The sequence below is a fragment of the Anoplophora glabripennis genome, unplaced genomic scaffold (assembly GCF_000390285.2).
Source record: "Anoplophora glabripennis isolate ALB-LARVAE unplaced genomic scaffold, Agla_2.0 scaffold136, whole genome shotgun sequence".
NCBI lineage: Eukaryota > Metazoa > Arthropoda > Insecta > Coleoptera > Cerambycidae > Anoplophora > Anoplophora glabripennis.
Window position 1 is genome coordinate 1,000,003 of NW_019416313.1, and position 72,089 is coordinate 1,072,091.

General features: G+C 32.6%; 5 protein-coding genes across 9 annotated transcripts in view; all 5 read right to left on the reverse strand.

Moving 5' to 3' along the window:
- Positions 1 to 2,232: 2,232 nt before the first annotated feature.
- Positions 2,233 to 18,252, reverse strand: LOC108914251 (choline transporter-like protein 1). Of its 3 annotated transcripts, XM_018720023.1 has the most exons (13): positions 17,986 to 18,252; positions 11,212 to 11,261; positions 7,947 to 8,075; positions 6,838 to 6,896; positions 6,631 to 6,743; positions 6,032 to 6,140; positions 5,094 to 5,265; positions 4,017 to 4,243; positions 3,650 to 3,879; positions 3,137 to 3,303; positions 2,757 to 2,852; positions 2,395 to 2,583; positions 2,233 to 2,338 (listed from the first exon to the last, which is right to left on the reverse strand). In XM_018720023.1, the coding sequence occupies exons 2-12, from the start codon at positions 11,254 to 11,256 to the stop codon at positions 2,422 to 2,424; spliced, it is 1,509 nt and encodes a 502-aa protein (XP_018575539.1). In that variant the 5' UTR covers positions 11,257 to 11,261; positions 17,986 to 18,252; the 3' UTR covers positions 2,233 to 2,338; positions 2,395 to 2,421. The 3 variants fall into 3 exon arrangements, with proteins under 3 accessions (XP_018575539.1, XP_018575540.1, XP_018575538.1); XM_018720024.1 differs by having other exon boundaries at positions 2,233 to 2,583; positions 2,757 to 2,846; XM_018720022.1 differs by having other exon boundaries at positions 2,233 to 2,583.
- Positions 18,253 to 21,852: 3,600 nt separating this feature from the next.
- On the reverse strand, positions 21,853 to 36,258 carry LOC108914238 (choline transporter-like protein 1). Its single transcript, XM_018720004.2, has 12 exons — positions 36,030 to 36,258; positions 34,072 to 34,191; positions 31,447 to 31,589; positions 31,302 to 31,388; positions 26,158 to 26,312; positions 25,875 to 25,983; positions 25,617 to 25,812; positions 23,907 to 24,139; positions 23,608 to 23,819; positions 22,568 to 22,734; positions 22,379 to 22,468; positions 21,853 to 22,282 (listed from the first exon to the last, which is right to left on the reverse strand). Exons 1-12 carry the CDS (start codon positions 36,063 to 36,065, stop codon positions 22,142 to 22,144), a joined length of 1,689 nt encoding a protein of 562 aa, XP_018575520.1. The 5' UTR covers positions 36,066 to 36,258; the 3' UTR covers positions 21,853 to 22,141.
- A 2,496-nt stretch (positions 36,259 to 38,754) lies between these two features.
- Positions 38,755 to 46,614, reverse strand: LOC108914235. The gene is made up of 16 exons (XM_018720000.2): positions 46,446 to 46,614; positions 45,710 to 45,852; positions 45,595 to 45,648; positions 44,774 to 44,868; positions 44,611 to 44,719; positions 44,387 to 44,558; positions 44,164 to 44,250; positions 43,749 to 43,972; positions 43,469 to 43,680; positions 41,634 to 41,742; positions 41,380 to 41,569; positions 41,087 to 41,322; positions 40,808 to 40,992; positions 39,566 to 39,738; positions 39,098 to 39,187; positions 38,755 to 38,974 (listed from the first exon to the last, which is right to left on the reverse strand). Exons 1-16 carry the CDS (start codon positions 46,500 to 46,502, stop codon positions 38,861 to 38,863), a joined length of 2,250 nt encoding a protein of 749 aa, XP_018575516.1. The 5' UTR covers positions 46,503 to 46,614; the 3' UTR covers positions 38,755 to 38,860.
- A 9,768-nt stretch (positions 46,615 to 56,382) lies between these two features.
- LOC108914241 (choline transporter-like protein 1) lies at positions 56,383 to 68,674 on the reverse strand. Of its 3 annotated transcripts, XM_018720008.1 has the most exons (14): positions 68,455 to 68,674; positions 66,840 to 66,969; positions 65,417 to 65,467; positions 65,126 to 65,260; positions 64,786 to 64,922; positions 64,246 to 64,329; positions 63,288 to 63,427; positions 62,667 to 62,775; positions 62,436 to 62,613; positions 62,144 to 62,376; positions 60,630 to 60,859; positions 60,385 to 60,551; positions 59,381 to 59,470; positions 56,383 to 56,661 (listed from the first exon to the last, which is right to left on the reverse strand). In XM_018720008.1, exons 3-14 carry the CDS (start codon positions 65,447 to 65,449, stop codon positions 56,497 to 56,499), a joined length of 1,701 nt encoding a protein of 566 aa, XP_018575524.1. In that variant the 5' UTR covers positions 65,450 to 65,467; positions 66,840 to 66,969; positions 68,455 to 68,674; the 3' UTR covers positions 56,383 to 56,496. The 3 variants fall into 3 exon arrangements, with proteins under 3 accessions (XP_018575524.1, XP_018575525.1, XP_018575526.1); XM_018720009.1 differs by lacking the exon at positions 66,840 to 66,969; XM_018720010.1 differs by lacking the exons at positions 65,417 to 65,467; positions 66,840 to 66,969.
- An 817-nt stretch (positions 68,675 to 69,491) lies between these two features.
- Positions 69,492 to 72,089, reverse strand: part of LOC108914254 (choline transporter-like protein 1) — a gene marked incomplete at its 5' end in the record, with an annotated part of 12,872 nt that continues 10,274 nt past the window's right edge. The window contains 1 exon segment of the mRNA XM_018720027.1: positions 69,492 to 69,907. Within this exon segment, the coding sequence (XP_018575543.1) occupies positions 69,767 to 69,907 (141 nt within the window). The 3' untranslated portion in view covers positions 69,492 to 69,766.

A 72,089-nucleotide genomic window follows, 5' to 3' on the forward strand; every position in this document is an offset into this window, starting at 1 on the left:
CCTCAACCCGATTAAACACAAAAAGCATATATTGTTTAACCTGTTGGATTTAAAAATATCGAAATTACTGAAAGGACGGGATAATTCTTATGTAAGCTTTAATCGATTCGGCAAATACTATTTCGAAATTTATTTCAGTAAGTGGATTCAGTCAACGAACTCAGAAATTAAAATGATTTGATCAAAATCCTAATCAAAGCGTCAGCGCACCAGAGACTTTTTGAAAGATAGTAGCGTTTGAGTGATGTTATCTAATATTTTGTGTTTTTTATGTGTATCTATTGGAACTATCACGAGAGGGTTAGAGAAGTGATACGGCTTTGGGGAAACTTTTGTAAATAACAGATCAATCGGATATAATATAATAATCAACTTTAATTTAGTTATCTGTAATAGATTATAAGCGATTTTGGTGATATTGTGATCAGACTTTATAACTCAACCAGAAAAAGTGTCATTTTAGTGATTTGGAATATTTTTTGAGGTTAGGTACGACTAGTGACTAGTTGGGTTCAAACGAATGTAGGAATTCGATTTAGTGACCCGAAAAATATAAAGATATGTTGGTTACACTTCATTCCTAAACGTAGAAAAGTGTAATCTTAGCAATTTGCGCTACTTTTTTGAGTTTAGGCACGAATTCTGACTAGTTGAAATTATATTGACATCAGAATTGATTTCAGCGATCCTGAAAACAAATTGTGGTGGTTAGACTGTGATACTCATTTTAGAAACGTATTATTTCAAAGATTTGAAATATTTTTAAGGTTAGGGACGAACAGTGACCAGATGGGGCTTAATGAATATCGAATTCGAAATCAGCAACCCCAAAAACGTACTGATATGGTGATTCAGTCTACAATATAGTATTTTTATGTTTCTTATCTATCAATATTGCTCATTAAACAGAATTTTCCATGATTGTGGACGCCATATTGGAACCGTCATGATGTTTTTGTAAAATCACCAGACGGCATTCGATCTTTTGACACGTCGGACGTCAATATTGATGCATTTTTATTCTGGACAGCCCACTGTGTCCGTTGACGTGAAACGCCCGTCATACAAAGTTTACTTTGATATAAAAATTAACGGGGCACTCTTATTTGATTTATAGTCGTTACTCTTGATACACTTATTTTTTTTTCCACAAAATCTGAGTTGCACAATGCACATTCTAAAAATAATTTTATATGCCTAATCTGGACTCTGAGGAGACTGCAATAAAAAGGATTACATGGTGGACCAGACTAGGCCCCAAACTCCTGGTCCGAATCGTTCTTACTGCACCTCAATAAAAACAAATAAATGATTTCTTAAAGGTACGGTAATCGCGTGCTTGCATAAACTTTGGAAATGAAATGTAGGTATGCGACACTTTTATTACGGGTACTTTATGATCTGCTGAATATCGATGCGACGGGCGCAGAGCAGATGAGATGCACGTGCACGGTTCCGTGGTTCTCTATTAATGAAATTTTATGAATATATGATGTTTTTCTACAAATTGTTGCATCTTGTTCTTATTTGAAAAGTAACGATTGTAAAAACCGTATTCCACAAAAAAATTGAAAATTTTTTGATATTTTTAATTATGCATTTATGAATACAAAGTTGTGTGTAAAAAAGCAAGACTTTATCTGAATGCAAGTTAAAAGCAATTGCCAAGACAATCCATGTTTTCCAAGCTAAATTTGAGACAGCATGTTTTCGTAGTAACGCGTCGAAACTAACAAAACAGCGATTGTCACTGCAATAATTGATGGTTCTTCCTTCCATCCAACTAATGAAACAGTAATTACAAACTTCATTTGGAATGGTTGGTGCCCTGTTTGCGAAAGTATAGTTATACAACCAACATCAATTCTGGATCATATCTCCTAGATAGCGAGTATCATAGTATTTTTGACAGCCATTATATGCAATATAGGAACTTTTATTTGCACTTCTATCATTAAAATGTCATCGAGGTGCAAGCTAATATCATGTCGATATTATTTAACAACCTTTGAAAAGTTGCTGGAGCATTAGACAGACCAAATGACGTTCTCAAAAATTCGTATTGACCATATTTTGTCAGAAATAAGTTTTATTCATTGAATCTGGGGAACAGGGTGATAACTTTATATAATCACAAACTATTCTTTAATCAAAAGTACGGTAAATATGTATATTGTCAAGTTTTATCTTTATAATGAAAACAATTCGGTCGAATAGGTGAAAGAAGACAACTAATTTTAAATACATTTTATTCAAAATAGATTTGCACAAAAAACGAAAGCTGTATGCGAGTTCCATAGCAGCTTTGATATTAACTGGTATTTTCTGAATAATAGCACTACAAAATTATATATCATAAGTGATAGATACTATACACAACAAACACAAACATACCTTATACAAAACTCTTACTAATAGTTATTAAATTTTTGGCAGATTTTTCTTTTCAATTTTCTCGGCGAAGGTTTTTTTGGAATCCTCCAGAAATTCCATCAAATCCCTAGTCATAGCGTACGGTTTTTCGATTCCATTATTGATCAAAAAGTCCTGACAGACGCACAGGAACAAGGTGCTGAAAGATGTCTGAAAGAAACATGTCGTGTTAATAATACAACGTCATTAATCCCCATTAAAATCGTCGAACGTTAAAACGAAAGCACTTACCACGGCACAAAATGTGATAAATAAATAGAAAATACAATTATTATTTTATTTTCAAGTGTTCTACGAAGTGATCTTTTGAAAAACTAGCTTACCTCGAACGTTCCTAAGACTGTGCAACAGCATATTAATGCGATGACAACAACAAAGAAGATGCAGCCGTAAATATTTTCACTTTTTTCTACCTGTAACTTAAAAAAAAAACAATCACAATAGAATCATATAACAAGACAAACGGCACAAACAAATAAATATTTTCTCAAATTGTTACCACACTGTTATGTTCTGATGATACGTGTTACTCTGATGTGTCACTAGAGGCTGATAACATGTCTAAACAATGACGTCACAACGTGTGTTTGTAGTATCTGGCATATCCAGACAACCGTCAGCACGTTGTGGCATCACTTAGTCTTATTATTTTTATTTAGTTTATATGCAGTACAAACATGTATCATCCCATTTTAATACTTACGCCTAATATGAAGTAAGCAAAAAGCACAGAGAGACCAACGATTAAAACACTGCTCATCGTCAACACGAAGTCGCCCAAGGAATTGATGGTTATCGTATTGCATATATTCAGAGTTAGAAGTTTCACTGCTCGTTTTCCTGACTGAATAAATGGCGTTCCATGCATAGCTGAAAAACCACAATTATTTATTTACATAAAATGTGAAAAGAGAGAGTTGTATGCATATCACAGACACACATGATCTGTGAATCTAATATCCATGTTATCAATTATAATCTATTATCTACGATACAAAGACTAGAAGGTGTGATATTTCCATGAAAATCAGTCGCGTTAATAATAATAACTGCATATCCTTCAGTATTATCAACATTATTCGATACACCACTTTAGATCATACACGACGCGAAAAAAAAACTATAACGGACGATATCCACAAATCGCTATTCACTCTCCACGTGACGTCATAGCATGACCGCGCAATATCATGTATCTTTGTATGATGTTTATTACCTGTGACTATGAATGCGTTTTTGGTGAAAAACCTTATGAATTCCTCAATTCGCGCCATGCAGCAATTTACCAGTACCCTGAATCTCGAATGTTGCGATAAGGCCCTGAGAATCGCCCGCAAGACTGCAACAATGGTAATTATCAGAGATCCCAGAGCGGCAGTACCGATATGGTACTTTATGGTGTTGTAGCAGCTGGTATATACTGGGTCACCTAGTAATTCCTTGTTTCTATAAAAGAAAAGGAAATTGTCAGAATATAACCCATTGAAAAAACTTTACAAGTTTATTGAATCTAGTTTTATTGGATCTAGTTCTTAAGAGAAGAAGGGTTTGCTACCTTTAGAGGAAGGTTCAAGATATCTTACCTGGTGAAGTACCATTTTGTAACAGCACCACTCACTATCATGTACTGGATACTAACTAAGAACTCGCTGATCCAAATAGTTATTATAGTATTGAAAATCACGGCGGTTATCCTGAAATCACCAGAAATATATTCTGAATCAGCAGATCCTGATGATATTCCAGCGAAGTTTATATACAAAGTGGCAGGAATGTATATTGACCATACTATCACTAGTAAAAGCAACGTCTGAAAATAAAGATTGGAGTCAATGTATATGCAATAATAATGGACAAACATATGTAGTGGTACTCTAAACATATATGTTAGAATCCCAACATAACCTTGAAAACGTGCATAAAAGTATTTGATACGTTTAAATTTTATGGAAACTCTTTCAAAAATATACTATGGAAATGCTACGAAGATGATTTATATATAATTGAATGTATTGAATCTTTCACGCAAGTTTTCAAGGTTTGGTTGGATTTCTAACCCATGTATTTAGGCTGTCACGTATTTGAGTATCCATTTTCAATAATTTATTACACTCACGATTGGTTCTCGTGAAGTCAGTTATATCAGGTGAAATAAGCACCATTTTTTGCTAGTTCGACCTGTCCTGTAGAAAAAATTCTGATGTGGTGACCCAATTCTGATGTCAAATTCGTATCTAACGACTCAAAATTGTCTACTGATCATGAAACCTTTCTTTTGTTTTCTGTGCCTGTATTATTTTCCTCATCTCTTTGTGAGCAATTTTTTTTGAGGTTATGTATTACTAATACAGCCATTTTGTACTGGCTAGCTAAGAAAGTTGATATTGTTTCGTTCCCTAACATTTTATCATATTTTCTCTGAAAACATATTACCAAAAGGGAAGCTTGATCTCGAATTAACCAAACACCAAAACTGCGTCATTTTTGTCGAATATACCAGTAACTATAAAGTCTTAAACCCTAGTATGATACAAGGACCTTAATTTTAGTCTTGCGACTAATACTGTTCGTAACATTTTCAGAAGCGCTGATATTTAGAAAGTTGACAGCGGTTCTGAAAATGTGTATATCAAAATTTTACTCATCGGTTGTGCACCTACCACTGCAGGAACCGAAAACACCGCCTGCATGCGGAACGTCGCCTTCGTAGCCTCCTTGAACAACATCGTGACCAAACGGATCTTGTCTTTCATGAAAACCAAGACGCATAACAGCACAACAGTCACAATGGTGAAAATAATTTTGAGAATGATATTGTCAACATTTAGCCACCTGAAAAAGCGTTAAAAAAATTATTGAATGTGTAATGTTTAGGATAGTAAGGGACAGTCAGTAAGGAAAAAGTAAAGAAACTGTTGTCAAGGAATTTCGTATATTTGAAGGAGATATTCTATTTATAAAAAGGGAGAATTCTTTATGATGACTGGTATGTCGGCGTATTTCTTAGATTGACTGGCAGTGGAGATTAATTTACAATCAATCAAATGAACCGTGTATTATACAGGGTGATTTCACTTTAAATACAGACAATGCAGGACTAGATTCATTACCAAAAAATATGTAGAGTTTGCTCTGTAAACTTTTTTCCTGCGGGTCTCGGTATTCGAGATTTTTTGGCAACTAATCTATTCCTGCAGTTTCTGTATTTAAAGTGAAATCACCCTGTATAAAGCTTAATAATTTTGGAGATATTTCAAAGGAAACATTATTAAGTACACAATACAAAAATTGTAGACCTAGGCAAAATTATCGAATAATTTTTTTTTTACTTAATTCTATTAACCAGTTGTTCCTGTGTGTATTACTGTCCTATCGCGCACACGATTTGTTCGTCTGACTGCAAAAGATCAAGAGGTGTTAAATCTGGGCTTCGAGTAGGCAGTAGTATCTCTCTCCTCTCCTTAAAGCAATACGTCGAATTACCAGTCACCACGCATATAAAAAAAATACTAACAGGAGTAGATTTCTGTCTCCTCTGTAATTTTCATAGCCCATATTAATATTTGGCCCCTGCTAAGGTCCCAAATGTTGTACTTACCACAGTGCTACAGTGACGATGAAGAAATATGCCCATGATATGATTAAAACTCCCCAGACCACGAAAGATGTTGCGTGACGGTACAGAACTGCCATAATTATAGTGAGACCTAAATAAAAACTATGTTGTAAAAAGTATAACTAGCAGCCAAACAGGAGTGGCAAGAGAAAATCTATACTATATTTGTATTAAATGTTCGTTATGTGTCCCTTCTCTATCTACGCCTATGTATTATTTGTTTGAGTAAAATGTGTCGGTAATATGTTAAAAGGTCAAGATCAATCAGGAAGCTAATGTTATGCATGTTTTCTTGTGTAATTTAATGCACTATTCTTTTTATATTTTGTATAAAAACAGAGAAAAATACTAAAAATTCTGCCGCACCAAACCCATGGCGACGCTTAAGATGATTAAGGTCACTAGATGATGTAGTTAACAAAACAAATATAAAGATGCATGGTCTTGTTTTAAAAAATGTATAAAAATATAAAAACCTTAGTATAAAAGTTAGTGAAAATTGATTACGTGTTCAACGTATTTTTTATTTGAAAGCTTAACATTTATTCTTATTCTGAACTGTAAGTGAAACCTAACCTTACCCAGTGATATGAAAGATGTTAGCGTAAGTTTCCAGGCAAATTTTTTAAAGCTGAAATCCTGGAATTCCTCTTGATTGCTAATTCCTCCCTCATTCATTACAGCCTCATTGAAACTAGAAACAAGGTTAGAAACTAAGATTTTCTTAAAAAAAACGCGTATAGTATAAGACAGACAAAAATTTAAAATTAATCATGGGAAATACTAACCTTTGTCGGTTTGGTTCGTGTTTAATGACAATGACGAAAGTAATCAATAGAAAAAGAATCTACAACAGAAATAAAAAAAATAATGTATCATATTCCTAGTCCAATTTGTAGATGTTTCCTCTTAAAAACGTTTGTCTTCTAGTTCTTTTAAATATAGTGTGCTAAAGTTTTCCAAGAAAATTGTTTAGCTCTAAATATCCTTCGGAAAAAAGATATTCAAATGTAATTTTATATAAATAATAAGTATAGCCTTTCCAAAGTCAATTTAACATATAAAAAATGCCTAGCAAAAAATTTTAATGAGGTTCATAGGCGTCCCTAAAAAGTTTTCTGATAAAGGTTAAAAATCATAATAACTTGTATATAATGTGTAGAAAATTTCTATTATATGTTTATAGTTTAATTATTTATGTCCTCAAACAATTTTATTATATTTATGGTAAATTTTGGTTATGGCATATCAAAAAACATTTACATTTTCATTAAAATATATTACCGCTCGGCATTGCTGCACTGCACTGCTAGGCATTTGGCAACAATTGAAATTTATGGCCAGTCGCCCAGTGCGGCTGTGTTTGTGCGCTGTTTGTTCGCGCGCACATTCTTCAACTGGGCGTATACATTTCTACCACCTCCACGTTTAGTTCGGCCAGACCTGTATATGGGTATGGCTAAATAAATATGGGAACAAGTCTTTCAAATATTTCAGTGCCGAGTTGTTGCGTAGAGACCGAACCTGGTACATACGCCTAGTTCTTTGGTCGTCAATTGAGATCGGACAGACTATAAATGAGTAAAATTGCATTTAACGTGAATATATTTATAGAGATAAAACTGTATAAACTTTAACCCCTTATATCTTCCATCTACACGTGAATTAAACTCGGAAAAACGAAAGACTTTAAATTTCTCTTCAAGGCAGAAAGGAATAACATAATTTTATTCATAATACCCGTTTTCCTTTACGCAGAAATCTTGTGCAAGGAATTGCAACGAATTGCAAATGTCACCGATACGAGCCATCCTGTTACAAGAAAACGGTTATTATCACGATCAGAAAATTATCAAACAGAGTAAAGAGTACTGAATGCTATGGTGTCATTACTTACCGCAATTACTATGCAACCTCCCATTATAAAAGAGAAGGCCCTATCGGTCTTTGTCCTGTTTTCTGGTCTGACGGGTATGTCAGCCTCTGTCAGGGGTGAGGCGTCATCATCGAATCTCCTGTAGGAAACCTGCAAAAAGCGCTGAGATTAAATAAGCGATATGGGTTAAAAACAATAATCGAAATTATTAAAACTTGTTGAGGACTTTTGGCATCATCCCCGACTTACATACTACATAAAAAGAGGTGAATAGTTGTGGCCGCAAATGATTTGTCCCGTTTTTTTAGTAAACAGAAAAATTGCTAAGCCACTTTTAATTTTATATTGGTACCAAATAAATGTTACCGAAGTTAATACTCGTACATATATATATGTTTATGTTTATCATCTATGGCTTGTATACGTTTATATAGTCTGAAACTTGGAACTTGTCTTTTAAAAATTAAATATTTATTGCTGTACCATTATTTTTTTAAAACCTATAGCAAGAACAAGTATTAAAAAAATCTATTTTTTTGTCTCTAGATTTTGTGATACATATTTATAAAAATTTTCCACATGTCGCTATTTTATTATTTGAGGATACGAAAATCAAAGACAGTATCACTAGGTCATAATGTATCCACAACAATGGGCACCACTTCGAAGAAGTTTAGAAAGTCGACGTTGATGACGCATGGGTAAAACCGATTAGACTCTAGAGATTTCTGGAATTGGTAAGCAGATAAGTCCAGGCAGTTAATTTCCGAAAAAGATTGTTTTAAGTCGGTATTATCGACAATTAGACACAAGCTTTCATTTAGAATTTTGGAGAATTAAACGTGAGTGAATATTGTGCTCAGATTAAAAAAAATATTGAGTCAATATAAACTATAGTGTGACTGTAGATAGGGTATCCAAAAAACATGAGCAAAAAATTTGTAGGGTAATTATATTAAATAGTCGCTGTCACACTTTTTTGAAAACTCGGTATTAATAGAGCTAATTTTTAAAATAATTAACATCTCTGCGAGTTCCATGTCCTGTCCAACATTTAAATACACCTCCAATATCTAGTTAACAACTAAAATAATTCGTCAGTAGGGCCATCAGATACAGATCGGTTTCGAGCTTACTAGTTCTCATCAGTATGACATAGGTGAGACAGAAAAAGAACGATCAAATATAAGATTATTTTTTCTTATAAACAAGGGTCGAAAAATGCTTCAGGAGATCATATTTTTCAAAATATTTCCAAAACCAGATAACGTATCATTATGAATTTTGATATGTAAGGGTAAAATGCGCCCCCAATATTTTGCATGTCAATATTTTCAAATCTAAACATCACACTATGATAGATATGAGTTTTTCACAAAAAAAATGTAGGTACTCTTGATTTACTTCGATAAAATGCTTCGTTTTCGAGCAAAATCGATTTTAAAGTACATGAATAGGTAGGCCATGAAAACAAACATTTGTTTACTTAAATTAATTTTGACAGATTATTAAACTCATATTTTTGCTTTCACTTTACGGTGCTGTATTGATATTAATCTAAAGAAAAAAATTAAAAAATGCAAAATGCGATCTTGATTGATTCATTTTGTGTATGGATTTTGTAATGGGAGAGCGGTTCCATTGCCTGGACACCTCGTTCACCTGACCTTAATCCTCAAGATTATTACTTATGGGGACATTTAAATAGTTTTGTTTATAACACCGAAATAGATACCAGAGAAGAATTATTAGAAAAAATAAATTTGGCCTCTAATATGCAAAGGAACAATGAATTTGAAATTCTTCGTGGAATAAGGCATAGAGCTATGCCGTGAGTTCAACAAAATGGCAGTTATTTTGAGCAATTATTGTAACATGATTTTTTTGTTTTTAATAATTTCGTTATTATCTGATTATTACTGATAGCTTGCAAACTATTTCTACTACGCATGCACGGATGCCAACAATCTATAAACGGTTTGTGATTTGAACGATGCAAGAATGGTTTCTAAAGTAGTTTGAAATGAAGAAGATGGACATGCGATATAACTTCTAAACCTAAATAGATATTTTTCGAAAACGAAGCATTTTATCGAAGTAAATCTAGAGTCCATTTTTTTGTGAAAAAAACCTATCATTCTATCATCGTTTGATGAAAATATTAAAATTACGAGTATTATCAAATTGATTTAAGCTTTGCAATCGATTTTTCTCGAAAACGAAGCATTTTATCGAAGTAAATCAAGAGTACATTTTTTTGTGAAAAACTCATATCTATCATTGTTTGATGTTTAAATTTGAAAATATTGACATGCAAAAAATTGGGGGCACATTTTACCCGTGAGCCTCCCTGCCTGAGACACCCCTGATTAAAATTTTTAAATGATTTTCGTGTAGTTCGTTAAGTGTCCAACGTACCAAAACGTTAACTGGTCTAGGAAATATTTTGAAAAATATGATCTCCCGAGGCCCCTTTTAGTTGGGCATAGGTAGCTCCCTTAGGAACCATTTTTCGACCCTTGTTTATAGGAAAAAAGTATCTTATTTTTGATTGTAGAATCTAATGCTAAAGTATTGCACGCTAATTATGGGACACATTGTATTGATTTGTCTCTTCCTTAATTATACATCTTTAATATTAGCATTTGTATAGGTAGGTTACTAAAAGTTTATTAAAATCAAATCTAAAAATGTTTCAAAAATTATCATTAAATGAAGTCACATTTGTTCTTTGACAAGTGAACGGTGTTCTTATCAGCTGAGGATTTTAGGAAAATTGAATACAGTTTTATTTTTTACTTGCTCTGAAGAAAACTTCTCACTAGTGTTATGGCAAAAAAAGTCAATTATCTGTAGCAAAAAAAGGTATTTGTACTATGAGCGTAGCCAGGAATGTTCCTACCCAACGACCAAAAGCAAACAGTGACCTGTTTTACACTAAACGTTTCAATTATCTAAAAAGATAAATAATAAACATATTTCTGTTTAAATTTTTATATTCATTAAAACTATATAAAACACATGGCCAGTAATAATAATGTAATTTTTTAAACTTGCAACATGCAGCAACAATTAGGAAGAGGCCGTGCCCCCCTTTCCCCTCTGGATACGCCCATGATTGTACTATAGCTACCCCAATAAGATGGTCTTGCAATAAATAAAAAGCTAGCTGGTTTTAACCCCTAATAGGCTGCTCCAGGAAAATGTTTTTTATTATGACAACATTGTAACCTTTCTTAAGCCTATTTAAGCCTAAATGATATTTTTCTCAGTGTATTGTACAAACCTCATTTCCGGGATACCCACTGGGATGATCCATTGTTATAGTCATTGCACCTGTAATGAAAATAATAATAAATACAGTAGTAATGGTCGATAATGGAAATATTGGAAATTACTATATTACAATAAAAGTGTTTTTGGTATTCATTTTATCCAAACGACTGGTACTGTTATCTAGTCCAATAATAGTTCAGCTGTTATTCTATTATCTTTATTATACTCTTGTTGCAATGATATAATATTTTTGGTAAACAACGGCGTCAATTATACAGTATTTAATAAATTTAGAAATGCACCGCAAAGATATTTAAATCGCATTTCAAATATACGGTTACAGATTATCAAAGCTCCAAAATTAGTAAAAGCAAATATTGTATGATAAATATATCTACGGACAGGGGCGGCCTTAACCACTGCGAAGCACCGGGCGGCAGATCTTTGCGAGGCCCTTGTTCTTTGTGAAATGTACGTAAATCGAATGTACGAGTAGATATTTCTGATGATTTAAGAGAAATGCAACATAAATTTTGAGTTCTCAAATATTAAGAGATTTTTAAATGTTAACAAATACAAAGACGACACATTTTTAATAATGATAAAATAAGGTACAATATTCAAACATATTTTTACAACATTTTATTTAACTTGTCTTGTTATGGGTCAAATCTTGCAACTGAATTTTAAAACAGTTCTCCCCAACCGATTGAGCTGAAATTTTACATACAGATTTACTTTGGATAACAATGCATGGTTAGCTAAGTGGCGTCATTCTAAATCCAATATGGCGGACTACCAAAGATGGCGGACCAGTTATTTTTTATGCACCCCCATGATATGGGTATCAAATGTAAGGGTTTGCTGAGAAGAATACGAAAATAAAATGACGTCACTAAAAGTTTGTTTTAAAAAAAAATATACATGAACTTATTCAATTGTTTTACAGTCAAATTATAGCTAAGGATAAAATAAAGTTTTAAATATAAACTTTTTTTACTCGGGTTGTTGCCCGGGCGATTGCCCTGTTCGCCACCCCCTCTGTCAATGGAAATAAATAAATGAAACCCATGAAGTGTTCAGTTGAAAGCATTCAATGATTTGTTTGTATTGTGAAACATTATCTCAAATATTAGGATCCGTTTTGATAACAACACCAACGGAAATGTAATGCTAAAAGTATACTTCGTATCAAAAACTCACCATTAAAACCATTTTCAACCTCAGCAACAACGCGAGATAGGAATTTTATTTTTCAGAATATAAACAGAAACACGTTTTTTTTTCACTTGAAATTTGGACCACCCTGTAAGGTGTGCGTTCTAAAAAAGGGAATTTCTACATGATTTCTAACCACGTCCTTATCGCTGCTATTAATTGAGATACACAGTTAAATTAAAAAGCCCGATTTATTATAAAAAAAATTAATAAATAAACCTAAACAATAATAACATCAAGATCATTTCGTATTTTTCTCGTGTGTTCTCAGTATCGCCAAGTTGAAACAGGGGCTAATAGTTACGAATGGTTTTCACTATTTAAAAGTGGTCGTCAGTCAATTGAAGATTATCTTCGACCAAGAAGGTCGTTATTTTAGCTGGCGCTCCCTATAGCGTGTTTCAAATTAGTCTGTTGCATAATAAAAAAAGTAATGGAAAAGTATATGACGTCGTCCAAATAACTCAGTTTAATACGGTGAAATAATCTAAATGTCTGTAACAAGCGTTGAAAGACCTTGCCCTGTCTGTTTCTAGAACAAATACTGCACCTCCTTATTTTCTGAGAATTCTCGGATACCAGAATAAACAGATAAAAGTATCGATCGCTTTTAACATGGAAGATAACTTGTATTATGTGCCCTCAAACGAGTTAATGAATGTTATAGAATGTAGTACTAAACGGACTATCGTATACAGGATGTTTTCTACGTCCATGAAACAACAAGGGTTTAATGTCATTGCTTCCCGAAATATAGGGCAACCAACGACAAGCATATTTGGATATTTGGATGGGTAACTACGATAATTTTTAAATACCTTATCACTCCGTGTCTCTAAAATCAGTGACTTTTGAACCTTGTCTAAATTACCCATAGAACAACCTGTTGAAGTTATCATATACATAGATTGAAGAAATACTCTCAGAAGGCAGAACGAAACAAACAAAAAAGTCCTTTAATCTTCAATGGTCAAGAGGATAAGATTATTTATGCCTACATGAGTGTGCTAGCTTGAATACATTTGTTTAATGATTTGTGAATTTGTGAGTAATATGCCATGCTCGTTTATGTTTTTGAAAACCCCAGGGCATGCCACGTGTTCCCGGTCTTTATGGCTGTGGTTCCTTCAAAGTGTGTCTTGTAAGTTCTACGGGGTCTTACATGCGCTTTGATTGACACATACTGGGTGGTGTTGAGTAGGTGGCATAATCATAATAGTGTGACTCACACACGACTTATTTCAGGTGACACTAGCTAGTTGTTGAAGAAAGAATGATATATATTTACTAATTGATATAATGGAAACGCATGGAAGGATATACCTTGATCTTAAGGTTAGGGGGAGTGTAACCCCCCGGTGAGTTACCTATTTATTTGTTTTTATTGACAGAACAGTAATTTTGTTATTTGTTTCATATACCCTCTTAATTTCTGACGAATGACCCGGCTGTTGTCGAGATAACTGCTTTGTGATGACCCATATAGAAAAGGTAACAATACCAACAATAACATCTATTTTACACTAGCGAAACCTTTTCAACTGCAATTGATTTTATGTTTAGTACAAACAGTTCTAATAAAACAACTTACGATCGCTTTGGTGTTTTACGTCCCTTACTAACCTTAGTGGCAAATAATTAATTTAAAATGTTATTTATCAATGTGAGATAAGTGGGTCAGTAAGTATCACGATATAAATTATGTTTTATGTCATACTTTTGGTGACTTGTTTTTAGTAGTGCGAAATAACACATTCGATAAAGACAGTGATCCTTAATGCAGTCAAAATATTGCGATTTAAAGGCCTATTTAATTGGACTACATATAAGTATAGGCGTAAATATACAGGGTGTCTCGCTTAAGAACCGACACAGGTGCATGTAGGGGTGTCCAAAATATTGTAATTTAACCTAACTTACCTATATACAAAGTTGCACCCCCTGAGGAGTTAGTAGCCCCCAAAGTGGGGCCCTAAATTTCGAAAAAAAATAATATCTCTGCAACACTTTACCGCAGAAGAACCAAAGGACCCCGCACAAACCTTATGGAAAATGGTTCCCGGTCAAATTCGTTGAAACTTTGGGATATTGTTGTTCTTGATGTGCTGATCAAAAGTTCCAATGGGCACGAAGTCCAAAAACTCATAGTTTTCGAGATAGAGAGCGTCAAGGTTACGGTAATTGGGTATATTCGCTGTTCTCGTTGACACGATGTCGAGGATTAATTCTCTCTCTCCTCTCCATCTATATTGTAAGTGTATTGGCGTTCACATATACACACCCACACACACACACACACACATATATCCATAATTTTTCAATTCGGCCAATGAAATAAAAGTTCGGTACAATTTTAGGGGTGAGACACCCCCAATGAACACTTTGTAGTGCTTCAATTAACTTTAAATCATAGTCAAAGAAGACCAGTAATAAACCTAAATCATGTACCAAATTTGGTTCTTCTGCGGTAAAGAGTTGCAGAGATATTAATTTTTGTACTTTACAACTTTGTATACAGGGTGGTCCTTAAGTAATTGTACAAACAAGTATGATAGATTCGTGACTTAAATGATTCGTGAATTAAAATATTACGATTTGTGCCAACTTGCCTTAATAAAATATTGATAATAAGAAAGATACAGGGTGTTACAAGTGAAATATCAAAATTTATTTTTCGCAATAACTTGAACGTTTTTGGACATTTATACAAAAAAAAAAAAACTGTAAGTTTTTTGCTATGAGAAATCATAATTTGGTATCTAATTTAATGTACCTCTTAGAGAGCGCCACATAAGCCACATGTGTGGCATAAATGTACGCTAAACTTTTTTGCCCATCAAGGTAGCGCTCTTTTGAGAAAAAAATATTAAAAACACGGCATTGTAAGAACAAAAATGTATACTTGTTAACAACCTCTAAACTCAACGGTTTTCGAGATAGTCGAATTTTAAAAATCGGCTGCATAATTCTTCTTTAATTCATTATGAGAAATATTAACGTAGAAGTCGTATACGATTATCATGTTTTTACATCAACAGGATGAATATTAACGTAACGTAGGAGTTGACATCAAAAATTTAAAAGATTAAAAAAATTTAAAAAATTAAATAAAAGCAGTTAAATTATAAGTTTAATAATCATAATTAGAAATGAATTTTACATATATTAATAAAAGAAAAAACTAAGCTAACTAACATTACAAGTTTAATTATGTCAAAGTAAGTGTTCGATATGTCCACCATTCTCTTGGATGCATTTATCCATACGTTCCATAAAATATGGCCTCATATTAAATAACATGATTGGTCCAAAAGAAACTGCAGTTGCATTTATTTCTTCCCAAAGTTGGTTGCGAGTATTTATGGGACTTTTATAAACAAGTTGTTTCATTGCGCCCCATACGCCAAAATCGAGGGTATTAAAGTCTGGGCTACGTGCTGGCTAAGGGAAATGACTACCACGACCAATTCAGCGTTCAGGAAAGTTGGTATTTAAATATGTTCCGACTTCTCTCATATAATGAGACACACACATATTTTGCCTGAAATTTAGTGGCAATTCTTCCAAAAGATCAATGAAGTCATTTTTTAAAAAATGTAAGTAGTTCTCCCCATTCAAAGTATGAGGGAAATCGTATGGCCCTAAAAAATGGTCACCAATGATCCCACACCATATATTTATTTTTAATTCGTGTTGAAAATGTTTTTCTCTTTTAAAATGAGGATTTTCAATTACCCAGATATAATTATTTATCAAATTAAAAATACCACGGCGGCTAAATGTTGCCTCGTCCGTAAGTAATATTCCATTAATAAAGGTAGGTGGGGTCAAGATTTTGCCTATTTCGGATATCACTTGCAAATTGGTATCTTAATGGTAGATCTGCTGGCAATAAATTTTGCACAGCCGGAAAATGGTAGGGGTGATATTTATTGAGGTTTAGTCTTTTTAAAACTGAGTTTTATTGATTCCTAAAGCTGAAGATAACCTTCCTGTACTAACTTGAAGATCATCTGCAACGTGAACCAATTTCATCTTCTTGTCCAGGCATAATTAATCTCGGTCGGCCTAAATTATCACGTTTAGGACGAAATGAACCACTTTCGCCTAAATTCCTAAATAGATTTTCAAATGTGTGGTGATTAGGTTGCAGCCTATTTGGATATCTTCTGAAATATTCCCATTTCGCAGTACGTTCGTTGAAATATTGCTGGCAGTAAATAGTAACCATATCTCTCATTTCTGTATTAGAAAAATTATTGTCTCGGCATTTTCTGCTATTCCTTAATTATCTGAAATATTCAATTAAAACTTTTTCAAACGTCAGATTATGAAAACAAGAATGTTTAGCTGTTAAAATCATTCGTGACTTGCGTCTACTACGTTATTATTTCTCGTAATGAATTAAAGAATTATGCAGCCGATTTTTAAAATTCGATTATCTCGAAAACCGTCGAAGTTTAGAGGTTGTTAACAAGTATGCATTTTTGTTCCTACAATGCCATGCCTTTAATATTTTTTTTCCAAAAGAGGGCTACCTTGATGGGCAAAAAAGTTTAGTGTACATTTATGCCACACATGTGGCTTAGCGGCGCCCTCTAAAAGATACATTAAATTAGATAGGTACCAAATTATGATTTCTCATACCAAAAAACCCCCAGATAAAAACTTTTTTGTATAAATGTCCAAAAATGTTCAAGTTATTGCGAAAAATAAATTTTAAAATTTCACTTTTAACACCCTGTATCTTTCTTATTATCAATATTTTATTAAGGCAAGTTGGCTCAAATCGTAATATTTTAAAGTCACGAATCTATCATACTTGTATGTACAATTACTTAAGGACCACCCTGTATACGTAAGTTTGGTTAAATTACAATATTTTGGACACCCCTACATGCAACTGCCTGCTGTGTCGGTTCTTATGTGGGACACCCTGTATGTTAGTGCATTCATTGAAATGCGCAGCGACATTACTGACTTAAGTGATTAAAAACAAGTGCAATTGTGCTCCATCAAGGTCTCTGATAAATATAGTGCTCGGATGCAAAACCACAACGATACTAAATTTAAACTACATTTATATGTAAACCTAAAATTATTCAACCGCATATCATACCGATATTTTAAAGAGCAAACGGTGAGATATTATCAAAGTTGTTTTTCGAGAAAGAAAGAATCTTATTGAACTTAATATTAACGTTTCTTAACTGTTTGTACAATCTTGTTCATTTCATTTCATAAACTTCTATACATTTTAACCTCTGATTAAAAACGCCTTTTGGGTTTTCTCTGTTGCCTCATTTTTAAGTTAAATTTAAAATAAGATTAATTTGATCCTCTCGAAATTAAGTTGTTGCAACCAAAGTTGTGATAAATAAAATGAGGCCCCATATTCGAGTTATTCCAAGAATTCGGTAAAAGCAAAGCATTTTTAATCCACATTTCTACTTTTACTGCAACATCCATCAAAAAAAGAAGCGCATCTGCTCTTATTAAAGAACAACTAAAAGTATAAGAACGAAAATCTCTAGGCCTAATTTATTTGCAACAACAAAAGGCTTACCTGCGCAGTATTTGATGAACCCAACACACACCACACAAGTCGCTTTCAACGGAGAAGCTAAGCCGATTCACTTTATATACCTAAATTATTAAACCATGCAACTCGGCCTACAACAAAGCTGATAAACTGCGCCTGTTAAGTTTTAACACATCCAAGGAAAATCTGCAGACGCAAGCAGCGCCACGTTCCGAGAAATAGGGTATTTTTGTCCCGGGTCGCCTTTATAACAGTGAGTGCTGTGTTTGTCGGTGCTGAAACTTCTCTACCTTCTTCCGTTATATTATAATACAGGGGGAGAAGCATACGAAAGATGCACCGGGATTTCCACCAATCATAACATACCATCGGTGTCAGTTGCATGTTCGCTGTGAAATCACAATTTGATTAAGGGATATGCAACCAGCTACGCATCGCCATGTTGAGGTGTTGGATAAACTTAGACTACAAGACCATCGGAAATGTTCAAGGGGTCATTTGACCCAGCATGAATTACTTATAATTCAATAACTACCACATATAACAATAACTTTAGAAACTATGCCGTCAATTCTTGTTGGTACAGGTGAGTGCACAGGTAAGCTAAATCTGTCCACCAAGGGGGGTGGTTTTCGGCAAAACCTCGACCTAATGCCGTACAAAAATAGCAATAGTTGAAGTCAGGAAAATTTTGGCCCGGGTTTTGGTGATTTATTACAGTAGGCATTTATACTGCAAGTTTCGGATCGATACATAGATAAATTTTTAAGCGACGCCATACGTACTTGCTGACACAGGGGTTAGGAATATAGGGTGCAACCCTCTATTTGTAGCGTATGGGGGGGGGGGATTTGAACCAACATCAAGTTCACTAATTTTAATTCTATTTTATAAAATAATGACATTTTTGGCCATGCCGTACATTTTTCATGAAACATGTGCTTACTATAGGAAAATTCATTTCCCTCTGAAAAGTAGGATTTCACGTTGAAAAATTTTTGTAGGTACGGCATTAATATATTTTGTTAATACTGACAACAATAATCAACAAGAACAAAATGCCGTACAAAAAAATGATTCTAAATGGCTTGAAATACATTTTTGCAAATAAGAATGTGTTACTTGCAAGAATTGATTTTATTTTTACTACTATTTTCTCCTTAATACAAATTATTTACTACTGTACGGCCTTTCTATATTAAGACTTACAATATCATACAGAAATATTTTTCAGTAATGCCGCACATATTTGTCGATACAGGAGTGAGAAACCCCGGATGCAAACCCCTATATTCTGACCCTTATGGTTTCCGATCATTGAAAAATTGTTGCTAAAACATTATTTAAGATGTAAAATAATTTTTAAGTAATATGCCGTTAAAAAACCTTAGGACGATATAAAAATTATTAATTTTATAAATTTGAAAAGCTTATATATTAATTTTTTTCACCAGTACATTAGTAAAATTTTTTCAAAATCCAAAAAATTATTATTAAAAAATCAATAAAAAAATCTGCATTCGAATATTTTTTTAAAAATTTGGAATTATTTTTATTTTAAAATTCTAGCTGGCCATCGAAACATCTTTCCCTGTCTCTTTTTTCTTTTCGGCGTGTATATTTTTATGTGTGTTTGTTCATGTTTATAACCGAAAATCTTAAAGTTGTTTTTGTAACAAATGCACTTTTAAATTATTTTTATTAATTTTAAACATATACGTATTGTATGCCAATGGCTTCATCACAATTTTTGCATAAATAAATTGTTCAAACAATTGTAACAGAAGTTGCAAATATGCAAATGCGAGGGTACTGTTACTTCAAAACATACATTATATCAGTGTTTTAAATGTAAGTATTTATATAGGAATTCTCATGACTATCGAATTAAAATTAATGATTTATTATTAAATTTATTTAAAATTAATACTTTCTTGCACGTCATTAAATTACTAAATTTCTCAAAATATTTTCTCGATTCTCTATACACAATTTTTTTTTAACTAAAAACAGTGCCATCATAATTTCTACGGTATAAATTAAATTTCTCTTGAAATTAGGATAAAACTCATTATGGACTTATCAAGTTTCGAAGAATTGTTCCAACAAAATAAATATGTACGGCGTTGCAATTTTCATTCTTTATGTTGTACTTCTGATGAATATTTGTAAATGCCCTATAGTTATTCTGCCCTGCTAAGATGAACCGTCCTATCTGACCTGAGGAAAGTTTTGAGATATTAACGATTTTCTGTTTTTATATTGTTCACTGTGTAAATATTATTCAAAAGGAATGAAATTTTGGCATGAGTTAACTTTAAGCGATATAAATCAATATGTATACTTTGCAAATTGCATAGTTTCCCAAAACTTTGACTTTTGTTAGTTAGGACGTTTATCCTTAGGAATCTGAAAAAAGGTAAACACATAGGACAATAATAATGAATACAAATTATTTATTGGTTTTTTTTTTTTTGAAAAATTTAAAAGTATCAACAGAAGAAAAACAACAATACAATTTATAATAAATTTATTTTTGAAACGCATTTAGTCGTACTTCTTGATTTGCTGATAAGCTTAATGGAACCGTTTATGAAAAGTCGCTGTTCTTTTTTAGAAAGCTTCCAATATTGAGAATTGAGAAAAAACGTCCCATCTGACAGATAGGACATCCTGCTTGGTAATTTTATTTCATACCTTTAAATTTTACTAAACTCTATTTGCGTATTTAGAACACATTTAATTAGTAAATGAAGATAGGACAAACATTCTTAGTAATCATGTTGATTTTGGTAGATAGGACGAAACTGAATGTAAGAAACAAGTGCTTTATGCGTAGAAAAATAGTTGTAGATGCATATCTGCATCACAATTACGCCTTCAACTCAAAAACTGAAATTTTGTCATATAGGACGTTTCAGCTTAGCAGGCCAGTATTAATGACCTAAAAATGTAGTAAAAAATTTAATGAAAAATATTATCAGCTATGTAAAATCCACTAGTTAAAAATGTACAGCATTGTTTTTTTTATTATTTTACTTATGAAAAGTGTATTACAGCATTACATATTATTTTGAATATAACATTTTTAGTTTATAACAAGGAATTTTCAAAATATTGTAAATTTTCACATTTATTTGTTTTTTATTTCGAATTTTTAATTTGTACCATTAATTATAACCGACCATGATTTAGTACGATAGTTTTTGGTTACATTTTATTAAAAAAGTGGTTGCCGTACAGGAATTAATGATCTTATCGAAAAAAAAAATAAAACTCAACTCCAAAATACAAGTAATTGTTTATAAACTTTTGCATTATCCATAATTTTCAGACGGCATAGTTGCTAAGAATTATTTGGAGAGTTAAATAATCACGTGGAATCGATGCCGTACATTTTTGAATGACTTGAAACAATGGGGGCTAAAATAGAGGGTTGCTTCCTGCATTTCTAACCCCTGTATCAGCAGATACGTACGGCCTCATTAAAAAAGTTATCTACGTATCAATCCGAAACTTGCAGTATAAATGCCGTATTGTAGTAAATCACCAAAACCCGGGCCAAAATTTTAAGAAAATCAAAAATTTTCCTGGCTTCCGGTATTGCTATTTTTGTACGGCATTAGGTCGAGGTTAATTTTTTTTGTATAACCTATATACTTTAGAAATGCCGTACAAAAATGTTTTGCCGAAAACCACCCCCCTTGGTGGACAGGTTTAGCTTACCTGTGTACTCACCTGTACCAACGAGAATTGAAGGCATAGTTTCTAAAATATTGTTATATGTGGTAGTATTGATTTATAAGTAATTCATGCCGGGTCAAATGGCCCATTGAAAATTTCCGATGGGCTTGTAGTCTATTAATTTTGATATAGAAACTGTAGTTTCGATTTTGACACGTTTCAATAATTCTTGAGAGTTTCATTGTTCAATGAGACATATTAAAAGTGATTAGTCTAAATATTCCTATTTTTTTAAGTTGTTGTAATATGCCGTAATGAATTGTTCAAAATAGAAAACAAGTTTTATAATACAAAATTACTATATAAAAGTTTATTTACTTAAATACTAATAAAAATATTATTTAACAAAGTAACAATCTTGCCGTCGCACATTTTACTAGGAACATTCATTGACAGCGTTGGCAGCACTGAAGCCGAAAGCGAAAGTCTACAAAATTTACATCTTCTTCTTCGCAAATATTGTCTTGGAATTGTCCATGAACTCCATCAATGCTGTTGACATGGCGTACGGCCTGCTCATACCATCATTAAGTGTGCAATCTTCACAGAAGCATAAAAATATTGTGTCGATGGCAGTCTAGAAAGAAAAATGGAATGAAAGTTTGTTTGTTCATTCGTTGCTTCTTTTTGATAATACCTGATGTTTAAAAAAAAACAGTAGACTAGTACTTACCTCAAATATCGAGAAGCAAATGGCTGCTACAACTATAGACACGAGTACTACGATGAGGTATACGAATTCAATATAAGTGCCATCTGCTCCCTAAAATGAATTGAACATGGTATTATTTGGACTAAAAAAATACGAAATATTAAATTTCCAAATAAACAAGTTCTTTTGCAGGTTGAAAAAAGACATTACCAGCATCACTAAAAAGGTGACAAAAACAGACAGCAGTACCACCAGCAAGTGAGCCATGAAAAGGATGAAATTTCCTATGAAATTGACTGCAGCTATGTTCACTACATTCTGGATTATGATTTGCACCGCCCTTTTGCCAGATTTGAAGAACGGTTGGCCATGCATAGCTGAAAATATAAGAAATATTGAGAACTTTCCAGAAAGTACATGTGCTTTTTCTAACGTTCATCTTCTGATACAGGCTGTCCAGAAACGGATGAGCCATGTATGTATGTATGTCGAGGCCCCTTATACACCCCTCTTTCATTACTCGAATACTTTCTTCAAACCATCCTATTAGTACACGGGTGGCTTGGTGGCAAAGTCTCGTACAATTTTTATGTATGATAGCATGGTCTTGAGTTACAGAGATTTATTGCTCTATTCTCATTACCATTTTATCGGGGACCACACGCAGGCGGAAGGTGCTGAGCGACCCAGGTCTCTGGTAGGGTGCCACAGCCACGTCCCGAGCCTGCCTTAGGTCACCCATCCAAGTTCCAGCCTGCGTCCGTGATGCTTACCTCGGCCGATCGATATCTATCGGCCAAGATACCCAGCTAGGCGGTCCCCATGAATGAGCCATACTGCGAGAGTAACTTCCCAAGATGATTTTTATAATGTAACAATGAACTGTGGTATAGACGAATTTTTGGATAGTTAATGTAGAACACAGGCTTATTTTATACTAAGAAAACAGAATACCGGAAACAGTCCTTCGTTTTTTGCCATATTTATTTCAAAATTTATCTCAGCAAACAAAGAATGTAGCAAAAAAATACAACAAGACTGTTTAAGGTGATCTTAGGTAAAATATAAAGCAATGTAATATTACCCCAAAAACTCGCCCACCAAACTTTAAATTAAAGTATCTTAAAAGATAAAGGGAATAACAGAGATATCTCAAAAAAAAAAAATAAAATTGAAAATATATCGTTGACCTAAATCGGTCTATTTTCATCCTTGAAATTTGCGTCTAGACACTCGGTATACAAACTCACCTGTTAAGAGATACGCATTTTTTGACAGGAACTTCACGAACCTCTCGATGGCTGGAAAACATACGACTCTATTCCTCGATAGTGAAGACAAAATTGAGCGTATTATAACTATGATGGTAATAATCATGGATCCGAAAGCGACGCTTCCCAAATGAAACTTGAACGTAATAGATGTACTGGTTACAATAGGACTGTCCAAATGGTTCTTATCTCTAAAAAAAAAAAAAGAAATTTAATTCAGCAGTCACTCTTACGACCGTTTGAAAGGATGCACAATAAAAAATAGGTAGTCGACTTACCTCGCGAAATACCATTTGGAAACTGCACCAGCTACTACCATGTAATTGATAGCAGTGACGAATTGGGCAGCCCAAATTGTTATGCAGCCGTTGAATATAATGGCGAAGATCATCACAAAGTTTTTTCTGTAGATCAAATAGAAATCGGTTTGTTTTGCCAGTATCCCAGCAGAACTCATGTAAATAGTTGTGACAGTGAAGGCACCCAATATAATCAGTTGTGCGATAAGAACCTGGAAAAAGTGAATATGATGATATTTGAGTTTTAATAGTGAGTGATCAAATGAAAACGAAACAGAGCCATTTTCAGGAACTGCGTCAAGATTGTAGAAAAACGCTCAGACCCGTCGATTTTAGATTAAACAAGACATTCTTTGCTGGTATTTTTGACTCCGCCACTTTCACCCCCAAGCAAGGGTAAGCATCACCCCAAAATATTTAAATGGAATTGGGGGTTGAGTAATATTTCTTTTGAAAGCTCTTACAATTTTCTTTACAATAGACTTTAAATTTTATAATTCCGCCCAATACTTTGAAAAAAATTTACATTTTAAAATTTAAATTATGCTTTGTTGCTTACTTACTACTTAGTTGATTAAATGTTCAAACTGATGACCGCCCGCTTCCATACAAGAATAAAGATTTTGTTCGAAACGTTCGCGCACATTCCGAAGCATTTCCGGAGTGATTCGACGGCATTCGTCGACGATTCTTTGACGCAAATCTTCCAGCGACGCTGGCTGTGTTTTATAGATTTTACTTTTTAGGTATCCCCACAAAAAGAAATCAAGGGGCGATAAATCCGGTGATCGTGGAGGCCACTCAATGCTGCCTCTTCTCCCAATCTAATTCCGTAGAAAACGTTGGTCCAAATACTGACGGATAATTAACGCATAATGCGGAGGAGCACCGTCCTGTTGAAAAATCAAATGATCTTCATCATACTCTGGAACATTTTCAATAATATCAGTCAAGGCAGGGTCAATAGCGTCTTCCAGTAATTGCAAATACATTTGGCCAGTCAAATTACCAGGTAGAAAAAAAAGGGCCCACCAGCCGGTCACCGGAAATTCCAGCCCATACATTAAATATTTCCGGTTGCTGTGTATGCACCTCTTGAAAAAGTCTTGGGTTTGAATCGGACCAATAGCGGCAATTGTGACGATTTACCGTCCCGTTCAAGAAAAAACTGCATTTATCTGAAAAACAGATGTTATAAAGGAACTATTGATCGTTCCCTGCCCGCTCACTTATTATTTCGCAAAATTGCAAACGGCGGTCATAATCATCCTCATGAAGTTCCTGGACTAAATGTTTTTTGTATGGATGGAATTTATTCTTCTTCAAAATGGTTTGTATGCTAGTTCGATTGATCCCAGACACAGATGCCAGCTGCCTCGTACTTAATGTAGGATCAAGATGAACTTGTCCTAAAACTGCAACTTCACTAGCTTCATTAACTATCTTCATGTTGTTCATTAAATAGCTGAGCTGTTCTATTCGCACATTTATTGTTCATAAAGTAAAGCGAAATGATATCTACTCTTTTGCAGTTCCTGAAAATGGCTCTGTTTCGTTGGATGCATGAAGAGAAAAGCAAAAGATAAAGAATTGAAGAAGTACAGAAACAATTGGAAATGACATATGAAACCAACATAAGGAAGAATAGATTTTTAGAAACAAGATTTTTTATTTATTTCTTGTGCTTACCAACACGGGAACTAGGAACAGTCGCGGCATCGCAAAAGTCGCCTTCATTGATTCCTTCAGTAATACAATTACCAAGGCAATTTTTTTTCTGAAGAAAACTACCAAGCAGAGTAGAATTAAGAACATAACTGTTGCGAAAATGGCTAAAACTAAAAATCCCTGACTATTTTCTGATCTGGCTTGGGTATAAAGGTACCTGAAAAAGTATAACAAATCCGTTTCATATTTTCGTCTTAAATTAACAACTAACGAGCTTACCAGCAACCTCCCATTGCAGCAGCCAAAAAAATGAGAACTCCTGCCAAGATGCCCCACACCATGACAACCGTGGCCATACGGAAGAGGAACAGAACAGTGAATCCGATGGCTAAAACAAGTATCACTATATATTCTTGACATTTATTAGAAGCATGAAACGAAAGTAGCCTTAGAACAGAGCCCTGTGGCACAAGTATTTTTATCTCGATGTGGGAGTTACGCGAATTATGTTTCCAACATTTTGGAAGATACAAAAATCTAAGCAATCAGTTTTTTAACGTACCCAGGGAGAGAGAACATGCAAGGGTGATTCTCCATGCCATATAATTCAAATAACCCGATAAGTTAGATGTCCATGCGTTGTTCTCATAATAGTAGTATTTCAGACTTCCATTTACGTCATAGTTTCGCTTGAGACAATAACCGGATACTTCGTCGCTGGAAAAAAACAGAGGGCGCTTTTAACGTCAGTTCCGTCACAAAAGGTAAGAAAGGCTCAGAAACTTTGAATCCAGTGTTAAAGGAAATTACAATAAAAAAATTATCTTTCAAAAGTGTAAATTCACACAAAGGTATTGTTTAATTTATTTTGTATTTTTAGACTGCATTAGTAGTAGGAGTTGGTGTAATAACACATTCGAGTATTTGTCAACATCAGAGATAAACGACCTTATCTCTGTATGCAATCAGTACCAGACGTAAAGATCAATTTGTTACGATAATAGAAAATGGCTTTTCTACAAATAAATTCGTTTGATCTTTACAAGAATGCCATTGATACAATTTGGGCATGCTGTCGTATTAAATTAATTTAGTTTGAATTAAATTAAAAGAGATATTGAAGAACAAAGATAATATAGGATAGTCAATGAAATACTCATACATGTTCTTAGATTGTTGATATCTCACTTAGCTTTCGTGATATTGTTAACCGTTCGTGACGATTTTTGAAATGTGCGATTTGCTGGAACAACGATGCAACGTAAAATTTTGCATAAAACTGGGGAAAACTTTCACGGAAACATTTCAACTTTTGAAACAAGCTTACTAGACCAGGGCGGATCTATCGAAATATCTTCTTGGATGTAAGAGGGGGCAAGCTAATTTTTGATGGAATACCTTCAGTACAACTCACATAATAAAAGTGTAGATCCCTAGATCTGGGCGAGGTCCGAAACACTTTCAAAATTGCAAAAATGTTTAAAAATTAAATCCGAGTTTTTTACTTATATCTTGGAACCTATGAATTTTGGAAGAATATTGAAGAGGAAAAAAAGGTTTAGAATTGAATTTTGCACTATATACTGTAAATTAAAAATGTTTAAATTTATTACTGATGTCGCAAAATATCAATAATTGACGAAAAAAAGGCAAAATAATTAAGTTTTCTGGATAATTTTTTAAAAATATTTTAATTGCTCCGAGGACATTATAATTTTGGTAAAAAATACTTTAGAGTATATTAAAACAACACACCAAATTCCATTAAAATCGGTTCTATAGTTTTCGCAAATTAATTTTTTGAAAAAAAATTTTCGAATTTTCAAAATGTTGCACACAGTCTTAAATAAACCATTTAGATAGTTGAAAATTTTTTCACATGGAAAAGACCGCTCAACCTTTCAAATGGTTTTTGAAGAATTGAAATCGGAAAGTTAACACTCTTTTTTTATTTTTAAACAATTAGATAACATTTATCAATTTGCAATTTAATTTATGTCATAAATAATAATTTTGAAGTACTCGGAAAGACGCTTCTTTAAAAAAAAAGTTAAATTCCGTTAATTGGTTCTCGAAATACAAACGGTCAAAGTTTATCGGCATTTACCGTTAATTTATAAACAATTTAGCAATAATCTTTGATCTAGTGGCTTCGTTTTTCCGAGTTCTAAGCTGGAAAAAATTTTCGTATCCATAAGTTATCAGCAACATAGATAAATCAGCGCAAAAGCTGTCGCTCGTACTCGCGAAAAGTGACTCAAAACACGAAAAGTGGGGGACGAGGCTTTCGCTCCGAGACTGAAATCGGAGGTTCAAAATGCGAAGGTACGAAAAAAATTGCATTATCTCGGCTCGTAATAGATCAATTTAAATCTTTTTTTTTTTAGTCCGATGTCTCGCGAGCCAAGAAATTCGATTATCGTAATGCCAACTGTCTAATTTGCACATATTTTGTTTTAAACAAAGTTTATTATTCATGCACTAAATATACTGTATATTTTACCGTATGCTATTACCTTTTTTCAATGAAACAATTTGTTTGCGTATATATTTCAATACTCTGAATATGAATGTATTTAGTAATAATTATTGCAATTATTTAAATAATTTTTGTTTAAACAAATTAAAAAATTTTTATTTGGAAATTATTTTTTTTGTTAAATACAGATACAATTAACAAAAAAGACTTTCAAATTATAATTTTTGAAAAAAATTAAATGCAAATTGATAAATGTAATCTAATTGTTTAAAAATAAAAAAAAAGAGTTTTAACTTTAAAAATTTACTGTGGCCGTAAATCAACCGATTTCAATTTTTCAAAAACCATTTGAAGGGTTGAGCGGTCTTTTCTATGTGAAAAAATTTTCACTGCCTTGTTCAAAAAGATGTGGATAAAGAAGGATACATAACTGTTTACAAGTAAATGGCGGTCACTTAACAAATTAATTAGATTTGTAAACATAATTATTATTCGTATTACGTAGTTTAATTCTGTCTCCATGAATAAATAATAAATTTAGAATTTGAATTAACGTTAACATTTTCCATTCTTTAACAATAAATAATACTCAAATAAACATTCACTGTATGTGTTAAATTGACAACAATAAACTGGTGACAGGTGCTTGATTTGAAGTTCCACTAAAATTTCACAGCCAACCTCGCAAGAAATTATGCGATATTCGTTGAATGCACGAAAAACAGTAAATACATACCTTAAAAACCCGAAGAGATAGGTATAGGGAACCATTATACCATTCGAAAGAGAACAAAATTGTTCATCAGGTTATAAAATATACAGGATATCCCATTTTTTAAAAAAAGTTAAGATGGTTTAAAAAGTTGACTAAATTCGGCATTAAATTTCTACCACCTGTACCTGTACCTGTATGAAATTAAGTCATTTTGGAATTATGGTAGGGAAGTTCAGAGTTTTAGTTACGTCCCCTATAAATTTTATCGCTGTAACTTTGTTATTGTAAAATACACATCTTTTGAATTAGGCAGTGTTTGTTTAATTTTTTTTGAAAAAAATTAGATATATCAAAAACAGTTCATTTTAAGAATAGGAAACCTTTATGAAAGTTCACCTAAAAATTAAGATTAAGAAATAACTAATTACTGTACAAGCATCGAATGTTTTTGGAAAGGATTTCAGGTATTATCAGTTTTTAGAATCATTTAATGTACATATTCCTCAGTATAGAATACAGGTACTTCCCGACGTACCACACCTTCATTAAGACACTTATCATAGGGAATTATGAGGATTAAATTAATATAGCAAATGCTTATCAACTTTTCTTTAAATTATTAGGTTTAACAACAACATATACTGTACTTAATTGATAAACGATAGCGGGTACAATTCGAAAAATTACATGTTTATTTGCTCAAACTTTATCTAAGTCTTTTATTCATCAGAAGTTTAAAAATAAAATTACGCACTTACCTATATACCTGCAAGTGCAGTTACTTGAAATAAATAAATAAATACTAATCTTTTGATAAAAAGCTTTGTGTTACGATAATAGAAATAAGTTATTTAATTAATCTTTACTGTGTTTAGTTTTAGTTTTTTTAATGTAATATTTAAAATTAATTTCGAATTACTCAATTTAGTAAAGATCTTTAAGATCTTATCTCTGAAAAGTTGATCCAAAAAAACGATTTCAAGTTAAGATATAAGAGATATTAAAAATTAAATCTTCTGTTGTTTTCAGAATTTTATGAATTCGTGTTAATCACATACAGATCCCAGTTTTATTTTTTTTTCTAATGAGTCCTATAATACACTTGAAAATTTTCGTTTAGGATACATTACATCAGCAATGATAATTATGGAACTTAAAACGAAGTTTTTAGCATTTTCATCATTCTGGAGTTGCCTATTCTAAATGCTAGTTTACTGAGTCTAATTCTTTGTGAAATGAACGTAGAACATAGAATTAAATGGATAAATTTTTATATTTATCATACCTATTAAGCACCATTATTATATTAAAGAATTATCGTAATGTATAAGAATGTATTATTATGTGCTTTTATCTTATTAAAATGTGAAGTATGGAGTTTAAGCGGCATGGTTTGAACTGCATTTTGCGCCAAAAAAAAAACAAATAAAAAATGAACATTATTGGTCCATTGAGGATCCACACTTTGTTCATCCTATACAAAATCAAGGACATTTTGGTGTGAATGTTTGATGTGTTGTCATTGGATGTCATCTGAGAGGACCATACTTGTATGAAAGTTTGTTGAATAGTATAAAATACTTGCGTTTCTTGCAAGAAGAACTCGCAGCATTTCTCGTAAACATCCTTTTGCAGTTGCGAAGGAGTTTGTGGATCCAGTACGATGGAGCCCCACCCCATAAAGCGTTTATTGTGCAGGATTATTTAAATAATGTTTTCGGGGAACAATGAATTGGAATGAATGGTTCCATAAAATGGCCCGGAAAACCTCCGGACATGACTCCTTTGGACTTTTTTTATGGGGTTTCCTTAAGAATAAAGTTTAAAAAAGAGCTTACTCCTAACATGCTGAAGAACGAAATTATAGAAGAAGTTAGGTAGATATCGGTTAGATTTATGTTTAGCTACAGGGGGTGGACATATAGAAAATATGTTATAATAATTTTAGTTATATATGTAAAATACTTCTTGTTTTTTGTTCTACTTTTATTGTTTTTGTTTTCTTTGTGCTTAATAAGACATGTTTAGTATTTAAATATGTATTTGATATTACTATTTCAAGGACTTCTGGCAACTTGCATTATTAACAGTCTCGTATCAACCCTTGTATGAAAGCTTTCAACAGCCTTCTACTATTAACGAAGCAATAAATTCTAAAATAATTATTATAAATCGTTTGTATTTATTATTTTTACTTCTGATCATAACTTTTTAATGAAAATGGATAGAGAAAAATTTTTTAAATAAAATTTTATCGGAAAAACATGTTCTTTTTAAATATGGAGAAATACAGGTATATTCCTGGAAAAAAAAATTTCTTGACGTCAACACAATTTTCGAAAAATCTAAAACTTCAAGATTTCAGTAACAATTTTGCGTTACCCTGTAATATCATTGGGGCATCGAGCTTGGGACACCCTGTACAATTTCCTGCGCCAATTCAAATTATGCTTGTTTCACGTTAACTCTCTCAAATCTGTGAACGTATTTTATATATGAACAAAATACTTACTAGCCTGGAGAGCACTCCGAGACACATAATCTGGGGGCAAGATATAGATCTACCTTAGTCCCATTAACATCGCTCAGTTCTAGGAGCCTAGGAGAAGTCACAAAATAAGTGTTTGTGTTTAGACGTGAAACAACGCTAGACTCACCTTTTGTTCGTGAAATCTTGGCCCGAACATTCAAATTGGCCTTGTTGGCCGTTTATTTTTCCACAGATGTTGCCACATTGGTCATAATATCTAAAAATTCTGTGAATGTCGGAATAGTATAACGTGTATATCAGGAAGGGCAGCTGAAAAAAAATAATGTTAAGGAGGCGTTTTAATTTATGGCAGATACCATCTTACTAAAAGTATATCGCTTTAAAAACTATAGCAAGTGCAATAACTAATATTATACGGTAAAAAAAAATAATGGAAACATTTTTTCATCACTTGTTACGAATTTATGAACTATCCCCACTACTCTTCCGAGAGAAACCCACTATCCAGTTTTTTTAAAGTATAAACGGGACATCCTATACGCTTATTTTTTTTATAATGTTCAGCTTGTTTATATCATTCAATTATTTTAAATAAATCACCGCCTTATTTTTATAGAAAGATCAAATTTAGAACAGACGTACATACAATTAATATAAGATATAAGGGTCTTCTAACTCTCCCACAACATAATACTGAGATGTTTAAGAGGTCATTTAGTTATCAAATCTGCGATGTTTATAATAATTTGGATCAAGATATAAAAGAGAGCAATATATACTCATTCAAAAGTAAATATAAAAGACTTTTATTTGAGCGGCAATGTTATTAATAATACTACTATTTAATTGTGGTTAAATGAAATGTCATTACTAATAATTATTATTTAGGGATAGAAAATTTATGTCAGTTAATAGGTTATGTTGAGTAGTGTGCACAACTTTGCTTGTGCAGACTTCGCCTTTTGTTCGACCTAATGAAAACTAGTTTGTGTACTATGTATGTTTGTTATACAGGGTGTTAAAAAAAGAGTGTAAAATATTTCAGGAGGTAATAGTATGAACCAAAATAAGCAGAAAAGTCTTAATAAACATGGGTCCGCAAAGTAACGGTTGCGGAGATATGGACCACTATTCGTTTTTCAAACATTTTATTTTATTAGGAATAAACCGACAAAGGAAGCTTTTAACAAACAAAAAACAAAGTTACAGAAGATATTTAAAGTGCCCTCCGTCCATTTCCAAGCAAGCACGACATCTTCGTCTCAACGATATTCGAACTCTTTCGAAAACACCCTCCTTGGTTTGGATTTCTTGACACTTTTGATTAATCCGTAGCTGCAGCTCTTTTAGGCTATTTACAGGAGTACCATACACTAATGTCTTCAAATATTCCCAAACAAAGAAATCTAGAGGGTTCAGATCAGGCGATCTTGGAGGCCATAAAACAGGTCCGGCCCTTCCTACCCATCTATGTGGAAAAGTTTGGTGTAAATGCTCTCTAACGGCCATGGAAAAATGAGCTGGAGCACCATCATGCTGAAACCACATTTATTGCCTCTGATTCAAAGGAATGTTTTCTAAAAACTCATACAGAGTATTCTGCAGAAAGTTGAGGTAAGCAGCGCCTGTTAATCGGTTTGGTAAAACAACAGGACCTAGAAACCTGTCACCTACAATACCCATCCAAATGTTTAATGAAAAACGTGCCTGATGTCCAGATTCTATTAGAGCATGAGGATTTTCGTCGGCCCAAATATGCGTATTGTGAAAATTAAACACTCCATTTCTTGTGAACCCGGCCTCATCAGTAAAAAGAATGTTTGCAAGAAAACGAGGGTCTTCAGCATCATGACGTAGAAACCAGCGGCAAAAAACCAAACGTGCTTGATGATCATTTATTGGATTTAAGGCCTGTACTCGTTGCACATGGTATGGATAAAGCAGTTGCTCGTGAAGGATTCTCCAAACAAGAGGACCACTAATTCCTACCTCGGCTGATATTCTCCGCACACTCGTACCTGGATTCTGCTCTACCAGTGCTAGAATTTCTTCTTCTGCTCTAGGAGTGGATACCGACCTTGGTCTTCCGGATAAATGGCACTGTTTGCTCAAGGAACCGGTATCACGCAATCTTTGGTGAATTCTTCCAAACATGCGTTGTGAAGGAATCTGGCGATTTGGATAAGCGTCAACATAAAGACGTCGCGCTTCGGTGGCGTTCCCAGTAGCACGACCATACATGAAATGCATGTCTGTTAATTCTGCGTTAGAGTTACCAGCCATAGCGAAAGAAAACTTGTGCACTGAGAACAACTGTCAAATACGTACTGTTTATTTCACTAAACATCAACCAACTATTATAAGAAAATACACAACGTTTTTGAAAAATAAAAAAAGGGGCTAAAAAACATAAAACATTCCATATCTCCGCAACCGTTACTTTGCGAACCCATGTTTTTTGAGACTTTTCTGCTTATTTTGGTTCATACTATTACCTCCTTAAATATTTTACACTCTTTTTTTAACACCCTGTAGAACAATAAAGACTATTATTATTATTATTATTTATTGCTTTGTGGATGTATTAGTTTCCTTATTCACACCTGTATCTGGATTATAAAGCTAACAAAAGCGCATTGGATTATTACGAACAGTAAATAGGAGTATATAGTAGTTATCTGTATTGATCCGTGCCATAAATTACTATAGATTTCATTTGTGAAGTTTTAAAAACTTCCCCGATTTTTGCATCTTCAACAACTTTAAGTGAAAAAATTATTTCTATACTTACCAAGGCAACTACAAACACCCCGAAGACTATTAAAAATTTTCTGTCTGTAGGTACTCTATTCTCGGGTCGTTCTGGTATTTCTACGGTAGTTTTTGGGGGTAGACTTTTAAAAACGGCGAGCTGGAAAACATAAAACTATGAAATATTTATACTGTTTTTTTTTGCCAGATGTATTGTTACGCTTCAAGTATGTTTAAACCCGAGAAGGTAGTTTAGGTAATATACTTAAGTGGACAAAAGGCAATTAAAAGACGAATGCAATACAACGTTTTATCCATAATTACATCATATTAGTGGAGTCAGAATTATTGGAATTTAATAAAAAAATATTCGCACAACTTGATATTTCTTAGCAGTACTCAATGAAACATGGTAGGTTTTATTATACTTACTGGTTGCTACGGTACGTTGTTTATTATCAATTATTTAATAAACAGTTCTATCTGAATTTGGTAAAAATGCAAGAAAGTAATTGTGTTCCTGTGACTGTTTTTGAAGAAGCTCAAGAAGCAATTTTCCATTTATTGTCAGCGAAATCCAGGGAACATTACGAAAAAGAATTTAAACGAATGGAGGGAAAAACGGGAGTAATGACAAAATATTGATTAATTGATTTATTTTGAACAATTGGTATTAGGATTAAGCCAGCCAGCAAGATAAGAGAGAGGATGGGAGAAATATAAATTATAGGTAGAAATAGATACAGTGAATTAATTTTTCTAAAAAACATAAATAAATATATAAATAACTAAGAAAATAAAGACATTCAACGAAAATTAAGTAAAACATAATCTCTGATTATAGACCACTTTATTAATAAAAATTTTATGGTTGGAGATGATTTTGTACCATAGTATTTCTCAGCCAGGTTTTTATTCTGTTTTTTTAATTTAAAATTCCAGAGCTAAATTTTTAAAAATTGGAAATGTATTACTTATTAACCCGCTTTTTAACATAAAATTTTATATTTTTAAATTCTTTTGTCAACAAATATTTATACAAATTTATTAGAATTGTTTTTTAAAAAAATAAAATAGTGTATTAATTTTCAAAATTAAAGTTTAAGTAAGTCATGCTATGGTATTTTTTAAATTTGAAGAAAAATATTCAATTCCATCTATATGGTCGAAGTATTCGATGTTGAAGGCTAGTATAAAGGTCTACAAAAATATAGATATTGGAAAATATAACAAGCTTACTGCTCATTTGAAGAGTGAATCGAGAGGATACAAAGCAAATGCTGCAGTATTGGAAAGAGCACATATTGAAGAATTTTTAACTGGGGCTTCCGATTTGTGTTCCGTTCGTGCAAATTCTTCACAAACTTCGGTAGATGTTATGCATTCCAAAAATGATGGCAACATATAGGTTTATTATTTTTTCAATATTCTACTAGTGAAATAAAGTTACTTTATTCCAGTGTGGAGACGGTTCATATGTGTGGATAAAACTATTCCCAGCAAATAAACGGAAAGTCAGAACATTTTTAATATGATTCTATCATCACGTTTGACAAAGGCCAATCAAGTAAAAAACAACTACTAATGGAACAAAGAAAAAAAAAGTTTTTTTTTGAAATTTAAAAATTCACATGAGAATTAATTGATAAAATTGATCATCCTCGAAAGACAATGCGTCTGGTGGAATTGGAAAGGGATTCAATCAAATGTCAACGCAGAATTCTATGCACAAAAAAGTCCTTATCGGCAATACGACGTTCTTTTGCAATGCGGACCCACATATCGGCACTATGACCAAAACGTCCATTCGAGACTTGAATTAGGAAGTAAACACATAGGTATATTGATAAACAATTGACAAAGAAAACAGCTAAAAATTCTACGTTTTTCTAAAAAACTGCCGGCCCAGAACAATAAGACAGACACAAATATAGGAATATTTTAATTTGTATAAGAAGATGAATGTAAAATAAAATGAAATGCACATATAATACTCACCTCTTCTGGTTGAAAATTGGACAAAGCCGACCCCATGTTCGGTGTTAGTTCTAAACAAAAAACTTTAAAACGTGTTTAATAAAACCAAGATATTTTTTATATATCTATAAAATTATTTAGTTCTTTCTGCTTTTACAGTTTAGTTACACTTAGTGACGTATATAAGTTAAAAGATAACGAACTTGTTCTGTACCAGGTTGTCCATTTCATTAGCACTGACACGATTTATATAAAAAATAACGATTTAAGTGTTGATTGATAATTTCCTTGATAAGATTCGATCAGCCTTTCGATAAATAAAGGCAATTCCGATAAATGTCGCAATTAAATAATCGCAGAACTGAAACGAGTGCTTCTAGGGAAAAAATTAGTATTTGGTTATCGGTTTCTCGTTTTCAATAGGTAATTTCAATTCCAGGTATAAATTTCACTCTAAATCTGATAGAAAGATATGGTGATGTTATGCAATATTCAATTTCGTTAGTTTGTTCATACCCAAATAATGTTAGTTTCAAATCTCACTACCACGATCGGCGAGACGTCAAGAAAGAGTAAACAACCAGTTCTACAGGTATGGCAGGTGGCGGGATAAAAGAACATAAAGGAACAAAGACAGTGAAATTCACTTTTCAAAATTGCCAATATTTACGAAGAGATACAATTTTTTAGACTACATCAATTCCAATATACCGGAAAGCAACGAATTGCGGATTTGACAAGTCATTTGTCAAGAAAATTATTTAGAACAAGACCTCAATAGTTTAAAAATTATATATCAGCTTAAACTTAGTTATTAGAAAATAAGGCCTACTTAAACAGTTTAGGAAATATGGAGTTGGACGAGACTTTTTTTCATCTCCACGAGAAAACAGTGAAGTATTTTTTTTCATCTTTAAGAGACTTACAAAATTGGCCTCGAGTGTCAAAAAATATTGATTAGATCAAAAGTTATAAACAGAAGAATTTCATTTATGACTTTTGAATTAAACATTTATAAACCGTGTTATTATTACCAGAACGTTTTGGCATCGCATCCTCTCATTCCTTATCACTCACACGAAATCTGGAATGGGTAAGTTGAATAGTTTTACAAGTTATGGCCTTATAAACAAATTAACTAATTATTAGTCTGGACGATCCCGAGCATCTTCCACAATCGCACTGATATTTTTCATGGTAGATTTCATAATAATACATTGAAATCTATCATTTTTTTTAATTTCTAATTTGCAACCTGGATTTTTTTTATTTTCTAGTCTTAGTTGCAAAATGAAATATACAACGCACGCTCGTGATATAGTTATATATCTTTACATATTCGGAAAGCTTACGAAAAGAGCTTTAAGTTAAAAAAAATCGTCAAGATTCGTTGAAAAACAACGGAGACCGAACAAAATGACGATAATATTCATAGTCCTGTCGTTAAAAAAACGAAATTCGCTTGAAAATAATATATTTGACAGTCTGTAATATTTTGTTTGAATATGTAATAATATAAAACTATATCACGCGCGTGCGTCGTATATTTCATTTTGCAACTAAGGCTAAAAAATAAAAAAAACTTTCCAGGTTGCAAACTTGAAATTAAAAAAAAATGATAGATTCCAGTGTATTATTATGAAATCTACCTTGTAGAAAAATAAGTCGCGAAATGTTCATTTCCCTCCCAGTTGTTTTTCCTGGCCTAAGTTAGTTATTATAAAACTTAATCAGCAACCTGTCGAATTATTGCATTGTTAGTCCCCTTACCTATTTAACTAACGAGTGTATCAGGAATAATGTGTTCCCTGATATTCTTAAACTAGCAAAAGTTATTCCTATTCATAAGAAGGGACCCAGGATTACCCGTCTAATTATAGACACATCTTCTTAACTCCAATTATATCCAAGATTTTGGAAAAGATCCTAAAGTATCAAATTAACGGATATTTTGAATCAAACAACTTATTTCACTCCTGTCAATTTGGCTTTCGTAATAAAAGGTCCACCTCACTAGCAATAAACAACTTAATGCACTCAGTTCTGAGTGGCTTTGAGAATAGAGACATTACTAATGGTACTTTATATGATCTTAATAAGACTTTTGACTGTGTGAGCCACAACATTTTACTTTAAAAACTTTCGCGCTATAACATTGATCCAAAAAGTATCTCCCTTATTAAGTCGTACCTGAGTGACAGATCTCTATTTGTCTCTTTTAATGGAAGTAAATCTTCATGCTTAACCATGAATCACGGAGTCCCACAAGGATCTGTCCTTGGGCCTGTACTGTTTCTAATTTATATAAACGATCTACCAAATAGTGATAGCATTTCCAAGTTTATCCTCTTTGCGGATGATACTACGATCCTAAATAGTGCAGGTCAGGCCAGTGTCCTTCGTAATAATGTTCAAATAACACAGGATAACGTTAAGCAGTGGTTTTTGGCAAATAAAATGTATTTTAATCAAAATAAAACTCAATCTATTTTATTTACTTTGCGTCATGTGCATGATGAGTTCACCAATTACACCTCGGAAGTGAAATTTCTCGGAGTGAACATTGNATTATTATTATCATTATCATTATCATTATCATTATCATTATCATTATTATTATTATTATTATTATTATTATTATTAATGACTTGAAATGTTTATTAATGTAATAACTTATATAGAACAGAACAATTATCTCTGATTTTTTGAAATCTTTACTTTTTTCTAAAAATACACCCAATTTTTGTACAAAATTATTTTATTGTACCTTAAAAGTATAAATAAATAATAATTTCATGATTAATGGATCTAAATAATCAAAATCTTCATTTTTCTGTCTTTGTAAGATCCTTCTAGGAATTCGCTATATTCCATGTCAAGCTGTCTGACATGGAAAAGGGTCTAGCCATAACGTCGTTGATTAACCAATCATCACAGGAGCACAAAAGGATGGAATCGATCACATTCTGAAAAGAAAAAAAACCTCAAGTGGAATATATATGAGAGAAGTCCCTCGGCGTAAAGATATAATATGCGTAATATGCCACCCCCTCCACCATGCAAATTATTAACAACTAACGAACTCCTACCTGAAATACCGAAAAGCAGGTGACTGCCATAACTGTAGATATGAAACCAACTGTGGCGTAAATTTCCCACTGGTATGGCGAATTTGTAACCTATAAATAATTAAATGTAATTGATGCATTTAAGATATTACATATACAGGGTGTAAGTTTAAATGGGGGTCAGTTTTTAGAAGTAATAGTCTGCGTTTCCCCGAATACAAATAGTCCTGTTCAGAACGCTTACGAAAGGCAACGGATGCCGTATTGCCGCCTCTGAAAAGTCCGCCAGTTGACTTCACACCTGTTTCCATTCGGTTTACGAGAAGGTAGTCTAAGTATAAGTAACCTTACAAAGTTATTTATTTCAGTTTGGAATTTGAGAAAATGAACTTAGATTACGTGTTTCTAAAGGTCAAAGGTAGCCTTCGCATAAATATGATCCCCATTCAAAATTACCTCCTGTATATCAATGAAATGAAACGTTTTTACCAGCATAACCAAGTACGTAGACAACAGCGATAAAAGAACCACTAACAGTTGTATCATTAAAATAATATTGTGCCCTATGTAGTTGAATGTAGCGACACTCATCATTTCTGGGAATATATTCTGCCTTTCCCGTGCATCTTCCTTGTGAGGGGCCCAATGATTGGTAATACTCCCTAAAAATAAATTATTTGTTTATAATGGCAATTTAATACGAAAACGTTTAGATATAATCCCGTGGAGTATTTCAATTCAGTGACGGCTCGTGACATTGTGAATAGGTGAGGTCCGTGGTTTTTTTACTAGGTGGACAAAATTTTAAACTTTCAAAGGTCAAACGACTAAATGCATCTGGAAATTATTAGTTGCATTTGCAATATTATAGAAAAACTGATGTTCACGAGCAGGATTTTCATTCAGATTTTATAAAAAATAATACACAACTATTTGGATATTTTATTAATCCGATCTCAAATAATATGTAAATAGGAGTAAATTTCCACGTCATTTTTTATTATGGAGCTCTTCGCCAATAGCCCTGCTATAACCGTAAATTAAAAAAATATATTATTAATAATACCTAATATCAGAACTTAAAAAATATAAAAAGAAATTTTCATAAGGTTGGCCAACTTAGGTAGGTACCTATTTACATATAAAACTACGCCGCCAGCTTTTCGTTTGTCTCCACTTGGTGGCCATATTCCTGGCCGAGAAATAGTGAAATTTCTGGCGTTTTTAGGTACTGAAATCTTTAAAAGTAAAACGTGTAGAACAAAAGTAAGCACAAAAATAAAATCCTTGATGTTTTGTTTATTCATTGTTACCATTTAAACTTACCCAAATAAAATAAGAACGAAAAAGAGCGTTTGTAAAACATGCGTTTTCTGTTATCCTAACCCCACATTTTAAGAATTATTTTCACGTACTTATAAATAAAAGTAAACAATTTTATATGTAGGACTAAGCAAGTAAATGTTATAAGAATATTTACATGTGGAGTTATATATAAAAAAGTTAGTATTTTCGTAGATTTCAGTACCTAAAACCTTGATGGTTTGATCGTTTTTTGCACCTGTTTATTCGTTTTACTGCGGCGACTTTGAAAATACTCAGGTGGCATGACATAACATTCCTATTATTTGATAAGCTTTAGATTATTCAGTTATTAAATGTTTGAAATTATTTGTATGTTTATTGTAATCTCAATAGTTTAAACAAACGTACGAGTAGACTTCGACATACCTGTCAAAATATATCCATTATTGAACAAATACATTAGACTTCTCTTAATAATAGAGGATCCCGGTATGTTCTTGTTGCTGCCAAAAAATTGCAAAAGGGAATTGAAGGCGATAGCCCCTAAGTTAATTTGGGAGATAGAGGATGGAAATTTGGTTTGTATATCATTGTCCCAGCGATTGTTACTTCTAAAAATTAGTAAAAATACAGTAATAGTAACAATATAAGTAGTAAAATTCATGTTTCACGTGAGGTAAAAATAAGAAGAACAAGATTACACACCTTGAAAAATAATGTTTAGCAACGGCTGTGCTGAAGATCATTGCCTCAACTCCAGTGACAAATTTAATAGCCCAGATGGCCAAGCAAGCATTTAGTACCAGGGAGAAAAACAGCATAGCCCTATGCTTGTAAAACATAATATATTCCTGAACTGTCTCGGGCAGCATTCCTGAGGAACCCATGTTCATGGTCTTAGTAGCAAATGCGATCAATATGAATAGCTCCACGAAAAATAGCTAAAAAAACATTTGATATACACATTGATTTAATCCATACAATTACAAAACTATTACCAAAGTGGAAAATATCACAGTTCTAGGCACATGCAGAGCAGCTCTTAAAGATTCTTTTAACACCACAATGACCATGGTAAATTTCTTCTGTAGAAAGATCAATGCAGAAAACAGAATTAGTAGTAGAATCGAGAAGAATGTTATCAGTACCCATAAATCTTGGTTAACCAGGACTTGACTGTACCAGCAACTGGGAAAACAGTTTTAAGTACTAAATACATCTGTCATTTAAATTATAATCATATGGCAGTTACCTCAAAGCTCCCACAATTACAAAGAAAGACGTGATGACTCCTAGCAGGATGTTCCACACCATGGAGGTCGCTACAGACCGGACATTAAACAATGTTACAAATCCTGTTCCTGTAAAAGAATAAAAATTCAAGTACCAAGATACATTAAATTTGCTTTAGTAGGGATTATAGAACAATCAAATTTAAGGAATCGAGTCAAATTGTCGAAAATAGCTCGTTTCTTTGACAAAATTTAGTTCAGCAAACAAAGCCACGTAAAAAACTAAACATTAAAAAAATGTGTTAGACAAAAGGTGTAGAACTTTTTATAACAAAAATTTTGAGTCCAGCGCGATGTCAATAGACTATTTTAGTGTGACTTCACAAATTTAGGCAACCCGCAACGAATTGTTATAGTTGAAATTGTACAGACCGAATCTGACCCTTGGGTACTATTTGCATATACAGGGTGTCCCGAAATTAATGGGACACAGAGCAAGGGTAGATTCCTTACATCAAAATAATGCGATTAAACCAAATTTACCTTGGTCCTAATAAAAAAGTTACAGGGCGTTGAAGTTCAAATAATGAATTCGAAATTTTTAAAATTCTTAGAAAGTTTTCAAAGGATTCTTTTGAAATTTTGGATTAGGGGGTTTTCTGAGACGAGAAAAACGAATCCGTACTTAATTTTGCTGTAGACGCTAGAGGGCGCTACGAAATGTACTCTTGGTTGATAAAAACTGGTTATAACTTTTTTATCAGTGCGTGTACGAAAGTTTTAATAGAAAAATATTGTTCTCCTATCTATTTTTCACAAATAAGGGATACTTATTTTATGTCGATAAATTTAACCGTTTTCGATTTATTTCTTGTTTTTCTATTGGATGCAATAAAATAAAATAAAATAAAAGTTTGTAGTAAAAAAAAACGTAAAAAACTAAAGATTATTTTTAATAATAATTCAGGTGGCTACATTAAATTTTCAATATGACCCCCGTTTACATTAATACACAATCTTATTCGTTTGATAAATGATTGTCTAATATTAAATAGTGTTTCTTCATTTCTTAATAAATTCCTAGCATTTAAAATTGCTTGCCACAGCTCATCCCTGCAAAAATCCCTGCAAAACTTGCAAAAAACGATAAAAAAGAGTATTCCTAAATTTAAATACTTAAGTAAAAGTTTAACATTTAACAGGTGACCTCTTGTTGATATGTTATCCTCTGTCCTCATTAGCGTATTTTCTCTTGTTTTGTATAATCTTGACATTTTCTAGTTCTACAATTTGTTGAAAAAAAATGCTTGGGTCCTGTTGGTCGTTGGACAACATTTTTTTAAATTCGTGAAAAAATGTCAGCTTTCAAATGGCACTAATGCCATTCCGGTTAAATTTCAACGAAAAAAAAAGATCTACATTTTTCGACCCTAAAAAAGAAGTCAAAATTTCGGTAGATTTTTCACTTATTAAAAAATCTTTTTTCGTTTTAAAGATATAGAAGTTTAAAAAGAATGCGATTTTTAGCCGTTTTTTGCAATAACTAAAACATTTGTTTATCAATTGACATCAGGATGGACTCAAAATTTTTGTTATAAAATTTTGAGTCCATTCATAAAATTTTATCTAAAATGTTTAGTTTTTCTTTAAATGAAAAAAAAAAACAATTTTTTTGCGAACTTTGAAGCAATAACATTCAGCTGGGTAAAGTAGTTTATTAAATTCTACGGAATTTTTCCTAATTTTTACAAGTCCTTGTTTACTGAAAAAAATTATCTAATCTAAAAATCAAATTCGATTGGACTAACTTCCAAAAACTGCTGTCAATTAGTACAGAGCTTTATTATTGACTTACCTGAAAAATAATAAAACTTATCGTATAAAAAATTAATGAACTTCTCGTAAGTTGCAAAGTAACGCACGAGATAGTTTCTCTTGTAGGTCGCTAACAACGAGGTTATAGTAGCTGCTATAGTCAACATCATAGATTCTAAACCGATGGTACTGGAATTAAATGTGAAGGCATCGATGACGGCAAAGATGGAATGACTCTGAAAATGTTTAATCCTGGAATGAAAGGAACAACAATATTAATGTTAGTAGCTTCATCGAGCAAAGAACAAGGTGCTACTCACATTGAAAAGTACCATCTGCCCATTGCTCGACGCAACATCATATTCTGGATTCCAGTTACGAACTGAACAGCCCAAATAGCCAAGCAAGCGTCCAATATTGTGGAAAAGTAGGCAGTGGTATAGATTCCATATCTTTCGTTTGTTTCGAGGAGTGTCCCTCCCGAGCCCACATACATTGTCGTGGCGAAAAATATGATTAATATCACCAGTTTCACAAAAAATGTCTAGAAAATATACTTTGAAATAGATATACTCTCAAAGCGCTGGAAGAGGTATAGTTTTATTATGATGCAATGAAAAATAACATGGTTTCTAATGATGGCCTGAATGTTAACATCAAACCAAAACTGGGATGATTTATTAGACCCCGCCACTAAATGCGTCATTTTATTTTGTATATTTGATCAAAACTTACCGATACTGACACCACAAAAAGATGGGGCATGGAGAATATTGCTTCCGCCGATTGCTTCAGTATGACTGTGGCTGGACTAATGTATTTCTACAAAAAAAAATATGGAGTCGGCAAAAAAAGAACACATTCGAGAACAAAACGAAGGCAGCTGTTGTATATCGCTTCTGATTTTGTTCCTTACAAATAGTTGAAACTGCATTTTGGTATTAAACAAAACACGTACCATGATAACATCCCCAATAAATCGAACTGAATATAATCCAAAGAAGGATGGACGCGATTTTAAAACTAAGTAAATTATAGTGACGCATACAATAAGTATCACAGTTGTGAACAATACGAGTAGGGTCAGGAAGCCTTTACTGAGTTGAGGACTTGCTTGGATGTACCAAAACCTGGAAGACATATGTATATATTCTTTCTGTATGGATATGAAATAATGCTTACCAAAGGGTTGCCACTACAGTGGCTAAGAAAGAGATGACGAGTATTAAGATAATCCTCACTACAGTCTCTGTGGATCTTCGTAGGAGGAACAACATTTTCATTACTATTCCTAAAACAATATCAAATATATTTTGAATGTTTTAGGTACATTTTCTACACGTACCTAGAGTAAGAAGGCAGGCAAGCGTCACTTTCCATGTTGCTACGTTATTATCATGGTCACCACCACCATTTAGATGGTTTTCTTTAGAGTTTGGGCTAAAAAAAATTAATACAATTCCATTTATTGTTCATGTTAACTGGAATGATTCCGATATTGAGATTTTTATAATTAAAGTTTGTGTTTTGTGAATACAGTTTCCCTTTTTAAGAGAATTGCTATTGTTTAATAGAAAGAACTATATTTATAAAGAATACAATTCTGGAACAATTCGATATCATGTACAAGGTTCAAAGGTTTTGTCAATAAATTTTTAATTCTTTAAATATTTTTCAAATCAAAAGTTACGACAGTCAATTAGTCAATATTTTTCAAAGGATGTAGTCTTCCGGTATCTACGGATAGATTTTTTTGCAAATATTAATGCACTTCAGTTGTAACTATCAATAGCGACAGAGGAATAAAACTTTATACTATTTTCAGTGGTACATATCCATAACATTCGGGGTTATTTTACCTATACCTTAAAAGGTAGATGTTTACATTTTTTAAACATACAGTACATATTATTTTCTTAGAAGTGGCACTTGAACGACTCAGTACTACTTTTTTAGATCACATCTGGTACTTCCCCCTAAAAATATGTGTATCTATGATAAGCTTTGATAAGAACAGTTTTAATAACCACAATAAAACAATTTTAAATATCATTTCATATAAGAATAATCGTTATACGTATCTGATAAACGATTAACGACATTTTATGTGGGTTTGCAGTTTGATTTTTACAGTCAAAATATTTAGATTAGAAATCAAATACTTACTAAATACTTGGCACAGGTTCGGTTAGGAAATTGAAATCTTGTTGTTCAGAAGGCCTACAGGGAAGCACAAAAATGACAGTTTTCTAAAAGTTTACTCGAAGGGCGTGTCACTCACCTTTCGTTGGCAGTATCAGGTCCCTTATATTCGCCGATGTCGAATTGAGCGATTATGAATACAAAGAAGTACCAAGTCAAACTTAAGTCATAATCACAGTATTCGTCAGAGTCGAAATAAATGATATAAATCAAGTACGACAGCTAAAAAATAAGAAACAGCGGAAATTACACAGCCCCACAAAAAATGTTTTGTACCAGACACGCGTAGGGGGTGCGTATGAATTTAATTTGCATATATTTCTTGCTAATGCCCAAAATATTATTTCAAAATGTTTTCTCAAAGTATTTTCAAATTGTTTTACTAAAAAATTACCTCGTAAATCGGTTTTTGGGCTGCGGATTTGGATTCTGCATAAAAAATACACACAATCTATATACCCATGTCTCTGGTACAGAATTTTTTTTGTGAGGCTGTGTTATTATTATTGTTTTGTTAATTTAACTGTCTTATGATCTAGTTCAGTGTGCCATGGATTTTTTCTTGGCCTTGGTTACACTTAATTACATGAAGGAACAATCAAGCAACAAAATAAATTTTGTAAGTAATTCTTTGTTTAAATATTAATTAATATTTCAAATAAAATTTCAGATATTGAAAAATATGTAGAGAACAATAAATTTCAATAAGTTATCAAGAAACCCTCTAAAAGTTGTCGAAGTTGCTTCATCCTGTACAACGTGCATTAGCTTCAATAAAAATACAAACATGTTTATGCCTCATAACTTGTACTTACCAAGGCAATCTTAATTACTCCGAATGGTCTAATAAATGTTTCTTCAATTTCAGACATCCTTAGCACTAATTCGTAATTCTCTTGGCTTCCTAAATAAAACTAAGGGAAATATCTCACAAGAAATACTCTCTTGGATCAAAATTTAAGAAAAAAACTCAACGTATATTGTTACACTAGAAATAGCAGGTTTAATACTGATAATAACTTTAAAAAATACCGGCAAAACTAAATTGATAAAATTTTCGATAAGATACGACTAAACTTTCGATAAAATATTATTTTTGTTAAATGCTAGAACTGGGTAATATACCAACTTTAAAAATATAATCTACAAATTAAATAATTATGTATTATCACGAATATTCACTTACCAAAGGCTCTTAGCATGGAAACGATTTGAAACTAAATGTATGAGTAAGAATGAAAATTCTTACCACCACTAATCTTCAGAAAACGAATTATGTTGTCGCCAGCTCCAACTGTTAATATGCTGATGTCATTATTTAGATTTGATTGCCCTTAATCCAAATATAAGCAAAAAAGTGCCTACTAGATACAATTCAGATTGTCGTCTGGACCAAGTAGAAGATGCCTGGCCTGCCATACTATAATAAAAGGAGTATACGAATAACAGTTATAGGTAATTTTTAAATTTTGATTAAGGAGCATGTGTTATTGAGATACAAATCTAACATACATTTGTTTACCCACAATCAATTATAATCGGACTTTTATCCACACATATGAACCGTCTAAAGTGATACTTTGTCCACTAGTGAAATAAAGTAACTTTATTTCACTACTAGAATAATGAAATAATAATATATCTATAATAAATCAAATTTAATTTATTTACTTATTAACATTAACATTTATATTTATAGTAATAGACATTTCGTTTTTTGTTTTATCAAATTTAACTCATTTCCGTTAATAACAGCCCTTGCAGCATTGTTGCCAACAATTTCGGAACGCATAACATCTACCGAAGTTTGTGAAGAATTTGCACATGTTACGGATGTCTCTTCTTGTAAGGAACAGCTATATTTTCCTTGGATTTTTCTTGCAACATCAAGTTTGTTAGATATAGACTCCTCAAAATAACTTTCTGCTACAGTTGAGCTCTTCCATCCACCATGTCGTTTGACGGTTGTAAGATCAGCACCTTTATTGGCCAATAAAGTTGTTGAAGTGCGCCTCATACAATGGCCAGTATATGCTTCTGCATTTGCAATATTCATAAATGAAGCAACTATTGACCTTCGCCAATGTGTTGATTCCAACAGTCTGAGAAGTACATTTTTGACTGATGTTTCTTAAAAAGAATCTGTCTTGTGTTAGGCGAATTGGGCGCAGAGAAATATATTTTCTGCATATTTCAACAGCATTCATGCAAAATCCTTTTTTTATAATTGTAAATTTTCTTGAAATGCCCGTGTTGGTGTCAGGTATTGAAACAAGTAGGTAACGGCCAACATCCTGTACGTCACTAATTTTCAAATTTGTCAATTCGCAGCATCGACAGGCACCAGAAACTCCCATTATTAGTGCAACCTAAAATAATTCAAAGTTCACTGTAAACCTAACAACATGTAAAAGGTAAAGATATATTACCTTAATTATTAAATATTCTTTATCGGATGCCCCAGTCAAAAATTCTTCAATGTGTGCTCTTTCCAATACTGCATTTAAAAAGTAATTTTTTTATATATCAAGCCAAAGTAAACTTATTTTACAATATTTAGTTATTTAATTACGATTTAAATGTAAAATTAAAGTAAAAATTCACAAATTATTTTCAAATTATTATTTATTGTTAAAAGATTTAAAAAAGAATAAAAAGCATTTAAATTTATTGCAAAATTCTCAAAATTAAAAAATATTAATAAAAATAATGCGGTTGATAAAATAAAAATTTTAACTTCCTGATATTTTAATATATAAAGTTTTTTTATTATATTTATTACTAATTTTATACAAAAAAATTTTTATAACAAAATTAATTCAAAAAATATTAATCACAACTCTTTTCAATAATAGATACCTATACATAATGCAATATAATGCAACAATTTAAAATTGAAATTTTTTTCTGTTTTTATGAAAAATAACTTTTTAAATGAACGATAGCTTCATTCATTTATTTAATAATAGGAAAATAATTCCGCAATTGAAATTTTAATTAATATATCGTTTAACAATAATTTTAGTGACATTTTTGTAAATTAAATAAATAAAGTATAAAAGATGCATTTTTTCTTGGGTTTAGGGCTATTCTACGAATTCGTAAATATGCCCATTGTTATTTTTTCGTCGAGCTACCCGTTTTTAAAAAAAGAAGTTTCTACGAATAGAAGCCGAGATATTGTAAAATTTACAGCGCGCATTAATTTGAACTTTAGATTTCACTTTTCTCGCGCGCGACTCGCTTGGACGAGCTTCCCCCACCACCACGCCGCTGGCCGCCGGACAGTTTACTTAGCGAGCACATTTTTCAATGCAATTCAAGGGAAATCGTAGATTACGTCGTAAACTTTATTTGCGAAAAATTCAAGTCTTAATGTTTATAAACAATTGCGCTACGATTTAAAAAAAAATTCTTATCTTGGCTCCTGTTGGTCGTAGAGGGTGCTTTTTTTTAAATTTGTATTTTCTTGCCAGCTATCTATTGTATCTATTTTCGCTGAGGTAGCATAAATAGCAACAATTTTATACAAATTGTTTATAAGCGAAAAACGCACGGTTTTTTAATGCACAATTTGAGAATGTTAATGTCAAAAAAACGGTGATATTTTTTAATAGGTCGCTTAATTACGTCTTTAAGATTACAATGACGCTTTCAGAATCATGTTTGGTTGAAAATTAACGCCTGTACAGAGGCTTAAAGTTCATAACTTTAGGAGCCTCAGTTAGAAACAAATTGAATTATGCGAAAACTATTGCACCTACAGCGCCCACTTTTGGCACACTTTTAAAGTATGACAAAACCCTCAACTTGTCATAGGTTTTTTAAAATTTCAACAATAAATGAGATAGTTATAAACAAATTAAAAAATGGTCACTTTTCTTATTTTTTTGCAATAACTTTTTTGTTTATTAACCGATTTTAATTTAACAAGTCTCATTTTGTATATAATTTTACTCCCTATAAGCTGTCTGTGTGTTTGGTATTAATGTGAATAGCCAAACACTATGCAAATAATAAATGTGTACATATTTATAACATAAACTAATAAAACGCAAAAGTTTTGCTAAGGCCTAATATATTTTTGGTTGCTTTTCATGGTGTTTAGATAACAGACACATTTTTATTATAAATAGTGAACAATATATAAATATAAAACACTATTAATATATAAGTCTTATAATATAAAATTAGCTTACATTAGGTTATATTGGCTTTATGAATAAAAATATATTTTCTCTTATTGAATCGTAAGTACAAATATAAAGATCAAAAATAAACATTGACGTCCCTGAGATTATAATACTTGTTAATATCATGAAAGCATTCATAGATCTACAGGCATGTCCTCTTCTTCCCAAACATTTTCTTGGATTTCTCTACGAACTCCATCAAATCCCTGGACATGGCATAAGGACGACCTATACCGTCGTTGAGTAACTTGTCCTCACAGAAGCACAAGTAAATCGTATCGATTACAGTCTAGACAGAAAAGGAAACTTTTAGAACATTTTCTAACAAGATTATATCGTATAACACACTTTTTGATCTAGAGAAGCGTGCGAGCAGAAAATATAATTTTTCCCCCAAAAATCGTAAGTTTGACCTTCAAATTCAAGGTCAAATTTTTACACTTCGTTCGTATTTTTCCCTGATTGGTAATAACTCAACCTTTCCAATGACCTATTACTCTTGTCTTCATTTAATGCCTATCAAAAATTATTAGATTTTGTCCCTCGACTTATCGATTTAGTACACTATGCGCCGATACGCGCGCCGTATCACTGACTATGGCATCAATTTAAAATGCTGACATAGCCATCTAATCTGCTGGTGTGGAACTAGGAAAGTATTAATAGACTCTATTTAACATGTAACTAAGCGGTAAATTTAAAATTTATAATAGTGAATTTATACTACAGCTGTTTCATTTGCTGTGATGAGTATACAAGCTGTCCCCTGTCCCCATTTGTTTGTTCCCATATTTATTTAGCCATACTCATATACAGGTCTGGTCGAACTAAACGTGGAGGTGGTAGAAATGTATACGTTCAGTTGAAGAATGTGGGCGCGGACAAACGGGGCACACACACCGCCGCACTGGGCGACTGGGTCATAAATTTCAGTTGTCGACAAATTGCCTAGCAGTGCAGTGCAGCAATGCGGAATTTGGTGTGACTGAGGTAATTTATTATAGGCACCTTCTATTAATCATTCATATTACAATTGCGAAAGGGAAAATTAAGAGGGATATTTTGTTTTTTTGAAACGGAATGAAACGAAATACCGCCAGACAATATTGAATTTTAAACATATAGATTTACATGTCAAATGTCAGCGTCTAATTTTAAATATTTACGATTGTTTAAAAAAGGAAGAAAATGAAAAATCAGATAATGAAATTCTAAATAGAATTCATATATTAACTAAAGTTTCAGTGTCCCCAATTGTTCGTGTCATTAAACAAGGTGTTATAGATCATTATACAAATTATTATTTTTTACCTTTAGTCCTTTTTTTAGGGACGCCTATGAAACCTATTAAATTTTATTGCTATGCGTACATGTTCAATAGACGACGTTCAACGGAAAGACTATACTGCATGAAACACGTCGCTATACTACATGTTTGTACACAAACACAATAGAGGTTTACCAAAATTAACGCGTAGTGATCTGAACATTACATTCTCTCTCTCTCTCTCTCTAAAACAATAACAATGACAAAGATAAAAATAGTAATCTGAGCACCCCAAGTGAATTTTCGAAAACACCTAATATTTATTTACATAATAACAACTTTCCTTGAACCTGATCTTTACAAAATACCGGATGATTTAGAAAAAATATTTTTAAGAATGTTAGTATGATGCGTGACAAAATAAACCTCCAGGAGATTAATTCCTTGAACTGATGCGTAAACATGTTATTTATTTAGAACTTCTAGGTATATATTATAGCTTAATTCCTTGAAGTGACATACCCCCAAACAATTTTATTTTTCTAATGATTTCTATTTATTGGTCAGAAGTCACCTAATAGATTTTGAAACATTTAAATGTTTCGCATCGTGGATCATGATTGTGCAGCAATTTAGCGTGTCTCACATTAAAAGTAAACTTTCAGCCAAGAAAATAATTAGCAACGACGATTGCAAATAAAAATTAAACTTAATAGCGCTTTGGCTGTATTGATTATTTTAAACTGAAAACTGAAACACATAGTAAACTTATTAAAAATGAAGAGCATTTTTTTATATGTACACTCGACGCAAGATTAAGGTTTCCAATCTGAATCGTATTTTGTTTCAAATATGACGGCTTAATCGTTTGTCCATAGAAAATATAGTACGTTAGTACTATATTTTCTATGTCGCTTGTCCCATTAAACTTGTGTGGCAATATTTTACCGTCACATCTGACATTTTACGAGTTTTGTACAAAAATGCTTTCCTAGTAGATTGGCATTTTTTAAAATGGGACTAATCGGCAAACTCTTATAGCAAGCCCCGTATGCATTTTTTATTATCTTGTTTCTATTAAAAGGGTTGCATTTACATTACAATAGAAAAATCGATTCATGCTAGTTGATACATCTTGCGAAACGTCTACTACCTACTTACGAACAGTTAGATTGAATGGATTTAAGAAAATTAAAAATTTTAATTTTTTTTTAATTTTGAAAACCCTGCAGCTCGGAAACGGCGGCCTTAAGAGCCTACGTGTGTGTAACAAAATTTACTTAATTTTAGTCACAGAATGGGGCTCTGGTTTTTTTCTGTACGCCATTAATGAACACTTGTGTAGGTGCCCGCAATAAATCAGTTGAAGTTTCTTATAAAAGGTGTAAAACATACAGTAATTCTACATAAAAATGGCCTCTTGACTTCTTCTTGTAAGTACTATTAAAATTAACAGAGTTAGGGATGATGGGAGTTAAGGGAAAATTTCAGAAATTTAAAAAAATCATAACAAGCAGAAAAATGAATGAATTTTGTAATTTTTTTTTAAATCTACTCTAAAACTTTTCTTTTCAGAGAAATAGATATAATTTTTAATTTTTACTAAGAAAGTTATAACAATTTCAAATCGTTATTCGTTAATATTCAAATCGTTTTTAATCGTTAATTTTAATGTAACAAAACTAAAATATTTTTTTTTCTATACTAATCGATTGATTATTTAAAATAATGAAAAGTTTCCTTCGAATTTTTTTACGTTTGTTTTTTAGACAGATACAAATTTATTTACCTTTTTATATTTTGAATTTTATTTAGCTCCTACGACACTGCCAGGACAAAGATAAAAAATCACGTTCGCTTTGTTGCACTCATGGTACCGAAATGGTGGACAACTCGTATGCTTATAGTCTAAGAGCCAGTGGCCGGCAACCTAAAGGTAAATTATAAAACCTGAAATTTTGCCCAGAGAGTCTCTTATATGTGTCACTCACAACGCGGGGTCTCGCTAAGCCCAGCAAGGTGGACTTTCGTTACACTCAGGTGTGCCAGGTATAAAAATTTCACCAATTTTAAAAGTATTTTATAAAGGCTGCCGTTTGAAAATTTTAAAATATATATTTATTTTTAATTAAAAATAACAATGGCAGACGAATATCGACCTTCCAAGGTCATGGCAGACACTTTAAACATTAATAAAAATTATAATTTTTAAAAGTATTTTATTACATCTGATCTTTTGATATGTTGCTTATTGAACTATTAAAAGCTTATATTTACCTCGGCAGACGTTTTCTCCGTGGATAATATCTTGGCAGACATCAAAAACTTACCTACTACCTGACCGTATTTTTGAAACAACCCAATTTGATAAGTGGTACACAGGAATAGCAAAGTGAACCTGCGGAGGGTGTTTGTAGAGATGATTTACTTCTAACAGATGCGTCAACATCGAGTGCACCTGATTTTAATTCTAGTTTAGGTGAAGAACATGAACGGTCTGAAGACAATAACTCGCAGGATGCCCATTGCTCAACAAATAATGTAACTCAAATGAATTTTGACCCTGCTAATTGGCCGTCAAATATTTCAGATTTACTCAGAATAGATATAATTAAAAAGGGACCTGCGCCACTTTTAAAAGATTTTAATTTCCCTGCAAACGAACAAGGCCGAAAATGTACCATTTCGTATTACAAAAGAACACTTTCTAATGGAATTGTTGAAATAATTCTAATTGTTTCTGTTGCAAACTCTTCTGTACAAGCAATTCATCATTCATCATTATTGAGAAAAGGATATCGGGAATGGAAACCTACCTACTTTCTGCAAAATATGACACAAATTCTTATTTCAAAATATTAATTTTCTCAGGGACAAGAAAAATAATGTGGCAAGACAAAATAATTTCAAAACCTGTATAGGTACTCTTCTCTTTTTATAATGCATATATTTCAGGCCTGCAATTTTTTGTTATGTGTCGTTACATACGTGCCTACACAAAAAAAATATGACACGCCCCTCATTATTGATGCCTCCCAAAATTCCTATTAATAGCCCACCGACTGGCCCCTTTATAGTAGTATGCCTTTTAGGTTGGAAACCTTTATCTTGCGTCGAGTGTACCAATAATTGATATTATTCAAACGGGAATAAATAACGTTACCACTTATGTCCCGGTAATTGTAATTTATTCTCTATTTTTCAATGTGATCCAGGAAATTTTATAAAATGGCAATAACTGGTACTTCCATCAGTTCAAAATTAGTCTACGTCTAGTTTAAAATCTGCTATTTACCTAATTTGTAATAATACCACACGTTCACTATCCAAATTTTTGTTAATAGGCCAGTTATATCTCATAGCACCTTATTTAATGTATTACCAAATCACGATGTTGCCTATAACTATATCTATATCATAAAAATGTGAATGGCACAAATACGCAACGCGTTCGAAAATTGACTGTCCTGAATCCTGAAGCTTTTACGCTTGCTCTACAAACACATTCGTAGTACGTATCCCAAAAACCGACCGACCAAGGTTGGCTTAGCAATTTTGAACGCCACAAATGCCTCAAATCACAAATCTACAGACTGTAGACAGTGAGATCAACGCACTCTATAAAACAAACAAGTGACGATAGCTTATGCAATAGGTCATAAACCCAGGTTCCTAACCACAGATAATAATTTCATCCACGAAGACAAGCCACTGCGGAGCATACCGGGAGTCACTTTCACTAAAAACCTCGACGCCACTGAAAATCTTCTATTTTATGTATTTAAACGAATCCCTACTTTTTTTTTAATTTTCGTTAAAGCTACCAAGCACTTCATTAAATCTAGCACAACTCTGAAATTATGTGTTCGTGTCACTTATTTCCCTGTGGTAAGTTTGTGGTTTGAAGTGGTGGGAATTTTAAAACATCGACTTATCAAAAAAATTAAAATTAAAAAAATTATGGGAACTAATAAAACGCAAAAATTTAGTCAAGCCATAATATATTTCAGTTACTTTAATGGTGTTTTATTTTTCTTTATGTGGGCTACCATTTTTATTTGGTTTTTATTCTAAAGATTTAATTGTTGAAGATATTAGTCACATTTATAATATAAATAATGAACAATACATGTCACACTCTAAATAATATAAAATTCGTATATACATTTTTTTATATACAACCCTGGAAAATTTATTACATTTTTTGCAAGCCTTCATCAGCCCTAACCAGATTCAGACGTTTTGTCTCGAAAAATTCATCTTCAGTGTATTCGTTCCAAATTTATCTAAATTTTTTATTTAGATTTCTTTGTTTATTGAATTATCGTACACTGTAAGTGTCGTTAGACCTTGTGAATTCCATCTAGTTATTTAAACTATTACCACCACGCGCTACAATAGAACATTTATTATTATTAACTATTACCATCACTTACATTATAATAAGTTGTTGCGTCAAAATTAAAACATTATTCTTTAAAAAATTTCAGTAAATGTTCAAAAACATTTTCGTTTTGGCAAAGGTTAAAAATGAAGATCAGCATAATATTATCGGAATTTATTATATCTGTAACTGCAACTGTGTAAGAGCATGTCAGATGTATTTGTATGAATATCCTGAAAAAAAAATAGATCGGAATTTGTTTGAATTTTGAGCACTCGAGAAGCCTAGAAATAACTATGGACACGAGAATAAAACTCTAATAATGTTTTATTTTAATGCGTGGTGGTAATAGTTTGAATAACTAGATGGATTTCACAGGGTCTAACGACACTTACAGTGTACAATAATTCAATAAACAAAGAAATCTAAATAAAAAAATAGATAAATTTGGAACAAATACACTGAAGATGAATTTTCGAGACAAAACGTCTGAATCTGGTTAGGGCTGAAGCAGTAGAGTATTGGGGGCATGAAGGCTTGCAAAACATATAATAAAATTTCCAGGGTCGTATTTAAACATATAAAAATGGATTATGCCATTCGATAGAGGGCAAAAAGTGTCCATGAGAAAGTGTTCTTCTTTTTTCAATATCACCTCGAACAAGACTGAAATGTAACAAAAACGGATCTCCTAAATTCCGTTTTTTTTTTCAAATATTTCTAAAACTAATCATGTTCGCCTTGATTTTTTGGAGACATAATGTAGGCCCCCTGATTATGCAACTTTGCCCCCGTTTAAGCTACTTTGTATCTCTTACTGTTTCCGAGACCCGTGTAGTGAGAAGCGAATTTGTAACAGCTTGTATATAGCAATATTGATTTTATAAATAAAAATATTTTTTCTCCTACTTAAAGCGTTGTTATAAGTACAAAAATAATAAACAAAAACAGGTACGGACATCCCTGAGACTATTACATTCAATATTAAGATTTATAATAGAATTGACAACATATCAAAGCATTCATATCTCCATGTACGTGTCAGTAATTCTCTCCCCGAAAAGTCCTCTTTTCTTGTGGTTCTCTATGAACTCCATCAAATCCCTGGACATGGCATAGGGTCGATCTATACCATCATTGAGTAACTTGTCCTCGCAGAAGCACAAGTAAATGGTATCGATTACAATCTAGACAGAAAAGAAAACATTCAGAACATTTCCAAACATGACTATACAGGGTGTCCGGAAATACCGTTCGAATAATTCTAGGGGTGATTCTACATGTTAAATTATGAAGAAAAGTTCATATGAACATAGGTCCGCAAATGCGTCATAAGGTTGCTATGGCGATTCAAAGATTGCACCGGGATATAGTTAGGTTTTATTTTATATCTCTGGAACCGTTTCAGATAGCCATCTGAATTTTGGCATATGAATTGCCTTTAATAGTAGGTACTTTTCAGTGTTTTTACTAAATTATTATTTTAATCAGGGGCGTACCGACAGGGGAGGCCTCGATTTAATTTGTTCACATTTTTATTAAACGTCATATTTTTGCAGTTTTCTTTAGAAATTCTGATTCCGCGGTATAAATGACATAAAAAAGGTATTCTTGTAGAAAACCTGTCAGGCTAGCCGTTTTCGAGAAAATACTCTCCAAAGAAAATAGTGCATGCATGGTCGCCCAATAATAAAAATTTCTACATCAAAGTAGGCTTATGTCGGTGCTAAGTTGAAAATGGAAAAAGGTCAAATTACTGTAGTTACGGTAAACGAATTTGACATAAGGTTTAAAAATAAAGTTTATTCGATTATTATTGTGTTAATAACAGTGTAATTGAAAAAAATCATTGTTCTCGTCTTTCAAAAAATGCCGGAATACTCTTTTGCTGAAATGGCCGACATGCACTTCATGTATGGCAAAGCAAACGGTTGTGCTTTGGAAGCTCGGAGGTTGTACCAAGAAACTTTTCCAAATCGCCAGCTTCCTTCTGATAAACTGTTCAGCAGTTTACATCAGAGATTAAGAGAAACTGGTAATTTTACGCCAAATAAGAGAGATTGTGGACGAAACCGTACTACCCGAACGGCGCAGACAGAGGAAATTGTTCTACAACAGATTGAAGCTAATCCAGGTAGTAGCACCAGAAGAATTTCAGTACAAACGAATATTCCCAAAAGTGTTGTATGGGAAATTTTACACGAGGAACTTTTGTATCCATACCATTTGCAAAGAATTCAAGCGCTAAAACCTCGGGATTTTTTGCCTAGAGTGGAGTTTTGTCAGTGGATGCAGATGAAATGCCATCAGGACCGTCATTTCCTCGATAAAGTCTTGTTTACAGACGAGGCAGGATTTACGCGTGAAGGAGTGGTAAATTTTCATAACAATCATATTTGGTCAGATGAAAATCCTCACGCGATTTTCGAAGCTCGATTCCAAGATAAGTTTTCCATTAATGTTTGGGCAGGTATTATAGGAAATAGGTTACTAGGACCATATGTTATGCCGCATCGTTTAGATGGGCCCGCATACTTACATTTTCTACAAAACACTTTACCAGTTTTGCTCGAAGATTTGCCTTATGGATTAAGATTAGAAACATTTTTTATGCACGATGGGGCTCCAGCCCACTTCAGTTTATTAGTTCGACAATATCTAAATCAGACTTATCCAGATCGGTGGATTGGACGAGGTGGACCCGTAGCTTGGCCTCCCCGTTCGCCGGATCTTAATCCGTTAGACTATTTTCTATGGGGTTATTTAAAACACTTAGTTTATTCAGTGCCTGTTGACAGTGTACAACAACTGGAACAAAGAGTCATTCATTGTTGCCAAGAAATACGGAATATGCAAGGTGTTTTTCAACGAGTTAAACGTTCAATGAGAAATCGTTTAGCCAGTTGCATTGAAATGAATGGACATCACTTCCAACACTTGCTGTAACTAAAGAAGTAACATTCAGGTTTAATAATAAGTCACTAGTATTATTTGTTTCTGTATTGTTCCCTGTTTTTTTTTTAATTATAAATCTGTTTTCCATTTACCGTTTCTTTTTTATCACTATTTAACAATACCTGACAGGTTTTCTACAAGAATACCTTTTTTATGTCATTTATACCGCGGAATCAGAATTTCTAAAGAAAACTGCAAAAATATGACGTTTAATAAAAATGTGAACAAATTAAATCGAGGCCTCCCCTGTCGGTACGCCCCTGATTAAAATAATAATTTAGTAAAAACACTGAAAAGTACCTACTATTAAAGGCAATTCATATGCCAAAATTCAGATGGCTATCTGAAACGGTTCCAGAGATATAAAATAAAACCTATATCCCGGTGCAATCTTTGAATCGCCATAGCAACCTTATGACGCATTTGCGGACCTATGTTCATATGAACTTTTCTTCATAGTTTAACATGTAGAATCACCCCTAGAATTATTCGAACGGTATTTCCGGACACCCTGTATAGTACAACACACTTTTTGTTCCTGTTTAAAGCTTAAAATATTACTAAGTCAAATTCAATTAAAAGCGTTAACGTGTATGGAATGCTTTATCTAACAATAAAATTTATGGCATACCAAATCGAACGAAATATCACAGTCTAGATTAATATATTTTTAAACTGTCTATTCCAAAAAACAAGATGTTCGAGTTGAGCAATTTTTATTTAATTTCTGCCCACTAATACTTATTACTTATTAATTACAAATTTAGGAACTGAACGTTTTAAAATAAAACGGATCAAGTGAATAAAAGTGTTTACACTCAATTAGAGTTTAGAATTAGATCAATTAGAATATAAATAAATTTTCCTTATACTGCGGGTTATTTCTTCACGACAAATATACTTAGTTTTCTGAACGTCGCCATACACTACAGAATATTATGGATCAGTTACCTGAAATATTGAGAAGCAGACGGCTGACACAATAAAGGAAACAATGCCTACCACGGCGTAAACAGACCATCCGTGGGGAGAGTTAACGCCCTGTAGATATTCATATAATTATTTGAATGGCACAGAAAGTATTAATTAATAAGACGTATTCGGTAACACCGTTTTTATTATACAGAGTGTAACTTTAAACGGGGGTAAGTTTTTTAGGGGTGTTCCCTTGAAAACGAATCTGAAATCCTTTTTTTTATCGAATCAATAGACTATCAGCGTTGCCAGCTTTTACTGTTTTTTAAATCAACCTACATTGTACGATGTACAACTTCCATTGTACAATGGAAAATAATTCAGTATAACATATTGCTTTTATATGGCTTAGAGACGTGTTATTTTAAAGTCATTATATTTCTTTGACATCATTGTGGTAGAAGAACCGAACGTGTAAAAAAAACATTCTATTGCTTAAATAAAATATATTTATTTTTACCTGATTTATTTAATATGTATGTACCTATTGGTATACTTACTATTTCAAATAAAACTAATTTATGTTTTAAAATAAATATTTTTACCCTTTTAGAAACAAAATAAAAATACTTACGATTACTACAAAAATACTTAGGAAAGATAAAACAGGTAATATTAAAAAAAATCTAAACAAAATACGGTATGTTGCTATTTTTTCTTTTTCTTATTCGGTCATTTCAGCAGTTAATCGATGTTAAATTAATCCAAAATTTAAGTAGAATTCGATTATGTTTTGAACGCTAACAAGGGCAACGGATGTTAGTTTCCACTGTTCAGTTAAAATGTCGAATTGCGGCCTCTGAGAAGCCGCTACTGCCAGTTGACTTCACACTTGGTAGTATATGATGATATGGTAAAGAATAAAAGGCAAACTACACTACTTAAGTTAATTCGGAGAAATAGCCTCCGTATACGTAAACATTTGACCCCCGTTTAACGTTACACCCTATATACTAAATTTGTGAAATTAAGGACATTACCATCATAACGAAATAGGTTAACAATAACGATATAAGCATCACTAGGACACAGGCCATAACTATAATGAAACTTCCAATGTAGTGGAGGACAAAGACGTTCGCTACGTTCTGACGTAACATTTTTGTCCCCATTTTGCCGGATTCGAAGAACGGTTTACCGTGCATTGCTGAAAAGTAAAATTGCCAGTGTAAATAAATCTTATAAAGTCATAATTGATATGTGTTGGTTTTGTCACGCAACTAACCTGTCATAATATACGCGTTTGTGGTCAAATACTGTAAGATGTCTTCGATCACCTCCAAGCACAAATTTAAACAATTCTTTAAGATACTATTTTTGAAAACTGAGGACAATATGGATTGGATGATTGCTACAATACTGATTACTAAGGATCCAAATGCAGCGGAACCCAAATGGAATTTGACGGCTATGTAGGCACTGGTTATAATAGAAGGATTCAAATTGTTCTTATCTCTGAAAAAAAAAGATTTTATTTTCTTAAGAAATATCCAGATTTTTTGGGACATTGGCCCATTGTTTCCAAAATATACTAACAATGATTACAATATTTTAACCCACGAGACTTGAACTCTTAGCCTTTAGTCTAGGAGTCAGATAGGGTTCCGTGGCCAATCAGAGTGCCACGGCTGAAAACAAATTATTCTTAAGTATTTTGACCTCCTGAATCCAAAAAAGTTGGTCGCAAAGCCTGAAAGTGGTCAATTTAATTGTTATTAACAAATTAAATGTTTAAATGGCTGTAATGGTTTATTTTTATAGCTAGTACACTTTTTTATGCGTTAATAGTTACGTTTTCTCATAACAAACATACATTTTTTTTTTTATTAAAAAATGATTGACGTTAACCAAAGTTACTGCAACAACTTTGGTTAAAGTTAATATTTTTTAAATTTTCAATCAGGTATATGTTTGTTATGATAAAACGCAACTATTAACGCATAAAAAACTGTACTAGCTATAAAAATAAACTTTTTACAGCCATTTAACATTTAATTTGTTAATAACAATTAAAGTGACCACTTTCAGGCTTTGCGACCAAGTTTTTTGGATTCAAGAGGTCAAAATACTTAAAAATAAGTTGTTTGCAGCCGTGGCACTCTGATTGGCCACGAAACCCTATCTGACTCCTAGACTATAGTACGATCATATTCGATGCAAAGTAATAAATCATTGCCTGTCAAGGGAATCAATGAAGTACGCCTTTAAGGGTTTTACAAATTGAATAATTTCTTTATACATTATAAAGGGACGAGGGGATCAGTTCAGGTCTGGCACCCTTGTTGCTACAAAAATTCCTTTATTCTCATAAACTATTTATTTTAAATGTAATTTATTATAAATCCAATTTGTTTCCTAAATTCCACATATGTACTACATTTTACCTCTGTACGCGCCACTGTTGTTTACTTGTTTTTTGGAAGCGCTCTCTAATTGGCAGCAAAGCTCGCCAGGTTAGTATTTGACGTATAACCGACCAGTTCGTACACTCGATGCACCTGGGCGACTACAGCTACTACCAGAACACAGTGCGTATGCAGCGGTATTTCAGATTTTACATTGAATTTCATTTTAAATTTGAAATGATTTATCTTACGCCTCCTAAAAATGATGACACGATTTTCCTTTGATAAATGGCCGACAATTTTTTGCTCTACTTTGCATTGTATACGATCCTACTATAGTTGATTCGACGATAGTCTTGGTTTTGTAAAATAATTTGAATAATCTTTTACTTACTTTGCGAAATACCATTTGGAAACAGCACCAGCAATCGCCATACACTGGATTCCCGCTGAGAACTGGTTAATCCAAAAAGCCATCAAAATGGTAAAATAAATGGAGAACGACATCACAACATTGGATTTGTACACCAAAAAACCGTGCTCTATCTCGGTGAGTGTACCTGCTGTGTACATGTACACCAACACAGTCAGGAATAAAGAAGCTACCAACAGATCTACAATAAATGCCTGAAAGAGATAACAGTAATGTAGATTTGTAAGTTCGTTAATGTAAAAAAAACCCTTACCACGATGATTACCCTCAGAAGATGGGGCATAGCAGAGATAGCCTTCATGGCTTCCTTGAATATAACGACCATCAAGGTAATTTTCTTGTACAAAAATTTCATAACGGCGAGTAAAACCCCCAGCATGATCGTGAAAAACAGAGGTACAGCAACGTAATCTTCTTTGAAGCAACTGATCCTAAAAAAGGTTCAACTTTTGCCATCTATATTGGTGGAGAGAACAGTGCTTACCACAAAAAAATCACGAAAATAAACAGGAGAGAGACGACTCCTCCTAAGATATTCCATACCATATTATCCGCCGCTACACGGAAGAGATACAGTACAGAGAGTGTAACACCTAAAAGATAAAATATTATTTATGTCACAGGAAGCAATTACTTTTGATATCTAACACCATTAATATAGCAGTAGAATCACCACCTATATTTTTATAATTATTTTCGGCTTTCCCTCATAAATACATGTATAAATTTTTTTGATCAGAATTAGATTCATCATCATTCATCACAAAACTTTGAAATTTGACCACGTGTTACTGATATGACTATAAAGTAATTTACAATTTATACATTTATATACATTTACAATTTATACTGGTTTGCAAACTTATGTGGCAGTTAGGCAAGGTTCTTTTGTTTCGAGAGATATGTCCCTCTCTTCTGCAGAACAAGAAAGTCTGGAGAAACTGTAGATTAAGTCATCTGGCCAGTATTTACACTAACTTACCCGCAAATTGTCCCATTACTTTCTCTTTAAATAATTAAATGAAAATCCTTTATAGAGACAAAGCTTCACACAATACTAATTGTTAAACCTATCTTCATTATTATTTCCATAACTAGTGCTTACCTACAGACAAGAAACATGCAAAGGTAAGTCTCCATGACACGGATTGCAAAAATATCCACGATTCAAAAAATTCGAGCACTATTTTAACATCAGCCTTTTCTGCGTATCTGTTGACACAAAGTGCTCCTACTATTTCGTCGCTGAAAGCAGGGAAGCTTTAGTATATCATTAAATGACACAAAAAATACAAGGTATCCGAAAAGAAAAAACAGAGAATCAAATTAGTTCCACGTAAAGGATACGTTGAACAACAATGATTCCAAGCTTCAATAATTCAGAATTATGTTAAAATAACTAAATGAGAAACATAAAATATACTTAAAATCGAAAAAATATCTATTTGGTGACTTCTCACTAATAAGCGACTCAAAATCACATATCCGAAACAATGTCTCAACTTCTTTACAAGTCACTATTAGTTAATTTGTCATTTACCTTAATTAGAATAGTAAAACTTTTATTTTTTTATACACTAATGTTGGGGAACATAAATGGCGTCCTTATTTTTATACTAGGATAGAATAAAATACGGGGTGATTGACAACTTATCCCAAAAAATTTGGTAAAAAAATTCCGTGAAAAAATTTTTTGAAGTTGTAGTATTTTCAACCTTTATATCGCTGGAAATCATTTTCGAATTGCCTTTTTTGATTTTTTTTACAAGATTGTATTTTTGAGTCCCTCATTGTCTTGTAATAATTTCCAGTGAATTCCATCCATTCCAAATATTGTCCAAAACAAAACTATCTCTTTGTGGTAGCTGTTTGTTATGCGATTAACCTTTATCAAAGGGTGACGACAGAACAGCAAAAATACAACAGATCTATCTTACAGAGGAAAAGCTTGTTAAAATAATTTTATACTACAATATGAAATTTCTCATATCACTATTGAAAGAAATATACCTGTTAGATTTCGATGTTTACTTTGAGACACCTTATATAAACGAAATACTTACTAGTATGGGTCACATTGAGAGACACAATGTCGGGGAGTTGAAGATATGTCCCTTAAACCGTTAACGTCATCGAGCTGTAAAAGCCTAGAAAAAATATCAAAATTAATCATGGTAGACTATAAGCACAGCTTATGTGAACCAGCTAAATCGGATGAGCGCGTTTTCAGTCTACAGGGACCCTTCAGAATTTGCCAACTGTGTGTAACAAACAGATTAACCCCAGTATGAGTGAAAATGGTGAAATGAGTCGATGCGCAGCTTCTACATGACCAAGTATTTATACTACTATTTCTTCCAGTAGTACCTAACTTAAGATCCTATGGGTTCAAAATACATTCTAAAAATAAAATGAGAACACCAAAAATGCCTGAATAAAGATCAAAATTCCGACAACGAAGTAAAGTTGCTGGTTTACATATGCTGTACTATAAGAACATTTATATGTCCAGAGTTGGAGTGGAATGATTCTGAAATAACCAACCAATCCAAGGCCGATCCAGTGGCCATCGAAACCACCTGATTTCTAGCATATGAACTCACTTCTTATTCGTGTAATCTTTTCCAGTACACTCCCATTGGTCATATTTAATGTTTTTCTTTCCGCAAATATTGCCGCATTGATCGGAGAGAGATCTGTCTGCATCAGAATAGCACAGGGTGTATATTACAAAGGGCAGCTGGAAAAAAGATCTCGAATTAAGCGGTGTTCAAGTGTATGAGTAACAAGTCAAAAATGATAGAATGAGTATGATGAGTATTATGAGTATGAGAACTTATGAGAATATGAATATGAGTATAATGGCATATGAGTAAAAATTATGTGAGTGAGTATTATATGAGTACATGTCAAAAATTTTAAAGCTTGAAACACAGAACTTACCAAAACGAGTAGCGCCACCTTAAGAGCCAGTAGAAATTTTTCATCTGTACGCACCCTACCTTGGGCACATTTTGGTATTTCTATTCTATCGTGACAAGAGTTGTCGCTTGAGACCAGCCTTTCGTACATAGAAAGCTGTAACAAACATTATACAAATTGGAGTGGGTTTAAAAATATTACAAAAACTCTACCAGATTCGTAGTTACAAATCTGCATCTTCATCCTCAGTTACTAATAGAAAAATTCTGATTTTTATATTTTTCGGTGCCAAATAAAAATAAATTCGCTCACCTGATCCTGAAGTCTTGACGTACACGTCCCCATATTAAATGTCTAAAATTCCTGTAATATATTAAAAATTAGCTAAACGAGTGACAAGAACATCTTGGTATATGTATAGCACATTCATAGATTTAAGAGAATGGCATCGGTAAAGAAAATAAAAATCCCAGGGATTTAAAGTGAGATTATTTGATATTGCACAATTTACAGATGTCGGAAGGTATCAGGTAAAAGAAGTAATGTTGAAAAATATTTTTGTATTTGTAAGATAGATCTGCTACAATTGTACTTCCAACAAAAATAACAAAAAGGCGATTCTACAAATTATATTAACAAAATTTCTTGCCCAGATAGGAGAATAGGGCTTCTGAAACATGCTTCTAAATATTTGACTACGGAACCAAAGAGTCAAAGACTGGTGGTATCAGAAACGAAATCAATTTTTCATAGAAATCGAGAAAAGGAGTTTAGTAAGTTCTTCAGGAAAGAGGACGATGAATTTTGGTGTACTATAGATGTATATAAGGTCTCAGTATCATTCACTTATATGATAATTTATTACTTTACTAATGTGAACACAAATAATATTGTACTGATTTTCTTCTTTTAAATAGGGTCTTGTAAGATTATTCCTAGTAACAATATCTGCTTTTGTTTATTATTAACTATTATAAGTTCCACTATTCTATACACAGATAAATATATTTTAAAAAATTTAAAAAGCTGTTTACAGTATCACTACAATGACGTTATCAATGGCCCAGTTCTGAAAGACCTATTGAATTACCGATTATCGAATGCAAAAGGCTTTTAAAAAAATATTTCAGTTAAATTAAACACAAATGTCATAGAAACTGACTTTTTCCTATGATTTTACGAATTAACAGGTATAGAAAGTACTTACTTAATACTTTTAAATATTGGTACATAAATTAAGAATTCCATTTATTTATCAGTTTGTAAAAAAAAGGTATATGAATATACGGGAAACTCCAAAAACAGTCAGAAAACAGAAGAAGTAAATGGTACGTATCTTTAATATTAGGTATAAATTGTAACTCATAATTATCAACACATTAAATCAATGAATACAATGAATGAATAAGTATTTTCTATTGATAAATTAGTAAGATCGCAAACTTCTGTCTTAGTTTCTGTTTATTAGAAATAATCATAATATGTAATTGTCCCACCTAATTGTAATTGCAGGTCACGGAAAACGGCAAACTTCGTGGAGATACTTGTTAACGGGATATATAATAATTAGAAGGTAATGCAAGAAACACACGTCGCTATACCACAAGAATAAATAGTTGTTATTTATTCTTGTGGCTGTACTACACGTTTATACACAATATTCATTTACACATTAACGTGCTCCCTTGAACTTGACATTTACAAACATACCGGTGGATTAAGAAAAAAAACGTACCTTTTTAAACATAATTTATAAAGTATTAACAGCTTCTGAAAATAGTTCCATCTGTACCTGTTAAACCAAAAGTCTTCATAGTTATTGGTTTTGCTTAAATATTGTTGTCAGCAGTAAATGCTGTTACTCTCTGAAAATGTATAAAAATTGCCAAGGTTAGATAGGTTTTTAACATTGAAATTCAACTTTTAATGGTATATTCGATGACCTTTTATTTTTATTTCTTACATGTCGGAATCTAATAATTAAAATTTATAACGCAAGAAAGATAATGTGGTTAGTAATTTCCATGACTTGTTCCGTATCTTGGGACTATATTTATTTTAAAACACATGGTACACCGTGGCGAAATCGAAGTGAAAAATATTTCTAGGAATTTTAATACGGCCCGTTAAAAAATAAACCTTCAGCAGATTAATTACTTAAAAGTGATGCGCAAACAATCTTATTTTTCTATGATTTCTAGTTATGTATTATTGTTTGATTCCTTGAAGTGGCATGGATATGAGCAAACTATTTTATTTTTCTAACGATATCTATTTATATATTATTAGCCAGAAATTACCTAGCAGAATTTAGAACATTTAACATTGTGAAGGTCAGAAATGCTTATGTTAATTAATAGTGGATGGTTTTGTTTTAATTTAACGTAGCTCAAATTAAAACCAAGAAACAAAATAATTAGCAACGTCGGCGTTGTCTGCAAATAAAAATTAAGCTTAATTGTGCATTAGCTGTATTGATGCGAATGCTTGTGAAATCCATTTATTTGAAACTGAAAACATACACAGCAGACTTATGAAAATGAAACGTGTATTATACATATACAGGCTGTTACAAATTCGCTTCTAAAATCAAGGCTGATTAGTTTTCGAAATATTTGAAAAAAAATCGAAATTTTGGAAATACGTTTTTGTTTCATTTCAGCCTTGTTTGAGGTGATATTGAAAAAAGAAGAACACTTTCTCATGGCCACTTTTTGCCCTCTATCGAATGGCATAATCAATTTTTATATGTAACGTTTCGTTTCTCCATCATCAACTTCATTTTTCTAAATACGACCCTAGAAATTTTATTACATTTTTTGCAAGCCTTCATGACACCCAATACTGTACTGCCTCAGATCGGATCAGATTCAGACGTTTTGTCTCGAAAAATTCATCTTCAATGTATTCGTTCCAAATTTATCTAAATTTTTTATTTAGATATCTTTGTTTATTGAATTATCGTACACTTTTAAGTTTCGTTAGACCCTGTGAAATCCATCTAGCTATTTAAACTATTTTTTAACTAATCATGTTAGCCTTGATTTTTTAGAGGCATAATGTTGGTCCCCTGATTACGAAACTTTGCTCCCATTTAAGCTACTTCGTAGCTCTTACCGTTTTCGAGATCCCTGTAGTGTGAAGCGAATTTGTAACAGTCTGTATATAATATGTACCAATAATTGATATTATACAAACGGGAATTAACAGAGTTACCACATGTTCCAGTAATTGTAATTTATCCTCTATTTTCTAATGTGCTCCAAAAAATTTCATAAAGTGGCAATAAATAACTGATACTCTTATCAGTTCAAAATTACTCTACGTCTAGTTTAAAATCTGCTATTTACCTAATTTATAATGTTGTTCTTGGGTTGCGTCACGAATATACGAAAATATACAAACTCTACACTCTCACTATCTATTTTTTTGTAAATAACCCAGTTGTAGCACCTCATTTATTTTATCAAATCTCGGTGTTGCCGAAACGTAACTATATCATTAAAATGTAAATGCGTCTCGGTGTCTTGCTTATTCTGTTGCTCCTACTCGTAAACAGACAACCTAGACGCGAAACGTTCGAAATTTGACTGTCCTAAAACTACTATGCCTGATCTTCAAACACATTCGTAGTACTCCCAAAACCGACCGACCAGAGTTGGCTTAGCAATTTTGAAGCCCACAAATGCGAAAATCAGCGACGAGTTATCGGCAAAATAGCCACATGCCAGACGGGAAACAGTGAGATCAACGCACTCTATCCAACAAACAAATGATGCTACCTTACGTAATTGACCATGAATCTAAATTCCTAACCACAGGCAAGAATTTCATCTACCCAATATCTAGGCACGTTCTGAACTTGAGAAGACAAGTCCTGTAATCTTGCAGTTCTTAGATACCCGCATATATCCTCCCAAAATCTGCTACAACTTTGTATTTGGCGGGTTATTCTTTGGAAGTCCTGCAAAGGAGTCTGTCTGCAAGCGTTATATTTTATATAATTGTCGATCTGTTTTAAGTCAATTGCTTTGCTCTGGTAAGTAAATGTACTTTTTTTGGAATTTACTTGGTAGTGAGCTCTTATTTGTAGGAAATTAGAATCCACTTAGTGTAACCGAGGCCTAACTCAAAATTTTCATGAATAAATCCAAGGATTAATTTTGTCTCGGTCCACACATAGAAAATCACAAGCGCTCATGTTTTTCCTGGTGTGCAAAAAGAAATCACTTTTTCTAAAATAAATTATTTTATAGGTTTTAGGGATGGTTATTGGCAATGAAAAAAAACCTGAAGGGTGACATTTACAGGTAAATCTTGACTTATGAAAGAATTATTTAACAAATTATGGAAACTAATGAAACGCATAAATTTTGTTAAGCCATAATATATTTTTATCTGCTTTTCATGGTGTTTATGTAACAGACACATTTATTTTATAAATAGTGAACAATATATAAAACACTAATATATAAGCCTTATAATATAAAATTAGCATACATTAGGCTATATTGGCTTTATAAATAAAAATATATTTTCTCTTATTGAATCGTAAGTACAAAAATAACGAACAAAAACAAATATTGACGTCCCTGACACTGTTACATTTAAACATTAAAATTGGTAACATTTTGTATGGTCAAAGCATTCAAAGATCTATGTCTATGTCTTCTTCTCTCCAAAGATTTTCTTGGAATCTTCCATGAACTCCATCAAATCCCTGGACATGGCGTACGGTCGAGCCATACCGTCGTTGAGTAATTTGTCCTCACAGAAGCACAAGTAAATGGTGTCGATTACAGTCTGAACAGAAAATAACAAATTTTAGAACATTTACAAACAAGACCATATAGCACAATACACTTTTGACTGGATTCTTTAATTCTGGTTTAAAAAGTATTACTAATAGTCCAATTGGTATCTGTTTCGGAATGGATGTTTTATATAGTAATGCTAATTTTTGTTGGAAATAGTTCTAAATATTGTGTAAAATGATAATTGCGATATGCGCCCGCTGAAAAAAATTATTGTGAATAATTGTTAGCGCAAGAAAATGTAAAAAAAAAATAAAAAAGGCGCATTTCTCTCCCTTCTTTCATGTATAACTCGGAGAATATTGACATTAGAGAAAATAGTCAAAGGAAAAAAGTTTCGTTTTGAGATTCTCTTACAGTATAGACCGAAACAAAATTCGTGAAAAAAAATGTTCATCATGAATTTATTTCGGACCTTGACTTTAGAGCAACCATATAAAAAGTATGGTTCTGAGTACTTTATGATACGGTGGTATTGAGGAAATTTATTAATCGAAATCGGCCAGGTAGTTTTCGCACAAATCAATTATTAACTAAGAAAATACAGCATTAAACTTACTTTTCAATTCTCTCTCACGGTAAAACCAATGATTATTTTGAGCTCCCAATTTTTATACATACCCTTTGAAGTCGCAACGACCAATCATTTTAAAATGTTCGATCTTATCTATTTTAGCAACAATTAGGATTTTTTCAAAATTGTTTCGAAGAAATACTTATATACATTTAGAGCTGAAGCTACCGTATTTGCATATTCTTCAAATGGGATCAAATAGAGGAAGAATTGAGGAACAAAATCCACTTTTGATCTTGTGGATACCATGAATCGTCATCGAAATATAAAAGCTCAAAGTTGAAGTGAGTATACGGCAAAACAACGTACTATACAATAACAATCAAATGAGATTTTGATTGTTTGAAGCAAAGACTTTATGACTATGAAAATTTGTTTAAATCGGAAATATATTTTAACTGTTCTGATGAAAAAAAGTTACATTTCACAGGATCGAGCAGAGAGTCAAAAAGTTGGAGTGGGGGACTATGCGAGCAGAGTAGCATAATTCACTAGCGCAATTCCAATCAATTTTTTTGTCAGCTTCCATAACAGATAACGAATCTAGTCGTTATTATTTTGCTGTAAAACGACCTTGACAGTCATTTGTGTTCGTTATTTCTCGAGATTTCATTTGCTGTAGGAACATATTCGTGATATAAAGGTAAATATGACTTGATAATGCAAGAAAATTCTATTATATTTTTCTACTTTCCGTAAGTAGTAAATTTCCTTATATTTTAACAAGTTTATTTTAATTTATGTGAAATATTAATAAAAGTTTTCGTAGCTGGATTTTCTATACATTATAGATAATAAAAGGATATTATCTATTTTATTGTTCTTTATTTTGCATACCTATACATTTAACTTGAAAGATTTTTTTTGAATAGACATTGTAAAATTCGAATAGATCTTGCTTTCCTCTACCGATTAAAAAAAATCTATTTATCTGTTGTAAAAGCTGACAAAATTTTTAAATGGGGATTGATTGTTGCGACTCGAAAGAGTATGTATAAAAATTGGGAGCTCAAATGATTGGTGAGAGAGAACTGAAAAGTAAGTATAATACAGGGTGATTCAGTCATAATGTCATTAATTTTAACCACGTATTCGGAAAGCTTAATAAAGACAGAAAATCGAAAAAAAAAATTTTTTACTCGACTTTTAAAAATGAAGGAAATCAACCCATAACTCCCGCTACGAGGGCTGCCCTGCCGATGCCCGGATGCTCGGAAAATTTTGTAACGTAATGTCACGAACAGTTGTCGGCTAAAGGAACAGCGTTGCCAAGTTCAGGTTCAAGCTCGCCAGGTTAGTATTTGACATATAACCGACCACTTCGTACACTCGATGCACCTGGGCGACTACAGCTACTACGAAAACAGCCGGTATTTTAGATTTTAAATTAAATTTGTTGATACGATTTTCCTTTGATAAAAGACCGACAACTTTTTGCTACTACACTCGTATTAGTCTAGGGGCTAGGGGCCAGATAGGTTTCCGTAGCCAAACAGAATTCCACGGCTGCAAATAACTTATTTTTAAGTATTTTGACTTCTCGAAACCAAAAAACTTGGTGGCAAAGCCTGAAAGTGGTCAGTTTAATTGTTGTTAA

Excerpts from the sequence above, each read along its gene's own strand:
- LOC108914241 (XM_018720009.1), bottom strand. The coding sequence starts at position 65,449 with ATGGGGACGTGTACGTCAAGACTTCAGGATCAG. Across the intron at positions 63,428-64,245 it reads TCTCAATGTGACCCATACTA|CGACGAAATAGTAGGAGCAC; the intron begins GTAAGTATTTCG and ends CCCTGCTTTCAG. Across the intron at positions 60,860-62,143 it reads TCCAAATGGTATTTCGCAAA|AGATAAGAACAATTTGAATC; the intron begins GTAAGTAAAAGA and ends TTTTTTTTTCAG.
- LOC108914251 (XM_018720023.1), bottom strand. The coding sequence starts at position 11,256 with ATGACTATAACAATGGATCATCCCAGTGGGTATCCCGGAAATGAG. Across the intron at positions 6,141-6,630 it reads AACATCTTTCATATCACTGG|GTCTCACTATAATTATGGCA; the intron begins GTAAGGTTAGGT and ends GTTTTTATTTAG. Across the intron at positions 5,266-6,031 it reads ATCGTCACTGTAGCACTGTG|GTGGCTAAATGTTGACAATA; the intron begins GTAAGTACAACA and ends ACGCTTTTTCAG.
- LOC108914235 (XM_018720000.2), bottom strand. The coding sequence starts at position 46,502 with ATGTCTGAAATTGAAGAAACATTTATTAGACCATTCGGAGTAATTAAG. Across the intron at positions 44,869-45,594 it reads GAACCTGTGCCAAGTATTTA|CCCAAACTCTAAAGAAAACC; the intron begins GTAAGTATTTGA and ends AATTTTTTTTAG. Across the intron at positions 44,251-44,386 it reads TTATTGGGGATGTTATCATG|AAATACATTAGTCCAGCCAC; the intron begins GTACGTGTTTTG and ends TTTTTTTTGTAG.
- LOC108914238 (XM_018720004.2), bottom strand. The coding sequence starts at position 36,065 with ATGGGGTCGGCTTTGTCCAATTTTCAACCAGAAGAG. Across the intron at positions 31,389-31,446 it reads CAAGATTTCACGAACAAAAG|GCTCCTAGAACTGAGCGATG; the intron begins GTGAGTCTAGCG and ends GACTTCTCCTAG. Across the intron at positions 25,984-26,157 it reads TGCATGTTCTCTCTCCCTGG|CCATCGGATTCACTGTTCTG; the intron begins GTACGTTAAAAA and ends TACTTGTTTTAG.